This window comes from Lotus japonicus, chromosome 3, assembly GCF_012489685.1.
Source record: "Lotus japonicus ecotype B-129 chromosome 3, LjGifu_v1.2".
NCBI classification, from domain to species: Eukaryota; Viridiplantae; Streptophyta; class Magnoliopsida; order Fabales; family Fabaceae; genus Lotus; species Lotus japonicus.
In genome coordinates, this window is record NC_080043.1 from 81,201,383 (window position 1) to 81,273,019 (window position 71,637).

The 71,637-nt window shown below is 36.5% G+C and overlaps 6 protein-coding genes and 1 pseudogene across 6 annotated transcripts; 6 read left to right on the top strand and 1 right to left on the bottom strand.

Annotated features, from left to right (window-relative positions):
- The first annotated feature begins 17,907 nt into the window (after positions 1–17,907).
- LOC130746399 (uncharacterized) lies at positions 17,908–21,119 on the top strand. The gene is made up of 3 exons (XM_057599017.1): positions 17,908–18,737; positions 19,524–19,687; positions 19,811–21,119. The coding sequence occupies exons 1-3, from the start codon at positions 18,116–18,118 to the stop codon at positions 20,894–20,896; spliced, it is 1,872 nt and encodes a 623-aa protein (XP_057455000.1). The 5' UTR covers positions 17,908–18,115; the 3' UTR covers positions 20,897–21,119.
- A 983-nt stretch (positions 21,120–22,102) lies between these two features.
- LOC130746400 (uncharacterized) lies at positions 22,103–24,435 on the top strand. The gene is made up of 5 exons (XM_057599018.1): positions 22,103–22,533; positions 22,826–22,978; positions 23,080–23,221; positions 23,681–23,922; positions 24,037–24,435. The coding sequence occupies exons 1-5, from the start codon at positions 22,228–22,230 to the stop codon at positions 24,241–24,243; spliced, it is 1,050 nt and encodes a 349-aa protein (XP_057455001.1). The 5' UTR covers positions 22,103–22,227; the 3' UTR covers positions 24,244–24,435.
- Positions 24,436–25,970: 1,535 nt separating this feature from the next.
- Positions 25,971–34,589, bottom strand: LOC130746402 (AT-rich interactive domain-containing protein 4-like). Its single transcript, XM_057599020.1, has 16 exons — positions 34,286–34,589; positions 34,007–34,161; positions 33,742–33,930; positions 33,255–33,308; positions 32,994–33,082; positions 32,096–32,372; positions 31,773–31,829; positions 31,434–31,465; positions 31,121–31,256; positions 30,535–30,708; positions 29,139–29,777; positions 27,590–27,727; positions 27,400–27,498; positions 26,761–26,861; positions 26,598–26,688; positions 25,971–26,472 (listed from the first exon to the last, which is right to left on the bottom strand). Exons 2-16 carry the CDS (start codon positions 34,151–34,153, stop codon positions 26,350–26,352), a joined length of 2,346 nt encoding a protein of 781 aa, XP_057455003.1. The 5' UTR covers positions 34,154–34,161; positions 34,286–34,589; the 3' UTR covers positions 25,971–26,349.
- Positions 34,590–41,021: 6,432 nt separating this feature from the next.
- Positions 41,022–42,132, top strand: LOC130742789 (agamous-like MADS-box protein AGL28). Its single transcript, XM_057594887.1, has one exon. It carries the CDS (start codon positions 41,094–41,096, stop codon positions 41,997–41,999), a length of 906 nt encoding a protein of 301 aa, XP_057450870.1. The 5' UTR covers positions 41,022–41,093; the 3' UTR covers positions 42,000–42,132.
- A 4,419-nt stretch (positions 42,133–46,551) lies between these two features.
- On the top strand, positions 46,552–47,709 carry LOC130746403 (FCS-Like Zinc finger 17-like). Its single transcript, XM_057599021.1, has 2 exons — positions 46,552–46,919; positions 47,279–47,709. The coding sequence occupies exons 1-2, from the start codon at positions 46,627–46,629 to the stop codon at positions 47,463–47,465; spliced, it is 480 nt and encodes a 159-aa protein (XP_057455004.1). The 5' UTR covers positions 46,552–46,626; the 3' UTR covers positions 47,466–47,709.
- A 10,283-nt stretch (positions 47,710–57,992) lies between these two features.
- On the top strand, positions 57,993–59,091 carry LOC130744831 (uncharacterized). The gene is made up of 3 exons (XM_057596993.1): positions 57,993–58,321; positions 58,425–58,693; positions 58,973–59,091. Exons 1-3 carry the CDS (start codon positions 57,993–57,995, stop codon positions 59,089–59,091), a joined length of 717 nt encoding a protein of 238 aa, XP_057452976.1.
- A 3,636-nt stretch (positions 59,092–62,727) lies between these two features.
- Positions 62,728–63,795, top strand: LOC130744832 (E3 ubiquitin-protein ligase RSL1-like; annotated as a pseudogene).
- The last annotated feature ends 7,842 nt before the right edge of the window (positions 63,796–71,637 follow it).

Consider the following 71,637-nt stretch of genomic DNA (forward strand, 5'->3'; position numbering starts at 1 on the left):
ACTCTGATAAGGGAACGTGTGAGACTACCTTCAATGGACACAAAGGAGCTGTCACTGCTCTTCGTTACAACCACCCTGGCTCCTTACTCGCTTCTGGTAGTAAGGATAATGATGTTATTTTATGGGACGTGCTCGGCGAGACTGGCCTGTTTCGTCTTCGTGGTCATCGCCGTCAGGTTTCTTTCTTTCAAATTCCAGTCCAAGTTGAACTCCAATGCTGCTTTGAAAAGTTGTGATTGATGATCTTAGATTATTAGTTACCAATGTTCCAATTCCTAACTTCTAGTTTCTTTATCAACTCCTATAAACTTATCATGTTTTTTAGAAACCAAACATGGAGAACCTATCCTAAGCTAGAATCTAACTAATTCAAATTGGGACTTTGGTGCATCCAGAAGACCTTATTTTTAAGTTTATCTTATACCATATGTAAGCAGGCGTTTTTTTTTTTACATCGGAAAGATAAATTGCACCGACCAGGATTGATCACTAGACCTCCCACACCCAACCCATATGTCGCCCCTAGCTCTTACCACTTGAGCTATCATTCGGGACATATAAGTTGGCGTTTGGTTATACTTATGACAATAGACCTACCTGTAAGTTATTTTGAGTTTATTTTAATAAACTTATTTTTTTCCCGTAAATTAGTAACCAAATATGGAGAAGCTATCCTAAGCTAGAAGGAAGCTAATTCAAATCGGTACTTTGGACCTTTGGTGCATTTAGAAGAGCTTATTTAAGTTTATCTTACACCATACATCAGCAGATGTTTGGTTAACTTGTGAAAGTAAACCTACCTATAAGCTCTTTTGAGTTTATTTTAGTAAGGTTCTTAGATTAGCTTATGAACAAGAACTTATACCTAACTATGAACTCCGTTTATGCTATAAGCTTCTCAAATAAGATAATAAGTGCTGATTGATATGAACATTTAATTAAGCCGTTTACCCAAGTACAATTTTTATGTAATTTTGCACTTTTAGTCCTTGTGTGATTTAGCAGAAAGAGCCGCCAAAGCAGTCTTTAATCTTTTTTGATGCCCAATACTGCTGTAAATTAATTGATTTTGCATTTCAGGAGGCGCAAAATAATAGAAACACTGCTGTTTTCCAAGCAAATCCGCTCATGAACGGGCTTTCACCTTCTGATTATGTTCTAAGTGCATTTTCAGATGTTCACTCCAATGATTTAGAGCAAACATTATTGGTATGTTTACGACTTGACATTTTTATTCCATGTTCCAATGTAGATTAGCACTTTAGACTACTGTCTTTGGGTCCAGTTCATTTTTAGTTGTTCCATAAGTTAATCTCATTTCTTAATAATTGCACTGGATGAGTACTAACCAAATGTAGATTAGTACTTTAGACTACTGTCTTTGGGTCCAGTTCATTTTTAGTTGTTCCATAAGTTAATCTCATTTCTTAATAATTGCACCGGATGAGTACTAACCAAATGAATGGGCCTCACTTCTTAATGGACTGCTAGGTTTTCAGGATTCAATACTTAGTAGTTTTAGTTACTTTTATCTTTATGTACGCACCTTAAGATAAAAGTCAATTAAAATTTGACCTTTCTTTGTGGTCATTAGACTTAATTGAATTTCCGCATCAACTATATTTTTTATTTATATATTTTCTGAAGCACAATAATAATAATTTTCACTTATCTTCAAGTAGTTCAAAAATCATATTTTAGCTTCACATAATCAAAATTTTATGAATAAGACTCTTCAAGTAGTAACTGGTTATGCACTTCAGTTCATGTTGTCATGATTTACAAGGTGTTTGAGTTTATCTTTCTTCCTGTACTCTTGCAAAAATGTAAAATCCAAGAATATAAACATGTTTGCTATACTTGTTCCATACAGAAGTGGAACACCCACCAGAAAACGGCAGTTACACTTGTAACTTTTTTAATAGATTGTTTACATCAAGTCTAATATGTACTGTGTCCTTATGCAGGTTTTACCATTTGCAGATGCTTTGAAACTTCTCTCATACTTGAAAGAATGGACTTCATATTCTGATAAGGTTACTCTGTCAGTCTTTTAGAAACTTCACTTTCTTCGAATATTGTTGTGTATTTTTCTATTTTCTGCTGCTTGTGTGCAGAAATATTTTCCTCCTTGTCTTTGTGATCCTTCTTTCCTTTCAAGTTACAATAACATTTATTCTTTCGTAAAAAAAGTATGTATTTTCTTTTTCTACTAAAGTTGGTGTATTTATTAAATCTCTGGTAGGCTTCCTTTCCTTATAATCATTCCTCATATTCACCTGTATTTGCATGTTTTTCCTATCCTAAGTGAAATGTAATTATTACGGATCAGATACAAGATCTTTTCACATCAAACATAACAATAATAATAGTAGATTACTGTATTGGTAATAATAATAATAACAGATGTATTCAAATTTATTACTTATAGCCTTGAAGAATTTTTGCATAAGTTTCAGAATTTGGGTTAGGCCTAACTCTACCTAAAAAACTAGCTTAGGGGTGAGGATTGCTCTACCCTATATTACGCCTAAACACTTATTTAACCATATCTCTAATGAATGTGAGACATCTCAAATTTTTATTTTTTTGATGTTTTCCTCGTAATTGCAGGTTGAACTTGTTTGGAGGATAGGCATACTGCTGTTGCAGATACATTATAGTCAGCTGCGTGCCTCGCCGGCTGGTAGACCTATCTTGACTGATTTCAGTGACATTTTTGTTAAACGGGGCAAGGTAAATATGCTAGGCTTTTTTGTGTGTGGTTCCAAACAAGATTGAAACTTTTGCATATTTGTTATTGGCATTTAAAACTTTGAATAGTGGAAAGCTGGTTTTATATTTAAAAGAAGTGTTTAATATTATTATTTTAAATTCCAAGGCGCCTTGGATTAGTTCATAAATCAATATAATATGTCTGTGGGTGTTGCCGTGTTGGGTTACCATAGAGAAATTGTATCATATTATTGGAACATGTAAATTAGTGCTTGGTTGCTCCGATTTTTTTTTGGATATTTATGTATATTTTTGTGATACCTTCGGTTGGGCAAGTATTATTTGACTGTTGGACATTTGTGATACCATAAGTCCATAAGTGTGGTTTGTCATGTAGGAGATGGATGGGATATGTGCCTCATATTCCTAAAGACTTCTAAAAGTTGCTTTTAGTTTAGAATAAAACGAAATAGAATGTAGGATAATATTGGAATTGATAATTTTTTTTCAGAAGATCACGAGGCACAAATTGGATATGTTTATTTTATTTCAGAATCAATTCTGGTATGTTGAAGCTTTTCTTCATAATTGATTCTGCCTTCACAATTGTAGAGGGATTTCCAAGCATGCATTTTAGTGACAAAAAGTACTCTTTGATTATTTTTAATTAACTTATTCTCGTTAAGAACATAGACGGTTGGTGCCTTCTGTAGGATAGACTCCATCCGGCAATTAGTCCTACTAAATAGGATTTTTATGCTACATATTTCTGTGATTCCCCTATTTTCAGTACCTATCAACTTCAGTGTGTCATTGACATGTTGGTGTATGAACCTTGTTTCAGGGATGCAAAGATATATTTGGTTTTAACCTTGCAGCGATGGATCATTTCAAGGTCTGTATAAAAGAATCTGCAAATCTCTTATGTTCTAAGAAATCCAAACGCACAGAAGAAAGGTCTGATACCGGAGAAGTGAGGCGGAAGAAGAAGAACACAACATAGAGGAGTATACTACCATTTATGTGGTTGGCAGAGAAGGTCTCTATTTAAACACGTCGTACTGTATGTGTTGGCCCAAAATTTTGGCCCAAGAAAGAAAAACACATTCGGCCCAAAATGCACAAGTTAAAGGAGCAGTCGAATTCGACAATAGGAGCTATTGCTGCAAACAGGGGCACATTTAACACGTGCAGCATTGACTAAGTCGGATTCTCACCACGTTGGTTGAATACGTGGCCAAGAAGCGGTTGAAGCAGTTGAGGCACACGATCTCCACCACCGCACAAGGAACTTCCAGAAACAACCCCAGATTGTGGGAAGAGGGGATTAGACCCACTAACCCATTCAAGAAGAAGAAGAAAACCGCCAAGGATATGCTCTATAAATGGGAGAATTCAAGTCAGAAAAGGGGTTCCGAAACTCAACTCTGAAAAATTCACTAAAAGCTCTAATGTCCGCATCAATGAGACTCGAGGAGCAAGACGTGATGATGGAGGAGTATGTTGCAGAACCAAATGTTTATCTTTACTGCGTTTAAGCTTGTCGTGTTGTTCGTTAATTTCCTGGGATTCACTAGTCCTGTTGTTTAATTTCCTGTCGAAATTTACATTCCTTGCAGTTTCCTTTTCACTTTGTTACACTTCGACCTTCATGTAATTGATCCTTATTCAATGAAATTCAGTTTCTTTTGAATCGATCATTTGTTGTCGAAAAACATCAACTCACACACAACACTTTGGCAAGACGTTTTCCCAAAAAGACCCTGAATCTAAACTTCCTTTAGTCGAACTAAGAGGATAATTGTTTACCGAAAATCACCGTAAACAAATTGGCACGCCCAGTGGGATCGTTTTTGTGAAAACTAAGTTTTACAGAAGCGTTTTGTGTGTTTGGTTTATTATATGATATTTGGTATTTGTTACTTGCCTTGATTGTGATTCACGTTTTATATGCACTTGAGAAGTGGTAAGATTGTAAGTATGGCAAGCAATCGAGGAAGAACCTCCCCTCAAGGGTCTAACGTGGGCAATCAGAGCAGCCCCGGGGGAAGTAGCGGTAACAATAATGAAGAGGTATCTACCGGGATGGGGCCTGACACCACTATGCCAACCCAGAACGTGGCAATTTCTGCCGTTGCGGAAATGTCTGTATCTACATCAGTGCAGGCACAAATTGTTCCAAGGGTTACAAGGGGAGACATGCCTTAGGGTATGCCTACATCTATAATGCAGGGCATACAGGGTACGTATTCGACGTTCCCCGAGAACGTTCCCCCATTTAGCAAGGGGGCAAATGGGACAATGCTGAACTTAGGAAGTCGAGTTAGTCCTTTTGGCCTTATTCCTGGGTCCAGTTCACAAATTTATTTGTCTACAGGTATGAACACTGGTTCACTTCAAACCATTAGGCAGCAAGTAGATGACAGTAACCATCAAATGGTTAACATGCAATCTCGCCAGATAGGTGAAATAATTAACCCCGTGCTCCAAAATAATAATGCCAATAATCAGCATCTGGCACGTCAAATGGATCGTTTGGCTACAGCCTTGGGGGCACCAGTCGAAATCCAACCGGCACCAGGGGTTAATCACATCCCATTGCCTAACCATGTCCCTGCTCATGCGCACTATCAAGCACCACAACACCAAGACATGGGGGCAAACCCTTTGTTTAGGGGAAACGAGGCAGTGCAACCACCATTGCAAAATGTGTATATGGTGAACAGGGATGAGCATGCTGATGGTGTGATGGAAAGAATGCGACAACAGAACGCTGGGGGCAACAAAACGTTGTTGCGGTAGTGGAACAATTGTTGAACCAACATGGTTTCAACGTAAGTTTTGCTAATAGACCCCATTTTGTATCAGCCTTTACAGAAGAAGTTCTCGAATCTGAACTTCCTCGAGGCTGGAAAGTCCTCAAGTTCACCAAGTTCTCTGGGGACTCAGGAGAGTCTACTGTAGAGCATATAGCCAGGTATCAGATTGAAGCAGGGGACTTAGCCATCAATGAAAATTTGAAAATGAAATACTTCCCAAGTTCTTTAACTAAGAATGCGTTTACCTGGTTTATCACCCTCGCCCCGAGGTCAGTCCATACATGGGCCCAATTGGAAAGAATTTTCCATGAACAATTCTTCAGGGGAGAGTGCAAAGTGAGTTTGAAGGATTTGACTAATGTCAAAAGGAAGACAGCAGAGTCTATTGATGATTATCTAAACAGGTTTAGGATACTTAAATCTCGATGTTTCACTCATGTCCCTGAACATGAGCTAGTTGTCTTAGCCGCTGGTGGTCTAGAGTATTCTATTAGAAAGAAGATCGATACTCAATATATTCGAGATATGTCCTTACTCGCAGACAGAGTGAGACATATCGAATTACTAAAGGCTAAAAAGTCTGAAGAAAGGGCCAAGACTACTAAGTGGCCAAAGAAGGAAAAAGTAGCGTACATAGACGCTGATCCAGTGTGTCAAAGCCCATGTGTTTATCGAGAAGTCCCTGCGGACGTCGATTTAAATGATGTCAACCTGGCTGAGCTTCAGCCAGGCGAAACCACATGAAAACACACTTGGGGAAGAAAACCCCAAGAACACCATTCCTGTTGTGAAAACTTATACTTTTGATGTGACCAAATGTGATGCAATTTATGATATACTTGTGTCTGATGGTTTGCTTATGGTCCCTAAAGACCAAAAGCTTCCTTCTCCTGAACAAAGGAAAGGGAAGAAATATTGCAAATATCACAACTTTTTTTGTCATTGGACCTCACAATGTGTTCGTTTCAGGGATCTTGTGCAGGGGGCATTGGATTCAGGAAGACTCAAGTATGATGAAAAAGCCAAAAGCCAAATGAAGATTGACTCCAATTCGTTGCAGGTAGCTGAGGCCAACTATGTGGAACCTTTCTACATTGACATGGTCGACATTTCTGAAAAGCTAGATCTGGGCCTGATACTCGGGGAGGCAAAGGAGGAAAACATTGCTGTCGAGGAACCAAAGGTCGAGAAAGAGGTGAGCTTGGATGAAGTCTACCCCAAGGCTGGAGAAACTTTGGTCGAATTTCTATGCCGAAGCAAAGACGGTGAGAAAGAAGTCATGTTGTGCCCTCGATGCAGCGCAGTCTTCGACAAGTCTGCAGCCAAAGCCTACCAGGATTCTGAAATGAAAAAACATTATCAGAAGAAAGCGCCAGTATCTAGGAGACTGAAGTATCCCCACGAGGAGTGGGTTGAGAGAGATCAGGAACTCAATGGCCATAAAGGCCAGAAGTTAAGAGGCAAGGACAAGACTTATGTCCCTGATGCCAGATTACCAAAAAACCAATGGTTTAGGTCAGCACCTCTGAGGCCAAAACATCATCAAAAGTGGCAGAAAATCGACTTGGGCCAGGGGTCTTCTTACATCAACAATTCCCGCGTGTCGCGAAGCTACTCCTATGGCTCCGGGAACTATTATGCTCCTGAGCAAATGACCAGAACTCAGTTCAGACGTTTCTTGAGAAAGAGGAAAGCTGAAAGGGAAAGAGGTGACAAGTTTCGTTCACTATGGGACATAAAGCCAGAAGACAATCCTAGCAATGAACCTGGCGTAGCGTCGATTATTAACCAGCTGGACCACGCCATCAAACAGGGAACAACTGTGCCACCAAACCCGGCCAAGGAAAAGGGAAAATATGCTGTTGAAGATGAGGATGAAGACATGCTCGAAGATTTCGACGATAGTGATGGAGAAGACCTCAATATCATTTGCATAGTGTCCATCCTACCTGCAGAATTCGATAGAATCTCAGAGGTTACTGAAAGCGAGGAAAACTACTATGTTGAGGAAGAACCAGATGATAACCCCTTGTGTTATTATGTGATGCAGAGAGGATCTGTCGAGGATGAGAGAGCTATTTTCCAGAGGCCAACCGAGCAGATGAAGAGCCATTTGAAACCACTATTGTTTGGGCTAAAGTCGAGGAGAAAGGAGTTAATAAAGTCCTTGTCGACGGAGGAACTGCAATCAACCTGATGCCTGAGTTTATGCTCAAAAAGCTGGGTAAAACTGAAGCAGACCTAATCCCACATGATATGGTACTTTCTGATTATGAAGGAAAGACAGGTTCTTCCCTGGGGGCAATCATGCTGAATATAACCCTAGGAACGGTGGCCCGCTCCACATTGTTCATTGTGGTCCCTTCAAAGGCCAATTACAATTTGCTGTTGGGAAGAGAGTAGATTCACGACGTGGGGGTAGTGCCCTCGACTTTGCACCAACGTATATCCATTTGGAAATCTGATGGGGTCGTCGAAAATGTACAAGCAGATCAAAGCTACTATTTAGCAGAGACAGCCACAATTGCTCCTTTGGACACAGTGGTCAATCAATATTTCAATCCATACTCAGAGTAATCAGTGATATTGGATCCCATCCGGGGGCTAAACCTCAATGAAGCATGCAAACCTGATGCCATGAGTGGATGGCACAATGATGAAGAAAAAGATGTCACTACTGAGTGGCAAAACGATGGTAAAAATGATTAATTCGAGCATAGCTCGAATTTCGGCTTACGCAGCCGAAAATAAAGTAAGAATAGCTTTAGAGGCCGTGAGAATGGCCAAAGAAATGGCTATTGACGAAGCTAATGTCTCAATCCTGCTAGTCGAGATGACACTTCAGGACGAGGCAACAACAAATAAGGATAACACGTGCCAGAAAGAAGACGAGCAGAGCGTCGAAGAGTTCGAAGATCTCCGCAATTTAAGGCTAGATTGCATCTATGATGATAGCCCATTGGGTTTCGAGAAACCAGTAATCGATGTTTCCAAGAAGATGGAAGCACAGGATCCTTTGGAAGAAGTGGACTTGGGTGATGGCTCAGAGAAGAAACCAACATACATCAGCGTTCTCATTGACCCTGAGTTAAAGGATAGGATGGTGAAATTACTGAAGGAATTCAAAGACTGTTTTGCTTGGGATTACGATGAGATGTCAGGTCTTAGTCGAGAACTGGTGGAATTACAATTACCCATCAAGGAAGGCAAGAAACCAGTCAAGCAATTACCCAGGAGGTTCCATCCCGATGTGTTGGTAAAAATCAAGGAAGAAATCGAAAGGCTCCTTAGGTGCAAATTTATCAGAACAACTCGATATGTGGATTGGTTGGTCAACGTGGTACTAGTGACCAAGAAGAATGGAAAGATAAGAGTTTGCATTGACTTTCGAGATCTCAATGCTGCCACTCCAAAAGACGAGTATCACATGCCCATTGCCGAAATGATGGTGGATTCAGCTGCTGGTCACGAATACCTAAGTTTGTTGGATGGTTATTTAGGCTACAACCAAATCTTCATAGCGGAGGAGGATGTGTCGAAGACAGCTTTTCGATGTCCTGGTGCCTTGGGGACATATGAGTGGGTGGTCATGCCATTTGGGTTGAAAAACGCTGGCGCGACCTACCAAAGGGTAATGAATATCATTTTTCATGATTTTGTTGAAAATTTTATGCAGGTGTACATCGATGATATTGTGGTAAAATCCCCATCAAGGGATGACCATTTATTACATCTAAGGAAATCCTTTGAGAGGATGAGAAAATATGGCTTGAAAATGAACCCCCTTAAATGTGTCTTTGATGTTATTGCAGGTGATTTTTTGGGTTTGTGGTGCATAAAAAGGGTATTGAGATCAACAAAAATAAAGCTAAAGCCATTCTCGATACAAGTCCTCCAACCAGCAAGAAGCAAATACAATCGTTACTGGGGAAGATTAACTTCCTGAGGAGATTCATTACCAACCTTAGTGAGAAGACCAAGTCATTTTCCTCGCTTCTTCGACTAAAGAAGGAAGATGTGTTCCGCTGGGAAGCAGAGCACCAAAAGGCATCCGATGAACTCAAAGAGTACCTGTCCAATCCACCTATAATGGTACCACCCATCAGGGGGAGGCCAATGAAGCTGTATATCTCTGCCACAGATGAAACCATTGGAAGCATGTTGGCTCAAGAAGATGAAGATGACAACGAAAAGGGCCATATTTTACTTGAGCAGGGTGTTAAATGGCGCAGAAACTCGATACACCATGATCGAGAAATTGTGTTTATTTTTGTACTTCTCTTGTGTAAAGCTGAAATATTATATAAAGCCAATCGATGTAATGGTTTTTTCTCATTATGATATAATAAAGCACATGTTATCCAAACCTATCTTGCATAGTCGAATTGGTAAATGGGCTTTGGCGCTAACCGAATATTCACTAACTTATGCCCCATTAAAAGCAATTAAGGGGCAAGCAGTTGCTGATTTCTTAGCGGATCATACTCTGCCTAAAGAAATCATAGCTTACGTAGGCATCCAGCCTTGGAAGTTATTTTTCGACGGTTCTAGCCACAAAGATGGAACTGGAATTGGAGTGTTCATAGTGTCCCCGCAGGGCATCCCTACTAAATTCAAATTCAGAATCGAGAATAATTGCTCAAATAATGACGTTGAGTATGAGGCGTTAATATCAGGCCTCGAGATCTTGCTAGCTCTCGGGGCAAAGAACGTTGTCATAAAAGGAGATTCTGAGTTGGTAGTAAAGCAGCTCACCAAAGAATACTAGTGTGTTAGCGAAAATTTAGCCAGATACTATGTAAAAGCAAATAATTTATTGGCTGAATTCAACGAGGTTGGAATAGGTCACGTTCCTAGAATGGAGAACCAAGAAGCCAATGAATTGGCACAGATAGCTTCCGGGTACAGGATAGATAAATTAAAATTGGAAGAGTTAATTAAGATCAAAGAAAAGCTGAGCCCCTCGGACCTCGACATTATGGTTATTGATAACTTAACTCCCAATGATTGGAGAAAGCCAATTGTCGAGTACTTGCAGAACCCAGTGGGGTCGACTGATAGAAAAGTCAAGTACAGGGCTCTAAGTTATACTATCCTAGGCAACGAGTTGTTCAAAAAGAACGTCGACGGTACTTTGCTGAAATGTTTAAGCGAGGGCGACGCATTCATAGCTGTATCAGCTGCTCACGATGGCCTGTGTGGTGCTCACCAAGCAGGGGCAAAAATGAAATGGATTCTGTTTAGGCAAGGTTTGTATTGGCCAACCATCATGAAAGATTGCATCGAATATGCGAAAAGCTGTCAAGATTGTCAAAAATATTCAGGAATTCAACACGTGCCAGCTAGCGAATTGCATTCTATTATCAAGCCATGGCCTTTTAGTGGATGGGCAATAGACTTAACTGGCGAAATTCACCCGACCTCATCAAGGCAGCACAAGTATATCATAGTGGCAGTCGATTATTTCACTAAATGGGTCGAAGCCATTCCATTACAGAATGTGACACAAGAGACGGTAATCGAGTTTATACAAAACCATATCGTGTATCGATTTGGATTACCAGAGTCAATCACGACGGACCAAGGCACAGTGTTCGTGGGGCGCAAAGTGGCGGCCTTTGCAGAATCCTGGGGCATCAAACTCTTAACCTCAACCCCTTACTACGCTCAGGCAAATGGCCAAATAAAATCCTAATAAGCTTAATCAAAAAACATGTGGGTCAAAACCAAAAAGCTGACATGAGTCTTTGAGCCAAATCCTGTGGGCTTACAGGAATTCACCAAGGGCAACAGGAACAACGCCTTTTCGATTGGCCTATGGCCAAGAAGCTGTGCTGCCCGCGGAAGTATATTTGCAATCGTGTAGAATTCAAAGACAAGAGGAAATTCCAAGTGAAGTTTATTGGAATATAATGTTAGATGAACTGGTTAACCTCGACGAAGACAGAATCTCGGCACTAGACGTTCTAACAAGGCAAAGGGATCGCATAGCTAAAGCATACAATAAAAGGGTTAAAGATCGATCTTTTGTCGCAGGAGACTACGTGTGGAAAGTTATCCTCCCAATGGATAAGAAGGATAAAACTTATGGGAAATGGACACCCAATTGGGAAGGGCCATTCAAAGTCGAGAAAATGTTACCTAATAATGCCTACGTGATTAAGGAATTAAGCAGTCAGCGTCAGTGTGTTACGATAAATGGCAAGTATTTAAAAACATACAAGCCAATGTTGCACGAAATTAAAATCGACTAAAACATAAGCATTTAAATTGCCAAATCACATTCATTGATCGGAAAAATATTACAGGTATGGCAAAATACAAATAAACTAGAAACCTAAAAAGGAAAAATGGTTCTGTATCCGTCGTATCTAGCTTGCATGGGTGCTAATCGATCCACCAGCGCCACCATCTGGCCCTCAAGTCGAGCCTTCTTTTGACGAGCAACCAGGTCTTCAAGGGAGGCTGCAGATATCTCGACGGCTAATCGAACAAGACCTTCCGGGTCTTGCTGATCCAAAGAGGCCTGGAGAAAATCGAATTTCTCCCTCCACTCATCTATTTGGTGTTCCTGAAAGAACACCATTACTGAAAGCTCCCGGAACTCTTCGAACAAAGGCTTGGCTTCCAAGAGAAGCCCCTGGAATTCCTAAAGAGGAATTCTAACGCGCGCGATGATTGGCCTGTGAAGCAGTTGATCAATGAGCCCTAAAAGCTCATCAAGGCCAGCAGAGGAGTCATACAGGTTCTGGAAAAAGGTCATCCTGGAAAGCCAGGTCCCTGATACGACGAAGAATGAGTCTGCTATCCATAGTCAAGGATGAAAGGTTCTTAGATTGTAGGAAGAAGATAAGAATGGAAAGAAGAGAAGTTACTGGTGAAAGACGAGTAAAAAACGGCTCCCTTTATAATGGGGATGTAACAAACAGCCGCAATTAATGCAAAGCATGCAGTTGCCAAAGCGTCAACCAAACACAGCAAGCCACGTCAGCCACTTCCGCGAGTGGAGGAAGTTCTCAAGTCGTTGAACAAGAACGTGATAAAAGAGCGTTATAAATTACTGCAGTTTCCAAGGAGATTTAGAAGATGAAAAGTTAGAGTAAATGCCAAGCTAAATGGCGTAAAACTCAGCAATACAACACAGGAAATAATTTAACAAAGACTAAAACATCGACAATAAAATGCAAATCGAAAAGTAAAGCATGTCGAGTATCGCCAATACAAAATTCATTCATTAATTAGAAGTCGAACAGAGTTACAGGAATGATTATTACAAGATTGGCAACAAAGACCACAGTAGATCCATGGCCACTACAACAAACAACAATTATGAAACCTAAACCCTTGACTTGAAAGCTTCAAGTTGAACCCCGGCAACAGCAATCCTAGAATCCAAGCTTTGCTTCACACGCTGCTCCGCTGCAACCTCCTTAGAGAGTTGAGATGTCGATAACATCACATTTGTGCACTCGGCAGCTAGAGTATTCAGCTGGGAATTCACAGCTGGGCCTTCATCAATCAACATTGCCTTCTGCTTCTCGAGCCTGGCTACCTCCCTTTGAAGCTCATCTAGTCGAGCATCAACACTTGACAACTCCGCTGCTATAAGAGTTTTCCTAGCAGTCAGCTTGAGAATTTCGTCTTTCGCGGGCAATAGTCCATTGGTGTTGGAAGCCACTTGTGCTTTTTTGGTCTCAATAAGTTTTTCCACCGCAAGGGCATTGTCAAGTGTGGCCACGATATCGACCCGGGAGAGTCTGAAGCTCGATAAGGGCATCTGCCCGAATTGGGTCAAGTCGCTGGCTCAATAAGAAGGCAAGCAGCTCTTTCACTTCCTGGCCTAATTGAGGGTTGGCCCGGATCTCGTCGATGAAGCCTGCATCGAAAATCAGTCTTTTCAACTTACCAAAAGCCTCCTCAATCTGGCTATCATAAGCTATTCCATCTGACTGAGCAGTCTCAGTAGTTTCAGCTTGGCATGGCGGAGACTCGATATCCAAAGTGCCATCAAAGAAGCTCTGAAAGATGGAAAGAGGATCTTCAACCAAAAGGGCACTAAGCCTCTCACCGGAAGTGTGGGAAGAGGCAGCCGTCTTAGAAGAAGCTGAACCTCCCTTAGCGTGAGGAGAAGGTTGAAGCTATTGGGGAGAAGGCTGAAGCTGTTGAGGAGAAGTTTGAAGCTGTCGATGAGAAGGTTCAGAATGAGTTGAGACAGGAACACTAGCCTTTGGTGGGAGCATAACATCAATCACTTGGTCAGGCTGAATGATTGGAGGCATTTGATCCTCACCACCCTGCTTCTCGACATGTGGCGCACTCTCTGCACGAGCAGGGGAAGGCATGTTCTGAATATCCTGCGGAGGAAAATTAGAACGGTTATCTCGACATTCTTTGGTATAATAGGGCTCACAACCAGGATGTTGCCAAGCGATTGGCTTCGAATTAAAATAAAATGTCAACTTGTCCCACACAGGGTCTGACTCATTAGAGTCAAAACTCGAGCTTGAGGATTCTAAACTGCTCAAAGAGCTAGATGTGACAACTGGTGGGGGTTTAGAAGAAAACCATGTGGCTCGAGGCACAACCATTTTAGACATGTCAACCCTCTGAAGAATAAAAGTGAAAATGATTGAGAAAGAGGAAAAGAAAGCGAATTGTGACGAGATGTGAATCATAATGATTTACCTTAGGGCCAGACTCTTTGAGAGGACTGGAACTGGTTGAACTCTTGGAATGGTGGGAAGAGGAGCTGCCAGACTTACGACTAAACCTCTTCCTGGAGGTCTTCTTGGCCGGAGCCATCTCGACAGGAATCAGTGTAGTGCCTTGAAGAAGAGGGCTGGAAGCTTGTTGATCACCACCTTGCTGCATTTCCTCACGTTGGCTAGCTGACTTAGCCGGGGAAGGATTTCCCACAGTAAGTTCACCAGCACCTTTAGCCCTTTTCTGGCTTGCAGAAGTAGTAGGGGTGGCCCCTCGTTTCCGACTCTGAGACAAAAGGCAAATGATCACAAAGATATATATATATATATATCGAATAAAGATCAAAGCTTCACAGGTTTCATTATTACCTTAGGCATCTTGAGCTTATCAGCCAGAGTAACATCATCATAATCATCCTCAACTTCAATAGTAGCAGAAGTCACCCGAGGAGAAGCTTGAGGGGTCGGCCGCGGAATCAGCTCAGCTACAAAAGAAAGACAAAGGAAAATTAAGTTATAAGTATCGCAAAGATGCCAGGTCGAAATGATTACCTTGACCAATAAGCGTTCTTATCGATATGTGGTTGAAGATTTCGACTGACACATGGAGGGGGAAATTCCATAGGTAACGCTTGGTCCAGGTCACCCGCTTCCGAGGGGGTAGTGCGCTATGGTAAAAGTTTTTGATACTTACATGATCAACCCACTTAGGAAGCACCACTGGAAAGGCCAAAGCATACCTACAAGTAGGCAATGGTGGGAACCTAAAGCTTGATTTTCGAATAATGAAAGAAAGACCATCCTCATCAGACGGAATGCTCAATCGAGTTTTCTTGGCTTTAGCTTCCCACATTCGCCTTAGAACTTGGGCTGCTTTGGCAACAGTTTCCTGAAGACGAGGACCCGGAAAGTATACTACACCGAAGAATTGTTGAAAAGCGTTGATCTCAGATGTATGCATACCTTTGGTCTTCTTTGGGGCCTGCTTCTGCAAAAGAAAAATACTCGTTATGCGCTGGAAGCAATCTTCAATTGGCGTCGAAATATCATGCCAATAAGCAGACCACCACGCCTTAAACGCCTGGGTGACGTAAAAGATGGGGTAAAATTGAAAGGACTAAGGCCAAGCAGCTCCTCCTCGTTGTAGTAGCTAATGGTAGTGTCGAAGGCACTACGTTTGGTGATGGTACCAGGATAGAGGACGAGGGATTTGTCGAACAAAGTATTGGGCAAATCTTGGCTCAGCCCAAATTGTCGAGACACAAGCTGAGGATTGTAACCACACAGAGTGAAATCATTACTGGCAAAGTTGATAGTCAACACCCTGGGAGATAATATAGTCTGTCAAAGCTCGATTTGATGCTGAGAGAGGTTCTCTGAACCAGGAAGGTTGGGATAAGAATTCCTTAGCCACCGAGGGCCATATGAAGGTTTGTGATACAGCGCAAAGCCCGAGCGAAAACGTTTCAGCTCGAAAAACATGGTGAAATACTTCTTAAAGTCAACTTCATAAGTGGAAGCGTCATAAGGGGGAGTAAGGGCTTCAAGCCTGAAAGCATCAACCATTGTGTTAGACACCACAGGAGGAGGGTTCTTGGCTGGAAGAAATGATTCGAAAACCGCATTCATCCAAAGTTGAAGTAGCCAGAAAGGACCAGCTGCATTCAAAGACGCAACTTTAGGATCTCGAATGTCGGCTATCGCTTCATTAATCATTTGGTAAATATTGCCAAGCACAAGCCTGGCCATGGCGATAATTCGACCCTCATGTAACAAATTGGCCAAAGGAAGAAGTTTAGCCGGAATCCTCAAGGATTTGGTGCAGAACACATAAGCAGAAAGCCAATACAGCAGAAAGCCAGAAACGCGACATGCTCAGCGTCGGAGACTTCACCATTCTCGACGTAGTGATCTTTAATAAATTTACTGAAAGCGATGTTATCCGTCGGAATGGCGATGGGATTGGTGGGGGCAGTAGAGGAATGGTAATCATCACCCACCACCCAAAGGCCAATAATGGCAGCAACATCAAGAAGAGTGGGAGAAAGCATTCCAAAGGGGACATGGATTATTGGTAGACCGCTCCCAAAAGAAGAGAGAACTCAAAAGCATAGCAGGATTGTAAGAAATCGGCGACCTCGACAACTGAATAAGGTCGAAAATCCCAATGACTTTCCAATGCCCAGACTTACTGGCCTCCACCCTGTCAAGCCATTTCAAATAGGCTCCCTCACCAGCGGTTGGGTTCTGCGGTGCAGACCTAAAAGTCCTCTTAGGATCTTTCAGGAAGGGCAAGCAGTAAGAGGGTCGAAATGCAAGAACAAGCTCATCCCCACGAACACTGGGGTGAAACTGCTCGTAACCCTCAGGAAGACTGTTAGGTCTGCCCTTCTTCGCCTTCTTCAAAGGACCTAAAATGGCACGTAGATTACCATTTACAGAAATAGGGATAAATACCTGGGATTTCCAGATAGCTCGTTTCTCCACTTCATATGGCGGGTCTGGAAGGGGAGTGCGTTTGACCTCGTTCATCTCGCACGCAGCGGCCAGGGGAATGACGTTGTCAGAACTGGAAGCCATGAAAATATGCAGAAGATGCACCAGGAAAGCAGAAACCAGACAATTGAAGGTGATCACAAGTGAAATCAGGCAAAGCTTGAATGTTTGAAAAAGTGTAAAGCTTGCAAAGGGCCAACAATGGCGTATTTATAGGAAAATGAAGAGTCGGACGTGAAGCTGCATTACAGGATGTTACAGATATGGATATCCACGCGTATCCAAATTCGTTTAATATCCCTTAAATGGATACTTGTTTGGCACGTAGCATGTAACAGATACAGATACATGTATACTACCCGCGGTACATGTATACTACCCGCGGGTGGTGTCAGTGACGGATCTTGAAATTTTATATAGTGAGGGCAATATATACATATAAATTCGTAATAAAAAAATTAACATATCCTATTAGGAGTGAAAACATTTTTTACCAAAGAAGACATAAGTGAAGTCATTTTTTACCAAATGGGTCATCAAAAACCACATATTTTACTACTCAAGTGATGACATTTAGCAATGTGAAACACAAGTGAGGGTATTTAGCAATGTGGAATATAAGTGAGGGCAATTTTTAAAGAAGGAATCATAAAAAACCACATACTTTTACTACTCAAATTTTTTTCTAATGTATTTTTTCATATTTAAGTGAGGGCACTTGCCCACATACTCCACAACTTGGATCTGTCCCTGGGTAGTGTTGCGGGTACCCGCCCCCGTTGCCATCCCTAAAGCTGTCACCATGACCAAACAAACCATTGATTCTAATACAATTTTTGGGTCAAAAGAGATTATTTAAAATTAGAGAGGATCATCACATTGGGTAAAAGAGCAAATCACAAGTGTATTAGACACCACATCTATGAGTCCTCTCACTTATAAACTACTCAACACATTCTATTTCATCCCCTTAATTACTCACAATTGATATCACAACATATATATAGAACCGGTAAAGGGCTTAATTACTAACAATTTTGTACCTGTGAATAAAACCACATTTTCTTATTGTGTTTATAGTTATGAGTGTTTCTATTCCATCCCCTTCCATCAAAATTGGGTAAGAAAATCGATAGTAACTAACAAAGTGTTGGTTCAGTTAGTACAAAATGACTAATTACACTTTTAGTCCCTAGAGTTTCAGGAATACGCAACCTTGGTTCATATAGGCGTCGTTTCACTACTCCGTTGTCGTTGCTATCTTCTTCACTGTGACTCTGTGAGATCTCTCTCGTTTCAGTGAGATCCATGATCGTCTTCTTCTGCAAAACCCTAACCTGCAAATGTTCTGCATCAATCTTCTCCATCTGAAAACCCTTACCAATGGTGGGACCCAAAAGGCACATCCTCCCACTGATCCTCATCTCCCTCGCCGCATTCATCTTCTACACCTTCCACCAATCTTCACTCCCATCTTCAATCCCAGAATCAAACCCTAATTTTACCCTCCAGAACCCAATTCCAAACCCTACCCCCATTTCCCCCACCAACAATTTCACTTTCGTCATCAAACTCCTCGCATATAACCGCCTCGACTCCGTCACCCGCTGCCTCCGATCCCTCGCCGCCGCTGATTACCTCGGCGACCGCGTTCACCTCCACATCTACATTGACCATTTTGTCCTTTCCGACGATGCGTCCTCTGTGGATCAGAAGCTGCGCGATTCGCATCGCATTGTGGAGTATGTTGATGGGTTTGATTGGAGATTTGGTGAAAAGGTGGTGCATTACAGGACTGGCAATGTGGGCTTGCAGGCACAGTGGTTGGAGGCGTGGTGGCCCGGTTCCGATGACGAGTTTGCCTTTGTGGTGGAGGATGATTTGGAGGTTTCGTCGCTTTACTATGAGTTTGTTAAGAGCTTGATTGTGAATTTCTATTACAATGCTTCTAATTATAGCCCTTTCATCTTTGGAGCTACGTTGCAACGAGCAAGGTTTGTCCCAGGTACCATTTTCTTTGGTTATGTATTTATTTTCGCTTTATAGTATGTTACTTGATTGATGGTAGCTAGTGAAGTTTAGACTTAAGAAGAATCTGGTTCATGGTTACTTCATGGATGAACAATAACAGGTTTTGTAGTTTGTTGCCAGTACTACTTGTAAGCTTAGTTATCGATAGCGGCGCCGTCTCGTAGCGTGTTGCGGCTGTGAAATCCCGCTATTCGCGGCCAATAGGCCTTCCCTTGTATGGGATTTCATCTTTGGGGGTCATCCGCGACAGGCCGCGATCCGCCATTGACTACTATGCTTGTAAGAGAGATTAGAGATATAATATAAATAGATTTCAAGGATGGTTCTATTAGTGAGCATTCAATGAGATGTTTCATGTATGCTTTAGCTAGTTGTCTATTTGAGATGAATATAGCAGGAGCTGTCTTAGCATTTTTAGATTCTGCAAATGTTACATGGGGCTAGAATCTGCAAATATATACTGTTTCGTATGTTTTGGATCCTCAGATTGTCCTGGTTAATGGATCCCCACATTGATGACTGTTTTTTGTAGGATAAGAAGTTGGTTTGATGAAAATTTATGTTTTATTTTTTTTAGTGTGTTTTATAATGATTTGAAAACGGATATGACAAAGTAGAGAATGGTGGAATCTCTTTGTTAAAGAACTTTAAGTGATTTTCCTCTTTTATTGTGTGTTATTCGTTATCTTAGTGATTGTACTGTGCTGATTCATTACTTGTATACAATTTATTGATGATATTATTGGTTTCTGGCTTGCAGGTAAACATGGAAACAAATTACAACTGGATGACCAGACGCGGCTTTTCTTATACCAATTGGTTGGTACTTGGGGTCAGATTCTCTTTCCAAAGCCATGGAAAGAGTTCAGGTTGTGGTATGACAAAAACAAGGCGAAGGGCATTAAGCCATTTCTTGAGGGGATGGTGATCATTTTATTTTGACAAAAAATGTTTATTGATCTTCACTCTTATCCTATTTTCACTTTTGTTGAATTTTATACAACAACAATTCAGTTCATCCTAATTTTAGTTCTTATTTTTGTCCAGGTGACAACAGGATGGTACAAGAAAATGGGGGAGAGAATTTGGACACCTTGGTTCATTAAGTTTATTCAATCCCGTGGTTACTTTAATATCTATGCTAATTTTTTGCATGAGAGAGCATTAAGTGTCTCTCACAGAGATGCTGGAGTAAACTATGGGAAAACTGCTGGACCTGATTCTCAATTACTAGAGGAAAGATCTCTGGACTTCAATATTTTGGAAATGCAGCCTTTGAGTAGTTTAAAATGGTTTGATTTTTGTTTCAGAGAAGTTCTTCCCGGAAAGGTTGTCAAGAACCTGGAAGAACTTGGAGCTTTGCTGCACACTCTGCAGCAACAGAATAGTATCTTCTTGGTAAATCTTATTGGAGTTTCAGATGCTGTAGCAAGAAATCTACTATGCCACTTTGAGAGGCTAAATATCAGGAATTACATACTTATGGCCCCCCAATCTGACTCCTTATTTGATCTAGCAAGGAGGGGACATCCTGTAATTAATGTGGACCAATTTATAAGTAGTGTTGGATTGCACAAACTGACTTCGCAAGGTTCGAGATTTGAGACTATCAAGGGTATTTTGGCAAAGGCTTATGTAATTAAAAAGTGTATCGAGAATATGTATAACACATGGGTTATTGAAGGGAGCATGCTTCTCACATCTGACCTCATGCTTGAGAACGGAGATCTCAAAGATGATTTCTCTATTGCAAACAACTTGGAACTTTTTTATGCTAGAAGTTCATCTTCTAGTAAGAAAATCTGGACCACCGACTTTGTGTCAAAGGTAGTAGCCATGGCAGACTCTTTGTCAGGTAAAGATTCAGCATCTCATGATAGCCTGAGTTTTGTGCATGTTGTGACAACGTTATTGGAACAAAATGGTGCAAGGATTAGGAGAGTTGATGAGACTTCTTTTGGCTTGAAGATTGGGTCCGGTAATGTTAGTAAATCTTCTCTAGGGGATAAGAAGTTTGTATATTGGTCAACTGAAATGGAGATGGACTCAATTCAGAAACGGCTCGAAGAGTTGAATTTGTGGGGTATAGACAGTGATTTATCGTGTACTGCTGTTGTTTGTCACAGCTCATAGCATTTTGATGCAGCTAGAAGTAGTTATACATTTTCTTTTTCCTTTCCTTTCTATATTATTTCTGAGTTCTGTTTATGCCAATTAAGCTTACATATTCTTTTTACTCATTTTGTATTATCATTTGTAACAAAATTAAGTGGTAAATGTGTACCCTCTCCCCAACACAATGTGAGGCTTCAGTGGGCTGAAATTAAACATTCTAGAGTTGAATTTCCTCTCGTCATTGAACTGTTTGCTTTTGGTGTTACCTCCCACTACAATCTATATCCTGTGCCTTCGGCAATCGTTTTTCGGTTCCTTACTGACTGTCAATCTCATCAGAGTTGTTATTTGGTTTGTAGTATTAGTATGTTTGTAAGCCAATTTTAATATTATTGGTTAGTTATGAGGAGAAGAAGAAAATCTCCAACAACAGCCCATTCAATTTGCTCATCCTCTCCGTTCTTCTTTTCACCACAGTCCCACACCACCACCCCAACCACCATATGCAGACCATCCCCATCAGTCATCACTGCAAACAACAGTGGGGAAAGAAAATGAGATGCAGACAAATGTAAGGGAGAGGAAGAGATCGATGAGGGGAAGTTAAAAGTGAAAATTAGTAATTTAGGTTTAAAAGGATTAATAAAACATTTGAATTTGTAGTTGTCTAAATAACCTTAGATAAAATTTGGGTTTAAATCATCATAGTCCTGAGTGAACGGATGATATTTAAAATATAAGTGAGCTAAGAATTTCATATTATAACACTTATCTTAAGAAGTTGTCTAAATGACCATGAAAAAACTTGTGTTAAATCCCTCAGTCTTATGTTGACCAATAATATTTAAAATAAGAGTTAAAAATTTCACTTATCTTAAATATCATTAGTCCACCTAGAACTAAGGTGATTTAACCCAAGTTTTTTCATTGGTAATTTAAATAATCTCCTTATCTTAAATATTATCGATCCACCTAAAATTGATTTAAGTGAGTGAAATAACCTCATTTGTACATTTTCTGTTTTTTAACCTCATTTTCTTCTTCTTTTTTTTTTTTTAACTCACCTCATTTTCTTCTTCTACTAGTACATCATGATGTAATGGTACATGGGATGATTCTTAATAACATATGGAGCTTGTTTAAAAAATAAAGAAACTCAACTTTAAGTCTTTAACTCATTTCCATTTAATGATTGATATTAGGAAAGAGGCTTCAAGTAACCAATTATTTTTGTTTCCATCATAAAACAAAATTATATTCTTGCGTTACTCTTCTGATACACGAAATTGGGGAAGAGGGATCGTCGAACCAAAACGACGACGCATTGAAGCTCGCTCGGTGGTGCTTCAATGGAGAATCGCGACGTATCAGCGTACTACCAGAACAGAATGGCGCACTTCGGCGTCGTCAGCGACGAGTGGCTCGCTCAGGCCGAGTCCGCCATCGTCCCCTCCAACACCCCCGCCGCCCCCTCCCACACCGCCGCTGATTCCAATTTCTCCGTGATCGACGAGTTCAACAAGTGGCGGAGAAACCCCGATTTGGCTGAGGCCGTCGCCGCCATTCGCGCCCTCGCCGCTGTCATCAGCTCCAGCAAGGCCTCCACCATAGTGCACCTCGCAAACGAGCTCAAGAACGCCTCCGATTCCCTCAAAGTAACCTTACTCTCTATTTCTCTGATTAATCAACGCTTTTTTGTTTGTTAATTTGTAATTAACTGTGCTCACTTCTTAGAAATGATCTTAATCTCGCAAATTGCAATAAAATTGTTGAAACTAAGCTAGATTGAATGAATGATAATCATGATGATTGATAACAACTAGGGTCATGCATGTTAGAGTAATCATGTAATGTGAGAAAGAAGAAAATGGGTAGTGGCATTTTTTTTCTTTCTTGTTTTTGAATTGTGAATTGATTGGTTTGTTAACTTGAATGAGGGTTTTGCAGTCATCGGATACGACCTCGATCTCGTTGACAGCAGCATGTGATTTGTTTATGAGATATGTGACAAGGACTTCTGCTTTGGAATATGAAAACTTCAATTCGGCAAAATCGCGTTTGATTGAGCGCGCTGAAAAGTTTGGGGAAATCTCCCTCAAGGTAGTGGCATCCCGCATCCATCCATGCTATCTACTTGGTTTGGTTGTTCAGTTAGTTAGTTAGTTAGTTGGTTAGCTGTCTGAATTGATTTGTTTTTGCAGGCTCGCAAGATTATTGCAATGCTGGGCCAAGATTTTATATTTGATGGTTGTACGATCTTGGTTCATGGTTTCTCTAGAGTTGTCTTTGAACTTCTCAAACTGGCTGCGCAGAATAAGAAGCTGTTCCGGGTCCTCTGCACTGGTTTTCCTCTCTAACTCTGATTACTGATTAGTTTGTATTGTTGTTGGAAATTCAAGTGTGAGTGATAAGTTTTGTATTAGCTGTGAATAGCATCAATAAGGACACAATTAGTGGAAATACACTTATGCTTGTTGTTGCTGTTGTTCTTGTGGCTTGTATTGCTTAGTCCGTTGATAGAAATCTTCTTAGTGTTGTTTTAATTTCATGGTAATTGACCTTTTCCTCTTCAATATAGTGTTATAAAAATATTCTTTCCAGTGTTTAGACGTTTTGTGCTGGAGAGTTTGAATCATGTTTTGTAATTCTATTTGTGCATTGAAGGTGGGCTTTAAGCTTTGTGTCACTTTGATTTCTTGATCATCTCATTTTAAACTAAGGTGTGAGTCTGAATCTTTGTTGTTTTAATCGTTAGCAGTTTGTGGTTCCGACTTTGTAACTGTGTTCTACATGAATTTGCAGAGGGGAGACCAGACCGGACAGGTTTAAGGTTGTCCAGTGAGCTGGCCAAGCTTGATGTTCCTGTGAAACTGGTAATAGACTCTGCAGTGGCATATACAATGGATGAGGTGGACATGGTATTATTTGGGGCAGATGGAGTTGTTGAAAGTGGTGGTATAATCAACATGATGGGGACTTACCAGATTGCTTTGGTTGCAAAGTGTTTGGATAAGCCAGTTTATGTGGCTGCTGAGAGTTACAAGGTGTATTTGCAACTTATGATGTTAATCTAGTACTTCAGTAATTACCTTAGAATGCTTGCATTAATTAGAAATAGACCTTGTATAATTACATATTATGTATGTGTTCCTCTGCAGTTTGCTCGGCTTTACCCTCTCGATCAAAAGGATTTGGAACCTGCGTTACGCCCAGTTGATTTTGGCGTTCCTATTCCGTCCAAGGTTGAGGTTGAATGCTCTGCCCGGGATTATACTCCTCCTCAATATCTGACTCTGCTTTTCACAGATTTAGGTGTTCTTACTCCATCTGTTGTTAGTGATGAGCTCATCCAGCTATACTTGTAGTCACCTGTGTAACAATTTTGCTCTGATTCTTGTAAAAGGTTGGCCTGAGTTCAAGGTTGTGTATCTTAGGAAACAATTTTGTAATAAGTATGTGCATTAGCAACCTGTGATTGTGGATAGTTCTTGTTGTACTTGTTGAGCTTAAGTCTCTAAAGGCTTGTTTGCAAAAATGTTTCATATTTTCATTTGTCATTTTCAATCAAATAAAATATTATCTTGCTCTTTTTTCTAATAAAAGTTATTTTCATTACTTCTTAGAACCAAAATGAGATGATATTTTTATACCTAAGTGATAATAAAAATGAAATAAAATATTTTACTTACTATTGAATGCGTGAATCAGCGGGTAGGAATGGACATCCAATTCAACTCTCGATCATTATAATACATATTTATAAAATATTTAAATATTTCTGGTAAAAACATGATTTTATATGAAAGTGGTATTTATGTTACCTTGTACTTTTTTAAGTACATTTTTTAATCTTATTTCTCTTGGACCAATTAATGTTAAAATCTGGTTCAAAAAAATTAACTTTAAAATCTATTACTTTTCCCGCCACTTCCTTGCTTCTCAAAAGAAAGTGACATCAACGTATATAAAGAATAATTTTAATTTGGATCATTATTAATTTGACAAAAAAAAATATAGTGATGCTTCGTGGCAGACAAACCACATGTTAAAATTTTTGGTATATCGGAAAGATAAATTACACATTCTAAGAATCGATCCCCAAAAATTTTTCCTCCCCAACCCATATCCTCCAGCTCTTACCACTTGAGCTATCATTCGATAACCGCACGACTTGGTAGAATTGAAAACTACTCCCTTCGTTCCTTTTTAAGTGTCATTCTAGCAAAAAACTCTCCAATCAAGATAGTGAGTTATTGGAGTTTTTTTCCCATGCTACCCTCTCACATCTTAATCATGAAGTTATAAAGTTTTCCAACCAAAATAGTGGATAATTAATTTTTTGTTCCACTCTGTCTCATATCATTAAACTATTTATCATTCTTCCTTTCCTAGTAGCAATAAAAATTTATAGCCTTCCTCCAATTTTTAATGTTAACACTTTTATCTATGTAACTTTGAAAGCTCTTTTAATTTCCACTTACTAGACAAGACTTTGAATTGATGTAATGAGAATTAAATTTCCACTTACTAGTAAGGGTATATAATTGATAAAATGAACTTAAAAACATCAAAACGACAGTTAAATTGGAACACAAAATTTCTTCTAATACAACACTTAAAAAGGAACGGAGGGAGTAACATTTAGGACTTGCTAATTTTCTATTCTGTTTTTATTTTAGAAAAATTATGATTTAACATTAGTCGTGCACTCTAGTGCTTTAATTACTCTTGCATAGTAGCAGAAAATGTTACTTACACACCTCTAATAGAGGTGGAAAAAGTGGAATGAGGAGAGAGATAGGAAGAAAAGAAAAAGTAAGAGAGAGAAAATATGAGATGTGATAGATGATAAGAGAAGATATATAGAAATAAAAAATAGGTGAAAATGAAGTGTTTAAAAAATGAGGTGTGTATATATCATTGTTGAACGTTAATTTTCTATTCAAATATTTTGGGACTTATAATAGAAAAGTGATATAAAATAAATTTAAAAGTCTAAACATAATGAACCATGTAACTACTTGTGTCATACTTAAGCTCAAGTGGCATACTTAAACAATGAACTGGTGTCTGTGCATATAAATGTCTGTGCTGAAAGAAAAAGACATTAAAATTATCTATTAAATCATATAAACAAGTTTCGTGCACATATAAGACTATACATTTTTAGGACAGTGGGAATAAAGTAAACTACAAGTCACTCTCACAATTAAGGGTTGACGGGATTCTAAAGTGGTAGGAGTTCCATAATCTGAATTACGAAGTTCTGTTCCCCCTTGATCAAGTACAAATGTGGAAAGGGTTAAGGGGAGCCTACTCCTAATGACATTCTCGTCGATTAAACCTAATTCTCATTTTCTTAATCCTACATTTCACTAATCTATCTAAAACACAATGATTACAGATAAATCTCACAAAAGGAAGTAACTAGTTGAGCGCTGTTACATAAGGGCATCGGAAAAACTCTTCTATCAAAGGGGTCGTGATGACATTGACCCATGAGAATACCCATTAGTAACACTTTGTTTTTTCTTGAAATTTGTAATGCTACAATGAGGACATATATATTCTAGCCCATCTGTTTTTGCATAATCCTGCAGAAATTGTAAATGGAGAAAAGTAAATCCTTAATACAATTTAAAAGCAAAGAGATAAGTTGTTTTGCAATAGATGACATCAAGACTCTTTAATGTACAATTGCAGGTGATGATGTTTGTACCTTAAATGCACCTAGGCCCTGCCTTCTGTCACAGCCAAAGTGAGCCCACTCACCACATATGCCACAATTCACCCAATCCCCGGCTGCACTACTGTTGAACAGTGAAAGATTGTGAGGAAAACATACAAAACATGAGATGATGTAAGCAAAAAGTGGTACAAACCTGTGACACAACAAGCAGCATTCTCCATCAACATCATCATGTGCTAATTCGTATTCTAGAAGGTAGGTTTCATAATGTCTTTTGAGTGTATTTCCAACTCCCTGTGGAAGAAGACACATCATCGGGAGAAAAAGAATACATTAGCAGCCAGTTAATTTCACATGATTTAAAAAACATCTAGTGATCACATAAAATCTGAATTAGCTTTTGAACTTCTTTTTGGTGCAGTTTAAACTTTTCGAAATCTTCATAAAACAATTCCTCTATTGTGTACCCTAATAATGTTTTGAAGAATCAACATCAGAGGCAAAGCCAACCCATGAAATTATCAAATCACATGATTATCCGTAATCACACCAAATCCTCTCTCAAAGCCCTAACCAAGACAAGCAAACAAGGTGCATCAATTTTTGTTTTCGGGATGAGGAATAAAACAGATTACTGTAGAACAAGGAAAGTGTCCATCTAAGCTTCTGCTGAAGGTTTTCTATAGAAGGTGCAAGTAATGGTCAACCTTGGGGACCAAATAATAACACGAACATAGATATAGCTACATGGTACCCGTATTTTATTTAGCCCATACAAAATGAGTAAACAGATTCATCTATAATCCTCATAAATGAATCTGAGTAAACATACGGTCATTCTATTGGTTGTTGTGTAATTGCGCATCTTTGAAAAGATTTGTCCCTTCCAGTTGATGCCATTGCCAACATGAAATCCTCCCCTGGTAACCACCTATGAAGGCCAGCAAATTTAGACATAAAATATATGACAAAGAAAACCCCAGCCATAATAATTCTCAAAGAAAACAGTTTCACTGGTTCACCTCTTTATACAAGTTGTAGAGATCAAGGCGTTTTCCATTGAGTATGGCCTCAGGGAACTCAGTAAGCCCTCCTTGAGGAATAAGTCGACTGTGTCCCCGGAGAATCAGAAACTCCATGACATCTTTAAGAAATTCCTCCTGTACAGAAAATTGAAATTTTATTTGAATTTTTAAAAATATATTTTATCATTGAATATTTGCATCATAATGAGAATGATTTAGTAATATTTAGGATAACATCCTGAAATGTGAACTAAAACATTATTAATAGGGAAATATTAAGTTAAAAAAAAAAGATATTACCAATTTATGGAATATGGATTCCCATTGAATTTAAGTATCATTGAGATATTGATTAACCCAGTCAATTTAGTAATATTTAGGACAGCTTGTTATAAAAATGACTTTAAATAAACTATTAATAGAATAATGAGAATGTGAAGGAAAAAAACTATCATCATTCAAGAATAGAGATTAAAAATTATCATATCAATTTTGAGTTAAGTTAAATGTGGTGGAATATTTACATATAAAATTGATCGAGTTCATCTCTTCATAATAATCCATTGAATCAAAACAAATATATTACAGAGATGTTCTTCCAACAACATCCGAGCCTTTTCCCACCATAAAACTCAGTCATATATTAAATTTAAAGACAAGCTGTTTACCTCTAAATATCTCTTATATTATTTCTTGGTCTCTCTCTACCTCTAGCTATTGGACAATCCTCCATCTAGTCAACCCTCTCAACTGGTGCATTTGTAGGTCTTCTCATTACATGTCTAGACCACCTAACCTGAGAATCTACCATTTTTTCTATAACGAGGGCTATTCCAGTTTTCTCTCTAACAATTGTATTTTGTATCCTACATTTTCTTGTGTATCCAATCATCCATTGTAACATTCTCATTTCTGTGACACTGATTTAACTTTCTTGCTGCCTTTTAGTACCCAATATTCATTCTCATGCAACATTGCAAATCTTATGGTTGTAAACTTGTACGGTAAAATTTTCCTTTCAGCCTGAATGGTCATTGCTATCCCAAATCACACCTGAAGAAATCCTCCATTTCACCCACCTTGCTTGGATTCCACATAGATCTTCCATTTTCCAAAATAATATAATTGATTTAAGTTACACTTACATGTGCAATTGCATGACTACTATAATCGTTTTTTTTGTGCAGTTACATTGGAAAAAACTACTATAACCGTTTGGTCTTTAATTTGTTAATCAAGTCAAATTACTCTAATGAGAAATGACAGTTGCTATTTTCATCAACTCATGTAGCATTTAGAGGATTCTACTTTAAGAGTACAATGCAAAAATCAAGTTAAGAACACAATTATATCTATCAAAAAAAAGTAATCATAAGAGTTATACTTAATCCAAAAAATAATTTCACATGTAAGCTTAGATAATTACATTAGTGTACTACCACTCAAATTTTCAGCACAAGCAGAACTTTTGAGATTACAGTATCAACCTAAGCATAGAAATGACACTGAAAACCATATTTAAAACAATGGATAAAGGAAAACTCACCTCAGGGCAGGTCTGTACTGGGCCTCTGTCACAGCCATGTTTCTTCAAAGGTAATGGGTTCAATGAAATAACTTGCTTAGACTGAGCTGAGCTAGAAAATGATTTTTTATGTGTTGCAGATGTTGATCCAACACTACGCTTTGTATGGGCAACAAGTGGCAAAATAGGCTCAACTTGGGCACCATCAAAACCATTTGTCTCAATAGGTCGACAGAAAGGTGTCATTCTTTGGCGACCAACATGAGGAATTGGCCGCATTGCAGATACTTTTAATCTCTGCCTAGCTGGATTTAAGGGTGTGCTCATCCCATTAACCATTTTTTTACCTTTTTCCTCTTCATCTACTTTTTGAAAAGCACCCTGCCCAGCAAAGGCGCCATCATGAAGGCCAGGACTAGCCCCCTGGCTTGGTGCACACCTCTTTCTCGTAGGAGGGGGTGGTTTCAACCAAACTGGTGGACTGCTGAAAACAACATCGTTTTTGTTTACACAGCTATCTTTCTCACAGCTTTCATAGAAGAAAAGTAAGCGCTCAGCATCTTCTTTCTCAAAAGAAGCGATTGGCAACCCTTGAATACTGGCGATGCCAAGTGCAACGAAACTTCGATATGAAACATCAGGTGCTAGCTGTCTCAAAATCTGAAAGGAGTAAAAACACATCTAATTACTAATTTGAATATCAAGCAAACATGCTTGAACATATAGAACACCACTTCTTAAAAATTTAGGTACTAGTACTACACTCAACATCCAGGTATTGATATTTGATAGGCTAAACGCCTGTGTAACATCATGCTTGCTACCATCCATTATTTGCCATGCAAATGTAGGTCATCCAATTTGAAAACAAAAACAAGAAATTATTGGGAGCCCGTGTTATCAGCAGGAAAGATGGTTGTAGAACTACCAGTTACTACCTAAGCCTGTCCTTATGAGTAACCAGTAGTTTCTATTGAAAAGATAGGAACTGAGACTATCTACCAGATAACAGAAGGGAGTTATCTCAAGCCAAGAAATCATTTCTCCAACATTTGACATCCTCGTCATTTTAGCTCACAGGACTGGCCATACTAATAATTCAAATACAGGTCTACAAAATATCTTTTTAAAAATATGGAGGTTTATTTCATGGAAATTCAAGAAAAGATCACTTTTAAAGCTTTTCTCTTGTATAAAACACGACTTGATTGTTTTTTCCGGTAAAGGAATTGTTTTAAAATATTCATTTTTTAAAGTCAAAGCATATAGGACAAGAACATTGATAAATCCGCCGTAAGAAAGTAGAAAGAAGGGAAGACACATTCAGAAATCATAATTTTAACTGCTAAAACAACACTACACTAACATAGATAATATTGTGATGAAGAATGTGAAGAAGACCGATAGTTATTAAAACCTGCAAAGCCCATTGGGGAAGCTTCATGCTAACTTCAAATACAGTTGCTCCACAAGCAATCGATGCAGATTTGCGAGGTTCAGAGATATTCTGTTTGTTTCCCTCGTCGTTGAGTTGTGCACGTACTAGTTGACTCTTCTCAATTATCTCGTTTTTTATATGACTCTCCAAAAGCTAAAAAAAGTAAAGCAAAAAAGTTAGGCCAAAGAATAAGAATCCAAAAAAAAAAAAAAATTTAACAGGTAAAAGTTACTTTCACAATGCATGTTACACTTCAAATTTGAATGTTGATTCAAAACTAATTAAATTGTTGTGGGACAAATTAATGGAAATGAAAATGGTCAAATGACTGTTTCTTTCCAAAATAAAAAATTCAATTCTGAAGACAAAATTGAAATAAAACATATTTTGAGCGAAATGTGTTCACAAATAGAATATATAGTTATATACATCTAAGCAAAAGTCACAATGCAAGAGAAATGTAAGATTTGGAATTAAAAAATTAAATAGCTTGTGGAATTAGCATTTTCTGCTTGTTTCAGTTATGATACTTAAATCATAGTAAAACAGACAATAGAAAGGATACCTGATCATTAAAACAAGTATGGGCACTGCCAGATATCAGAAGTGAGATGTGTGCAGAACTGCAGGTTGATAAATCGCAACGCATGGTCACAACTCCGCGAGAAAAAGCAGCTGCCTGAAGAGGTGGTGGTGGGGCACTGTACCAGAGGATAATAATATGTTACATAGTGGCATTTCATATTGATATTTCCAAAGAAGTCCTAATGTAAAACAAATAAGCATAGAGAAATTAGATGGGCAAAAAAGGAGACATTTTAAGTCATCAAATGTATAAGAACTAGTCATATGCATGTCATACCAACAATTCAACATACCTAAATTTGCCATGGAGCTTGCAACCACGCATCTGAAAAAAATAAAAATACGAAAATTGAGAAAAAAAAAACTTCTGAGATACCAGCTAAAAGAGATGAAAACATTGTAGCAAAAAGCCATCAAACAAGAGAGTAGTAAAAAGCTGCTACGCGACAGGGAGTTGTGGTTTGTGTTATATTGCTTCCATGTAAAGACCACCCAATTCAACAATGATGAAACAAAAGTTTAGCTTGGGCTAACAGACAACTTTTTACATTCAAAAATGGGTTATATTTTGCTAAAGTGACAAATTTTCAAAAGTAAAAAAAACAATAATAATAAATATATATTTGACATACTTCAATGGTCAAAAGAGCTTTGAGTCCATCCTCCAAAGATTTCAGCAATGACTCATCCTGAAAAGAAACAAGCCCATATGAAATTGGCGGTTGTAAGTGTTCAATCGAAGTGCAATTACACACACTCGCATCATTGTGTGGGTGTGTGTGTGTTTTGATCCTTTCCTTTGTTCTACACTGGAAAAACTTGTTTTCAACATACTTTTGCAGGTGCGGGTGTCAGTGTGTGACAGCTTTATAAACACTTTCCTTGAGTAAAAATGCATGCTAAAGTGTGGTTTCAGCACATACAAGCCAGGAAGTAGAATTTCAAAGAAGCTTACAACAGTGGAAGGTGCACCGCAGACAAGAAATCTCAAGTTCACTTCACCATCATGTATCTTTATAGCAGGAAGACTGCCTGAGGAACTTTCTTCATCATCTTCTTCAACCATCTCCGGAGGGTCAACATTGATTTTGAGACAGTTGCCAAGAAGGTGTGGTCCCACCTCTCTACTATCATCATTGCTGTCAGTAGGAAGTACTTGATTATTTTGAACACAGTGAAGTTCAAAAGAGGCTCGTGCAAGGTGGAAAGCATCCCATGTATGTGTAGATGAACTGCAACATTTATTAAGTAATATCAGAAAATTCATAAATCATAACAAAACCCACTATCTTGATTTCTTCTGTTATTTTTTCTGGAAAGAAAACGTTTCAAATATTGCATGGATGAAAAGAAACAAGTCATAGTGGAATTCCAAACACTTGCGATTAATAGTTCAAAGCAAAAGACTGTTAATCCATACATTAAGGGTGCATTTGGTTAAACAGCTTATTAAAGCATTTATGTGAATAAGTACTTATCACGTAAGAGCTTATTCATAAGCTTAAAAAAGCTTGAACCTGTATATGCTTATTCATGAACTATAAGCTTATCTTTATTCATAAGCTATAAGCTTATCAAAGATACGCTCTTATGAATAGCATTTGTAAGTTTAAAAGTGTGTTTAGGTAAGTCATAAACTATTCATGACATATAAGCTACACAACATGACTTCACAGGAAATTATTCATTCCATTGATGACCCAATACAAGGATGTGTGATCAAATAATTGTACAAGTAATCATACACCAACATGACTTACATCAGGAGGGCAACTAGATTTAAACATAAAAAGCCACTTCATAGTGAGTGCACCATGTGTTTGAAAGTTGGAATTAGATAAACAATATCATACCTCTGCACCACTGAAAGAAATGCTTGACGAAAATGGCAGGCGGCGTAACAAGAAAAAACACTTTTCCAAAATATAACATATGGGATTCCCTGCAAAGTCAAACAACTTTGAATCAGCCAATGCCCCCAATAAAATTATCAAAATGCAAGGCAGCAAGAGATTCTTGTGATTGTAGCACACGCTATACTATTGTCACTCAACAATGATAGTCTGTTGACCTTGATACCTGAAAGTTTTCTCAAGCAACTTAGACAAAAGTACCTTAAGATGAAGAGCCTCTGCAAAACTTTCTCCATCTGGAATTTCTAAATAAACCTGAAGAAATAGTTCAAACTACGTCAGACTAAACATCATTACTTACCCACAGTGCCAATTGAGGGGAGGAATGCAAATTTAATTGTCTGGTGAATCATTCAATTCAACCAAGAACACTTTATTTTGTTAATTAGGCATAAATATTGCATTGATTATTCAATATTAACGTGACTACAAATTTCTACGTGATACAACTGGTCCAGGGAACAACATATGCCATGATTTCTAACATTATTCATAGTATCCAATTTTACTTCCTACAATTTCCCTTCTTTTTCCCATAGTCATTACTAGTTAGAATAATGTAGAAATTAACAAAGAAAGTAGCAACTTTCCAGACTCATACTTTCTTCACCTAGATAGCCCTATAAACCAAAAAAAAAAAAAGCAAATACTGCGAACTAAAATGTAGCTACAAATTCAGAATACATACAGCCGTGGGCAATGTGGGACCGAAAAGCTCTTCTATATCTTCGGGGGTGGATAATTCCACCCCTTGCCAAACCAGTGAACCTACTGTCCCATTTCCTAGCTGCTTCCCTTGTAAGTAAACAATATTAGGTTGATACGTCTCGAGAACTTTACAAAACTGCTCCTTCTCCGGATCGCATAGAGTTTGAACCTGCATTAACAAAAACAAAACTATAATTAAAACTACATTCCAATTAAAATACTATACATGTGTTGATTTCACATACCTCAAGACGCCCTGCAGAAACCAACTCAGGGAAAGGGAATTTGAGCTGTTCATGAGAAGGTTTATGCTCAACAGAACTTGCAGCACAAGTAACAGCAAGCAGAGTACATGTTTGTTTAGAAGCTCCTTGAGGATGAAACTGAAACATTGTTGAAGCTAAAAAAACCAGCACCACACACAGAGACAGAAACAGTGAGAAAATAGAAGTGTAACAGCAACATGAACAACAGCTTAAGCAAAGAAAGAAAGAGAGAAAAAAGGACGATGCAATTTCACGCACTGGTAGTTCGACGCCAATGGGAGTTAGTTCAGTACCATCCTCCTCCGCCGAGGAATTGCGAGCATCGTTGGATGCAGCAGCGAGTCAGCAATTAGGAGAAAGAGGTGCACCGGTGGCGGTGGCGGTGGCGGTGGCGGTGGGTGGAGCGAAGAGGGACTGGTGCAAGTTTGGAAACCCTAACGCGATTGGTGGATTTGGGATTGGATTGGAGGATGAAGATTGAACAAGAAGAACGAGATGATTTGGAATGCGGGTTCGCATCTTTTCTCTGCTGTTCGTCTAAAACCTAGAAACGACGTCGTTGTGTTTTTATTTTATGATCTTTTCAAAAATGCCATGAATTTGTTCTTCTTGGATATTGAGTTTTGTTTAGTTTGTGTTTGTTGACTTCTTTTAGAAATAACCTTTACAAAAAAAAAATGTCGTTACAAAATGGAAAAATAAACAAAACTACGCTAGAACATCCTGACTCAGCAGAGGCACCACACTTGCAGACAACAACTTCCCGACACGTTAAAGACAGTTAGTTCTCGTTGTATACTTAGTAAAAACATCAGCCACCATATTATGCTTCTGTAAGAGTTGATGCAAAGAGATTTGCCAATCGCGATGAAGCATATCCTGTAGAATCACATTATATTAATATTTATGAATTTCTATTTAAATTATTTTTTTAATTCCACATTTATTTTTGGGTGGAAAGGTGAAACGAAAAAATTATAAGGCTAAGTTATTCTTGAATAAAAAGGGTTCAACCCTCTCGGAAGGTAATTAAGTTAAGAGAAGTAAAATCATATTGGAGACTATATGATGCAGCTGTACCTCCCAATTTCACTCTAATAAGACCATTCACGATGGTTAAACAACAAAAGTTTTGTTTACCCCTTTTCTACCCCACATTTTCTCTTCCCAACACTCCACATCATCTTCTCTCTCCAATTCAACAAACTCTCAACAATTACTCACTCCAATGGTTTTCTCTCTCAACACCCTACCCCACCACTCACCCTACCCCACCACTTTTTTATTTCATATTTTTATTTAATTTAATTTTTTTGTTTTTATTATTTACATAAAATTACAATTATTGTTTTAAATTAAATTAAATAATAAACACTTAACAATTTTTTTTAATATAGACAATAATTTATTTTATTTCCTTAACTAAAAAATGGAAGACGACAAACGAAGCACACAATAATTTATTTTATTTTCTTAACTTAAAATGCAAGACAACAAACTAAGCACACAACACACAAATAACGTAATTAGTACGATACAAATCATCTTCCATCACGAAGCATTTGCAAACTTTGTCCATATGTGCTTCACTAGATCTGCTTGCAGTTCGTGATGAACGTTCGAATCACGCAACTCGGATCTAGCACGCACATGATTTGCAAAAGCGGGTAACACCTCGGTCGAGTATGGTTGCGGTGTACTAGATCCACCTTCCCCAGATTGCTCAAAATCGGTCCAACGTTGAGCATATGTATCTCGTTCATCCTCAACAATCATATTATGTAATATGATGCATGACCTCATAATGATACCCAAATCAGCTATGTCCCACAAACGAGCTGGTTCACGGATGATTTTAAAACGAGCTTGAAGAACTCCAAATGCACGTTCGATGTCCTTCCGACATCCCTCCTGAACTTGTGCAAACAACTTATCGGGTTCACTTTGAGGAAGTCTAATCGATTTGACGAAAGTTGGATAAGAAGGGTAGATACCATCAGCTAGATAGTATGTCATATTATAGGGACGTTGATTCACAAAGAAATTCACATTTGGAGCCTTTCCCTGTTCCACGTCATCAAACACTGGTGACCGATCTAGAACGTTTATGTCGTTCAACGTTCCCGGACATCCAAAAAAGGCATGCCAGATCCATAGATCATGAGATGCAACTGCCTCAAGAATAACCGTTGTGGTTCCCTTATCCCCTCTAGTAAATTGACCTTCCCATGCTTTAGGACAATTTTTCCACTCCCAGTGCATGCAGTCAATACTCCCGATCATGCCTGGGAACCCCCGCATTTCACTAACATGTAGTATTTTTTGCAGGTCAGCTTCGGTTGGTGCTCTAAGGTACTCGTGCTCATACAATCGTATGATTCCTTTACAAAATCTACGTAAAAACTCCAGTGCTGTAGTACCTCCGATTTTGATGTACTCATCGACTGCATCTGCTGCCACACCATATGCTAACATTCGCATTGTTGTTGTACATTTTGCCAAGGGTGATATTCCTTCTTTATAGGCTGCATCAACTCGCTGGGTGAAGTAGTTATCACTACTTGAAAGGTCCGCAACGATTCGAAGGAAAACATGTTTTTGCATCCGATACCGATGACGAAACATTGTATCGTCGTATGTAGGCTCATTGGCAAAGTAGTCCTCAATTAGCCTTCGGTTTGCCGCTGCATGATCTCTACGGACATATTTTCTGCTACGAGGTGCCCTATCTTCCAATAATTTGTTTTGATGCTCCCTAACTTGGTTGCGTATAAAAGCTTCTTCAAATTCAGAATTTTGAAGGTATGCTGCAAAATCAAAAGGATTTGGAACTGGATTTTCAAAAGGATCAGGATCCATTTGTTTTGAAATTGGAAGAGATTTGGGATATTGGTTCTTGTTACAATCACAAGAATTCGAAGCAGACTGGAAGAGATTTGGGATATTGGTACATCAATGAAACACAATAATCCATATATATAAGTACATTGAATGGTGGACACTGGTGGATTCGAAATAAGTTATCAACTAGAGTTAATAATCGGAAAAGGACAAGATTCGAATTGAGTGGAACATATTCAAAGACATTAAAGCCAAGCACTACAGACTTGACACCACTGGTGGATTCGAAATAAGTTATCAACTAGAGTTAATAATCGGAAAAGGACAAGATTCGAATTGAGTGGAACATATTCAAAGACATTAAAGCCATACATTAAAGCCAAGCACTACAGACTTGACACCACTGACAAATTATTAAAGCAAACACGACAGACTCGACACCACTGACAAATTATTAAAGCAAACACTACAGACTTGACACCACTGACAAATTTGACCGAATACAAACAAATATTCGATTGAAATTAATTCCCAAATAGCTCTTGGGACAACTTCTTCAACAGCTCTTTCTTATGGTCATCGAGGTTCTCTTCGGAAGCTAGCTTTAGATACAAATTGGTTTTCATCAATTGGTTAGTCTCTGCTTGCACCGATGCTATCTTCTCCAATCGTACAAGCTCTTTCTCCTTCATACGATCGAATTTATCCCAACCCCAACCTTTGTCCTCCTCCAAGGGAGCTTCTTTACTTTTCTTTTTATTCTTTCTTTTAGCTGCCTCCCTACCGATTGGACGAGGAATTGATCCTATAGAGGTTGAGTCACATGCATCACTATCGTGAGCTCTCTTAGTTCCACTACTTGCTGAGCCACTATTTCCTCCTACTTGACTACAAAAACGTGGCAGATCACGGAGTTGCTTCCATTCTTCCATCAAAGTAAATTGAACATTCTTACAACGGGCGAATAATTCCTGCGCTTTTGCCAAAACATCATTATCCGACCAACCGCTTGCTTGCTGACGCTTAGCAGCATCATAAGCGCCAATCCACTTACCCAGTATTTTGTTCATATAATTCCAGCGGTTTCGACATGCATTTCCATCACGCGGAGGATCGAATGAGCAATGCTCATTACAATACTCAGCAATATCTCTCCAAAATGTTTCTCCTCTCTGGTTTTTCCCCACAACACTACTTGTTCCACAGTTAATCCACCCACTAATTAACACCAAATTTTGTGTAGTGTTCCATGCTGGTGACTGGGTTTTCTTGCTCTTAGGAGTTGTATCCTCTTGATTTGGAGTGGTATGATCAGCAGCTGTCATGCCACCAAAACTCATTTGTGTTGAAAATTCGGGAAATTCGGGTGCATCAACACCTGGAAAATTTTCATTCACCATTGGCATATGACCACTAGACGGGGGTGTTTGAGATGGATATCTCATAGAGGGATGAAAGGATGACTGGTTGGAATTTGTTGCAAAATTGTTGAGATTTTGAGGACATGGGTAGGAAAATTGATTCGAATGTTGATAATTGTTGAGATTTTGAGGACGTGGGTAGGAAAATTGATTTGGATCTTCATAATTGTTGCGATTTTGAGGACGTGGGTAGGAAAATTGATTTGGATCTTCATAATTGTTGGGATGCTGAGAACGTTGGTTAGACCAATATTGATTTGGATCTTGATAAATGTTGGGATTTTGATGACGTTGGTTGGGAAAATGATTTGGATCTGGATAATTGTTGAGATTTTGGTTGTTAGATGGGTAGTTAGATGAATTCTGGGTGTTGAAATGGTGATTGTTGTGATCCATTTCAAAAGAAAAGCTAATAGAAAGATAGTAAGATGGTGAGAGAGATAATAAGAGAGTGAAAAAACTTGGTTTTTTTCTGTGTCCAAATCAAACGAACCAAGTCTCTATTTATAGAGAAAAAAAAAATCATGAATTTTGGTATATTTTTTTTTTTCAGAAAATATTTTTTTTGATGAAATAATTGAGTTCAAAAGATAAGGATAAAAGAAATCCGGACGGCCAACAGAATCGTGACACGTGGCGGCTGCAGGAAAAAAAATTATGCCTCTCTCCTCCCAGGCGCGTCACGCGCCTTGTCTGGCCGTGTGGCACACGCGCCTGGGAGAGGCCAACCCGCGTGTGACGCGTGGCACACCCGGCAGCTCTCAACAATGTTGAGGATGCTCAACATTTTGGACGTCCCTCTCTCCTCAACAACCCTTTCAACATTTCTCAACAGCCATTGCACCAATTCAACAAAGCTCAACAATAATCCTCAACAGCCATTGCACTTGGTCTAATTAGCAAATATCGAAAGTTTGATTCACATTTAACATTTTGGTGTTTTTTTCTTATTCTTTACCAAGAAAGGGTAAATACTCTTAAAATTTACCTAATTTTCTTAATTAGAAACTTAGGGGCTTTTTCCATACCACGGGAATTTATGTGGCATTGGTGCCATTTTTACCTAATTTGTATGTGACCAGTTATTTTGATTTTTTTATTTTAATGTTGATTATTTACTGTTTTTTTTCTGTACCTGTATTATAATTTGCGGGTTGAATAAAAATTAAGGATGATCATATATTTTTTTTATCTTTTTAGTGTTTTGAAAATGGTATGAAAGAAGCTCTTTAATTTATATCTACTGAATAAAAGTGAATCTTTACCTATAAGATTATATTAATACAAGTAGTAAGAGACAAAAAGTAGTTATTACAGGTTATGCTGGTTACTATATGAATTTTCTTTGATATGCTAGTTATATGATTACAAGTGAAAGAGGTAATTTATTCCTACTATCTCTAGTTATGAGTAGTTGAACAAATAATCAATTCACCCTCTACATATTAATATAAGTATTCAATCTTAAGTTTCATTAAGTCATGTCAATAACTTTTTTCAGATAAGGTGAGGCATATTAACTTCCATCTTTAAATATAAATCAAATCATATATAATTACTATTTCAATGGATATGATCATCGAAGAAGAGGGGATCGGAGGGGAAGAGTAATAAATTTAATGAAAGAAGTTTTAAAGGAATTAAAGTAATGTGTAAAGTTCATATAAACAGTTTCCATTTTGGATTGTCATGTGAATTAATGACTCAGCAAAACATATGTCACGTATGCATTCTGGTGTCTTAGGCCCTTATTTCAAATAAACAAATTGTCGGACCAATGGAAAAAAAAATTAGGGACCAAATTTAGATCTACCCCACAAGTCAGGAAGTAAAAACATGTTATTGGTGTCACCTAACATCTATTCATATTATTCTTAAATTTGTAAAATCCGAGAAGAACCATTAATATTTTTTCACCCAAACTTTTAAAGTGGGTATGTAACTCCTTGAGGTGAGTATTTTTTCATTAAGAGTATTTTAATATTTTCACCATTTTAGGGTGACATAATTAGATATGAGGTGACACCAATAGCAACTCCGACGAATGCAGTATATGTTAAGAAATTACATTCAAATTAGTATTTTTAGCTAACTACCAAAAGAGCCCTTGAAGTTATTTGTAGAGTGGTTATTGCTAATCAATCAATTTTTTATTTTTATTTTTCGAAAAGAAAATGAATATATAGATATAAGAATCCTTGAGACCAACCTTCCCAAGTAGGTTAAACAAGGGTGCTCAGCAAAAACAAGCTGGAAGCTACATAGCATTAAAGCTAAAAGAAAAGAAATAAAGTAGAGCCCAAGCCAAAGAAAGTCGAAAGAGGGGAAGGCAATCTTGACAATATTTTTTTTTTTACATCGGAAAATATCTTGACAAGATTATAATCTCGCGATATATTATTTTATTGAACACCAAATTTTACACATTATATAATTTTATAATTAGAATCTACATAAACAAAAAAAAGATTTTTTTTTGTGCATAGAAAAAAAATGAAAAAAAGATTTAATTTCAATTGATATCTTACAAAATATCTTATGTAATAATTTAAAAAGATTGTAATTTTTTTTATTACACTTGCAAAACAAAATTGTGTAATTAATGCACACGATTGTCTTTTTTTTTTCAACACAATCACAATAATCTTGCAATCCTTGTAATTAATTACAAAGATTTATTCTAGTTTTACAACAACTATAACTACATATACAAAAGGAAACAAACCCTCAAATCTTGCTTCAGTATCAATACTTTCTCGTTTTCTCTCTGTTTCTTGTTCTTGTTCTGTTCTCTGTTTCCGGCAATGGCTCCTCCCAAGAAACCAAACGAGAAAAAATCGAAGCGAAACACGGCGGTGAAGAAACTGGAAGAAGCAAACCGCCGCAACGTGACATTCTCGAAGCGGAAGGCGGGGCTGTTCAACAAGCTGACAGAGCTCTCCATTCTCTGCCAGGCGGAAACCGCATTGATCATCGCCTCCCCGAACGACAAGCTATTCGCCTGTGGCTACCCCTCCGCGGACGCCGTCATACGCCGCTTCCTCACCCGAGGTCCCCCTGCCGCCGCCGCGGGAGAAAACATGAACGATGAGGAGAGGTTGGAAACCCTTAGGGCAAGTTATGACGAAGTTCAGGAGCATTTGAAGGAGGAGAAGAAGAACCTGCAGGAGATCATGGAGGAGCAGAAGAGAAACCTTGGGGTTTTTCCTTCTTGGTGGGAGACTTCTATTGATGAGATGGATTTGGATGGGCTTGAAATGTTCAAGAAATCTTTGGAGAATTTCAGGTTGAATTTGGTTATGCGGTATAACACTTACACTGCAACGCAACCGTTGCCTTTGGCGGTTGTTCCTCCGCCACCGCCGCTGGTGACTAACTCTTCCGTCAACTGGCAACAAGTTGTGCAGAATGGGAATTATTACATTGAAAGTGGGAGTACTAGTACTGATGATAGTGCTGGCGGCGGTGTCAGTGTCACTCTTCCTCCGTTTCCGCGGCAATCGGTGATTCCTCCTCTGCCGTTAGCGGTGGTTTCAGATAACTGTCATGGGTGGCAAGAAGTAGAGAATGGGAATTGCATTGAATTTGAAAGTGGAAGTACTAGCTCTGATAATACTGGTGTCACACTTGCTCCGTTTCCTCCAAGTTTTGATAGCAGTACCAATGGCAGTGTCATGTTCGCTCCTTCTGGTTTTGGCCAATTTTACTAACATGTCTGTTTGGTTAGTGTCTTTTTTGAAGGACCTTTATAGTTTATAGTTAGTTTAACACCAATTAACATGTAGGTGTTTATTTTGTTCTTGTTTGGAAGTGGACATAGTTTTGAAATTTGGGGTTTTGCCATTGGTTTAATTAGTTCTTCAATTTTTTCTAATTTGACTCTTAGCAATTGTTTTCAATTGCGGTTAATTAAATGCCATTTACAAAAATGGGCAAAAATCTATCAATGTTAGAGCTTGTCTATGCTTATCTTCTTGTTGCAGCTAGATTTTTATTACATGTGGGTGCTTGCTGTGATACCTTAATTTAAATGGGGGTACGGTACCTTAAATGATGTAAAACCTCTTTATATCCAATTTTTTTAACTTTTAAAAGCCTCTAGCACCATCATTCATGAGCGTTTTAGTAGATTATCTCATTATCTTGTCATTCACCGGACATCAATTTCCATATCTTACCTTTATTGTGGTCAATAACTCTCTTGTTTTTACATCGCATACATTTCCATTTCCACCACTAGATTATGTCTTAAAAAGAACTGCAACAACCGACATGACGTCTAAGATTCCAAGAAAAGTTAAAAGGTCTAAACTTCTCTCTTTTTCTGCCCTTTAATTTCACAATTTTATCTAATCGGGGTACCGTACCCAAAAGAATTTCAGGGTACCACAGAATTTGTCAATATTAAATAGGACCGAATTCAACTCCATAATTACTTTTTAAGAGAAATTATAAAGTGGGTAATTGCTAGAATTACCGGGGGTTTTTTGGTCAATGAATTACCGGTTTATTGTTAGAAATAGTAGTTCACTAGGTTTGGGCCTTAGTTCTCTAGGCTTGTTTTGTGGTGGTTAAGGCCCAAGCTGTTAGCTTGTAGTCAGTCCAAGTTAGCTTAGTTAGTGTTTACTGTTAATAGTTAGCAGTGATGTTGAGTTGTACATAAATTATAAATACTGATAAATGCGTTGAATAAGATCCAGTGATTGATTACACAAGATTGATCACTCAACATACAATTGATTACACAAGATTGATCACTCAACATACAATTGTTTACTAGCACTTTCACATCTATAAATAGTGTGACAACCACTAGTTCAAACACACCACTAGCAAGAAATTATAGGCTAATAGCAAAAAGGGGAAGATTCATTCAGAAATCACAAATTTAGCCATTTTGGAACTACAGCTACAAAGTACGCAGGTAACATTGCAATAAAGAAAGTATAATAAAAGCTAATACGAATTAATAAAACATGCATAGCCCGTTGAAAATGTTTAATGCAGAATTTTCAAATACGGCTGCTCCAAAAGCAACCTAAGTAAGAAGATCTCAGAGGTTCAGAAGCATTATTCCTCGTTGTACATGAACTACTAATTAACTGACTCTTCTCCATTATATTAAAACTTATTTTTTATGACTCCCCAAGCACTATATTTTTTTTTTAAATGAACCAGATAAGATAGAGAATAAGAATTCGAAATCTCCAAAGGCATATCCTATTCCTACCTTACACAATGCCCATCTAATTACACTTGAAATTGGAACTACTGACTCTCAATTCGTCATAAAATGGTAAATATAAGACAATTTAATGCAAAGAACAAAATGATTCCCATGTCTGGAATATCTATTTATTCAATTAAATAACTACTTCAATCACAAATTAATGGATGCTATTTTCTGTATTGGAGCATATATTCACACTGCGTGGCTTACTTTCCCCTTGGAGTGTTGTGTTTTTTTTTTTATCCAATTGCTCCCCAGTTTTAATTTGAGTGTAATTTTTTTTTATATCGATAAAGTAAGACAAAAGACAAAACTATAAGGCTAATTAAACAAACTCTAGTCAAGATGGGATGAAGCTGATGAGGAGGAGGATCCTCCAAACAAGTAAGCACACATTGACTTTCCGAACCCAAGCTCGCCAACAAAAATCAGCAGCCACATTAGTGTCCCGGGAAATATGCATAAGTTGGACTCTTCAATCCCTCATCAGAAGTTGCTTAACCTTCCTGAATTCTGAGGCAAGCTCGTGAAACTGCTCTCAGAACATGAATAGTCTCCAAGAGTCTACTTAACAAATAACATCACGCATAGCCGCCTCCCATATGAACCCGAGCCAAGCTTTCAAAGCAAAAATGTCAACCAGGAGGGGATCTCCACCACCACAACCTGCAATAAAGCCAAAACTTCATTCACCATATATAGGATCCTCTAACAAAACCACCCATGTCCATCCTCTGGTCCACACTGCTATATGCACCATTAGTGTTTAGTTTATTGCAGGGCCGACCCAAGGGTAAAGCCACCCAAGCAAGGGCTTTAGGCCTCAAAAAAATAAAAAAATTTACTAAGTAAAAATGGCCTCCAATATTTTTTTCTAAGGAAAAAAGGCCCCCAAAATTAAAATTAATAAGTAAAAAAGGCCCCCAATTTTAAAAAAGAAATATTTTTCTAAGATAAAAAAATTTCAATTTAAAGTTCGCTTTAGGCCTCATTCGGTATTGGGCCGGTCCTGATTTACTGACACCCGAAGGAGTGCTCGATCTCCACAGCGCAGGAGAAACTCTGTCCTGCAAGGAGTGCAAACCCGATGACAATTAAAATATACGGGTTATGAATCAAATTTTCAACCGAATAATTTTACCACCGCGACTGATACCCAAAATCCATTGGGCGAGTGTTGTGGTTAAGAATAAAAATTCTATGTGACTTTGTTCGGATTCCAGTTTGCAAAGGTAAATTGTGCGGTAAACACAATGCCAAAAAAGGAATATCTTTTCTCATATTTGATGTCATGTCATAGTCTGTAGCACAAGTTCCATGTGTGTAACATATCAAACTAAAAAATAAAATAATCATTATCTATCCTCGTCACTCCACCCACCGTGTGGGCCAAATAAACATTAATATAAAAAACTTCACAAACAGGCATTATTTCTTCTTCTCTCGTTTCCACCTTTGTTGTTGGAGTAATGATATATACACACCTCATTTTTAAAACACTTCATTTCCACCTTTTTTTTGTTTCTATCTCTCTCCTCTTATCATCTATCACATCTCATACTTTCTCTCTCTTACTTTTTTCTTTCTTCCTATCTCTCTCCTCATTCCACCTCTTACACCTCAAAAAGAGGTGTGTATGTATAATTATTCATTCTTGTTGTTGACCATGGGAAAAACACGGAAGGTAAAGTAAATTGAAATATATTAGTGTTAAGGGTCATATTAGTGCCTGTGTTTGTAAAAGTGTTTGATTTTGGTCCCTTAGCCAAAAAAATGACGATTAGTGGCGGGTTTTTTTACAGTTACTGGCGGTTTTTTGACTGACGGACCAAAATCAAACGTTTTTACAAACACAAAGACTAATATGACCCTTAACCCAATATATTATAATACATTTCATTAATTAAAAATAATTCAAAAGATATTTTTTAAAAGCAATAATTCAAAAGAATATTTTTATGAAGGTAATAATTCAAAAGAATATTAAATCTAATAAAATATATACATTTTTTTTCATTTAATTCTACTTTTATATATTTAAATAATTTAATTTAATTAGTTTATTTAGCTTTTCCAATTTTAATTCTATTTTACCTTGTTTTATTTCATTGCACACTCCGATTATATCTTTCATAACAAAACATGTCCTGAAGCAAAATGATTCACGAATTAACACCTCTAAATTCACCCAAATCCAAAGAAAAATAGTAATGAGATAAGAGAAAAAATATCAAAAATTAAAATGAGTAGAAATAAAATAAAAGAGAATGAAAGGGTGAACATATTAAAATTCTATCTTAAAAGATCAATTATATGAATATTTAGATATACGGTGAAAAATTACGATAAAATTAAAATTACGGCGAACAGAAATAACTTCTCTTAACTTTTGCGACCATCCACCATGATTTTGTCATCAAAATGGCCATTAACAGAAATGACTTTCCTTAACTTTTACGACTGTTCATCGTAATTTTGAACTTTTATCAACATCAAATTCTTGATTTACTATCAAATTCCTAATTTGCAACTATTTCTAATTTATTACTTTTTTTAGATATTTTATCATTAATCGGATATCATGTAATTCATATAACTTGATTAAGATTTATCATTTTGGTTTTTTTCCCTCCTTTTTAGTGTGCTTTATTATAGTCTCCCTTATAATCATATTTAGTTGCAACTCCTGTACATTATTACACATAGGTTAGGTATGTTTGTACACAAGTTAGAGTTAAAAATGAATGTGTTTTTTCTAAAAAAGAATGTGATGGAAGGATTTCAATTAATTTAGTTGTACTATAAATGAATTTAATAAAAAATGAATGTGCTTTCATTGAGAAAGCTCCATTTATTTTTTGCCTTAGAAAGTGGAAAATGTGCTAGTACATCTAACGTCTATCTAAACATGTTAGATAAAAATATTTGTAATGTAGCACGTGTGATGGAGTAATAGTGCAAACAGAGTAAACCAGTAGTGTTGTCATGTTCGTAGGGACCTCCTTTCTGGCTTTAAATATCCACCTCTGCTTTCTTTCTCAGAACTCATCAAACTCACCCTTTTCAGTGTATTCAATTGCTCTCTGTATGTCCCTCAATAATAGCTTATGATGCTACCAAAGTTCATGAGCCCCTTCAAGTTCAAGGTGGAATCCCAAGAAGGAAAGATGCTCAACAGAAGAAAAAAGCATGTAATGAGCTCCATTGAGGGTACCACCATGGATGTTGGCCTAAGGCTCCTCCCTCAAATTACCAGCTCAAAGAGCAAATCCAGCAATGTCCTTGTCAAATCTGCAGTGAAAAAGGCAAACCAAACAAGCCCTTCAGAATTTTGCTTCCTTAAAAATTGCAATCTATGCAATAAACAGCTCAGCCCAGACAAAGATATCTACATGTACAGGTATGTTGCAAATTTTTTGTAACTTTAGATAATTTAATTTCTGCTAGAAATCAACATGTATTGAATCACTCACTTAGACATTAATTGCATCTTTGCAAATCAATGAAACATTGAATCTGAATTCGGTCAATTTTGGAGAAAAGCTTCTATAAGTATGTTTCAAAGTGAAATTGATCCAAACATGCTATGAGATACCAAAAATTCTCTCAAGGTGCTACTGAAAATAAGATGATGTGGTAGAATCTTGGATCATTTTTCCCTCTTTATTTCAATTCTTAAATCTTTTTGGTTTTACACACAAAAATAATGGGTCAGTCTAATTTGCTGATAAAACCTGGATATGGTGGTTTGTTATGCAGGGGAGATCAAGGTTTTTGCAGTATAGAGTGCAGGGACAGACAAATAGTTTTGGATGAGATGAGAGAATTACAGATCTCTACGAAGCAAATGGTAGCATCTTATGGGCAATGTTGTAATGAGGCACGACGAGAGACTCGCCTTATTCTTGAGGACCTTCGAATGCATAGACATAAATCTAAAGTCTAAACTCTAAATCCTTGTAATAAAAATTAAGACTAGCTATAATTTTGTGAAGAGGGACCTCTATGAATCAATCCCTTCACTTTGATTTTGATCAGAAAATAGCTTCATAAGTTCGGAGCCTATTAAGATTTGAAATACTAAGTAGTAAACGGTAGAAAAATGACCTTAACCCTAATTTTAAAACCATGATTGAAATTCATATGTAATCGACTTACTTATATATATGGATGTTACCGAGACACTCTTATTTTGGTGGGTTTTCCATGAATTTTAATGCTTTTTCTTAAAGGATATGATAATATTAAATAAAAGGAACACGGGCAACGCCCAATACATTAGCTTTATGGAAAGTAAATAAGCTTAGAGGAGCATCCTCAAGATCGAACCAGGAAAATCAAATGCTATCTTAGACAGATAATCAACCGCCTTATATAATATCGGTTCTTTTAATAAACGAAAGAAAATGAATCAAAATAAGAAGCTAACAAGAGACAATCCCATAAATATAACCAAAGTAAGATATATCATAGCCGGACTTTAACCAAGCATTAAACAAAACTTAACAATCCATCTCAATAACCATCGAACATAAAGAGGGATCCTTGGACATGGCCCAACAAAAGCATAAAGCCTCTGCAAATGCTGGGGAAGTAGCACGCCCCAAGGGAGCACAACCAGCTGCTAGGGGAAGACCTTCTTTGTCTGGGGCAATCAAAGCCATACCCGTATCCCCTAACTCGCGAAAAGTTACATCAAAATTAACTTTGACTTAGCTATCTAATGGAGGAATTCATCGAACAACCCGAGTCATATTTCACAAATGGAATCCGATATCAATCAAATTAGACACAAGAAATATTAGGAATCCATTTATCATGTTAAACAAGCACCCGAAAACCATTTCTAATCTACCACCCACCCCATTTGGAAAATGCTAGACCACACAAAGCTTGATCTATTCCTCTTTGGCGCTTCCCAAAGAGAATATTGCTTCCGTGATTTTTAATCAATAAATTAAAAAGTGTTAAAAATATAAAAAAAAATGTTACTAGCAAATCTTCAAATTGTAATATTCATAAGGGGAAAACTTAGATACAGTACCATTAGTGCTGTTATTACTGTTCTCCAATGAAAATGTGACATGTGGATTAATTTATTATTTCTCACTAACTCTGTTATCTCAACGTTATTTTCTCATTTTCTCCGTTACTTCATTCTAGAAACTGCTCCATCTCTCTCCACGGGTTTTCCTCTTTAAACCTGCCCCAATCTCTGAACACCGCCGTCGTTGAGACAATCAGGATGTCGACCACCATCGTCACCACCGCTGTGAATGAAAGCCACCACTAACGGCTATTGCTTCCTTCTCCTCCGTCGCGCCAGAGGACCCTGCGAAACCCTCAAACCTGTCACAGTAGAAACCCCACGCCGCTGCTGTACGCACCTGAAACTGCTGCTTCCCACCATCTTGTCGTTGCCCACCGTGGAGGCCGCCTATGACGTCAAGGTTGCATGCCTCCTAGGGTTTGGTCGATCTCAATCGTTAAATCGATGTCATAAGCATCCTCTCCTCCCCCTTCCCTTTCTTTTTCCCTCTTCTCCTTTTCCATCTCTTTCTTGGTCGCTGCCTCCCCTTTCAAAAGCCATAGCCCCTTGAGATTGAATCACTAAGTTTTATGAGGTTAGAACCAACTCAAAATTTATGCTCCTTGTTTGATTAGTATCAAATCCATTGGATTCTTGAATCAAGAAAAACAGGAGGAACGAAATTTTGGAGGAAAAAATAATTACCATTGGAATCAATAATAACAGGACCAATGAAATTTAGAATAGCAGGTTCAGTAATCCTGCGATTGAAGAAAAACACAAACACAGGGAGTGAGTTAGTGGTGCGGTTGAAGAAAAACAAAGGGTGCGGGATAGTGGAGAATAACCCAGGAATACGAAGGGTGTGGTGGTGGATCCGTGAAAAAGAAGAGGGTAACGGATGTGTGACCCCGTGAACTTATTTAGAATTGAACACTTGTGATGTGTAAAAAAATAATCCAGGTGTTCTATTATTATTGGCTAACAGTACAAACAGTATGTAAGGCACTGCACCTAAGTTTTCCCCTATTCATAAAATTGTTATTAAGTGAGAACTTTTTTGACGGAATTTTTCTCTCTCTTAAAATTGAAGTTAGACCTAACTTTACCAAAAAAAAAAAAAGTTAAATTAAAGATGAAAATGAATTAATCTATATAAATTCTTATTTGAGATATATCTAGCTAATACTCGTACAAAAGGAGTTCTTAACTTTTTCTCAATAGTCTCCCTCAAATGTGAGGATTACAGCTGTACCATTGTCTTGTATGCATCACATATCATTATGAGTTTTTTTTATTTTTTGTGTTTGTAGAGATTAAGTTAATATTTCAGAAAATCCTACCACCTTTGCCCATTTTGTCAGATAATAAAGGCCCTGGATTCTGGGAACATTACATTAACTTTGATAAGGATGGGCTAGCTGATCGACCAAAAACTACTACTAAAAGATAAGGATATGCTTCAGGATATTTTCATTTTGACATCAATTGCAAGATCCTTGCAACTGAATTCAACTAATTAAACTCTTTTATGTTTTTTAAAAATGCTGAATTGCTAAATATATATCACAGAGAATGTAACTTATCAATTTGAATAAAATTATATGTGTAAAATAAATTGTGTACAATTGGAGCCATGGTCATCATGTTTTCAGCTCATTACTTTTTCTCTCCCTTTATTTCATTTAATTGGGAAGAATAAAAAATTTATCTTTTTATTAAAGAAGGGGAAAAAAGCCCAATATTTGGAGTAGAATTAAACTAAAGGAATGAAGAGTATCACACGCATGTGTATTAGCATACTCAACTCATTTTTTCACAAGCATCAACAACAAAATTAACTTCTACGTGCTTCCGTGTGATAAGTAAATTCACTTATCTAATGTTATTGGTCCCCCATATGATAAAATTATATTACCCTATTGGGTATATTAGACAACCTTGTATCGAATTGGTCATTTTCTTTCTTTCTTTTATTTTAAATTAATAAAATTATTTTTATTCAAAACAAAGGTTCGACAGTAAGTTTGAAACTTTTCCAAACAGACAACCGTGAAAGAAAAAAAAGTAGGTTAGAAAAATCTATCTCTCAGTATAGTTTTTTTTTAAATCTTTTTTTATAAAATATATAATATATAATATATAATATATAATATATAATATATAATATATAATATATAATATAACTATTTAATTTTAATTTTAGTTTTTATTTCACTTCATTTCTTACTATTTTATGCTAATATGTTATATAAAATTAAAAAATATGAGCTTATCTAAAACATTAATGATGATTTATCCCAATAAATCAATAATATTATTTATTAAAAAGTAAAGAAAGTAGTTATGAAATTTCTAAACCACTATTTCAAAGAGTTTTTATACGAGTTTCGCGAGATTGATATTCTTTTGATATACATATTTAGAGACAGTTTTCGACTGCAATAAAGTGTGAAGTGTACAAAAACAATAATGTTTTGTTTACATATGTTTTCCACCTCCACTTTATATGAACAAGAGCATCTCCAATGCAAGATTCTTAGTTCTTAATTTTTTAGTTAAGAACTAAGAATTAAGTTCTTAACCACTGAGAGAATGACGTTGAGTTCATAGTTCTTACAAATAAGAACTAAGTTCTTATATAAGAAGTTTTACTTTGTGAGTTCTTAGCATAAAAAATTAATTTTTTCTCTCTCATTCATTTAATTTAAGTATTGAATTAGTATTTAAATTAAAATTAAAATTATATGGAAGTAAAAAATATTAATATAATGGTATTGTGTGACCGGATGAATAGTGCTAAGAACTAAGAACTAATAACTCTTGGTTGGAGCAAAATTCGCAAGGAGTTGCTTAAGCACTTGTGGCAGTACGTGACCACATGAATAGTGCTAAGAACTAAGAGCATCTCTAATGCAAGGTTCTTAGTTCTTATTTTTGAGTTAAGAACTAAGAACTGGGTTCTTAGTTTTTAAAACTAAGAACTCGGTTCTTATATAAGGAGTTTTACTTTTGAGTTTTTAGCATAAAAAAATATTTTGTCTCTCTCATCCGAATTTCTTTATTACTTTATGAGTTTTATTTTATTACTTTATGAAAATAAAAAGTATAAATAATGTGGTTTGTGGGACCAAATGAATAGTAGTAAGAACTAAGAACTAAGAATTATGATTGGAGCAAAATTGCTTGAGAGTTGCTTAAGCACATGTGACAGTACGGACCCACATAAATAGTGCTAAGAACTAAGAACTAAGAACTAAGAGCATCTTCAATGGTAGTATCTAATGTTAAATACATACTCATATGAGTATCTATTACCATTGGAGTATATATTCAATTCCAACATGACAAAGATGAGTATGTGAGAATAGATACCTTACACTAGACTTGAAAAGTGAGCTTGTATTTATTACAAGCACTTACAATTAATTAAAATGGAGATAAATAATAAAATATACAAATGTGTTGTTGATGGTGGGATCCACTATTGAAATTTTTAAGAGTTGTTGGGTTAGAGTAGGGGTGTATAAGACCCGGTCCTACCCGCCAACCCGTCCCGGCCCAAGCCTTTAGGGCCGGGTTGAACCCGGCCCGATCATTAAAAGAGACTGGGTTCGGGTTGATCTTCGAGTTATCCAACTTCGGGTAGGGTCGGGTTCGGGTTGACACTCCGGTCACCCGGCCCGTCCCACATATATATTTTATAAAATTTTAATTTGTTATGATGATTAAAATGTGATACATGGTGCTCAAATTTATCTTACATGTAGATGAGATTAAAATGTTTAACATCTACCTTATGAATTAAATAAACGTTGGTCAAACTATGGACACTTTCATGCTCTAACAAGAGAAAATCATGTGTGTGTATTATGCATATGTGAGACAAGTGAAGAAATGATCAAACAAAATGTAAACATCTCAAGTACAATAGATTATGAAAGAATTGGATCCTTTCAAGTTATTTCTTCTAAAAATTAGTTCAAACTTATAACTCTTTTAGTATGTTATTGCCTTTAAATTTTACAATTAATATCAAATAGTCTTAAACTTATTGTCCCTCTGGCCAACCCGGTCCCGTCCTACATAGACCCGTCCTAAATTGGACCCGCATAATGTCGGGTTGCTTCGGGTCTATGGACGGGTTAGGGTATATGAATTGACCCGATCAACATTTAGGGCCGGATTAGGGTTAACCAAAACCCGTCCCAACCTGTCCCTTGTACACCCCTAGGTTAGAGTAAAAAGTTAGTAAAGTGGTGTAGATGATGTGGCATTATAAGGAATTGTAAAAAATGAAGTGTAGATGTTTTAGTGGGCATGATGGATGTAGAAGCTCTAAGAACCTAGCATTGGAGATGCTCTAAAAATCTTGCATTGGAGATGCTCTAAAAAGAGAAATAAGAGAAATTAGTGATATAATTGATGTAACATAAAATGTAAAGAGAGATAGATATGAACATGTGTGAAAATGAGATGTGAGGAAAAAAAATGTATGTATGAATCATTACTCGTAAAAAAAAATGTTTAACGAGGATTTTCAACTTTCGCTAATAAAATACGCAGATTTGTGGCGGTTGCTGTAGCATAAAAACAACGGGGTAATACTTTACAAATATGACAGTCAGAAAGCACCCCAAGGGTTACGAGAAACTATTTATCTAAAAATCATTCTTATATTTTAAATTTTATAAGGAATGGGCAGGGGGGTTAGTAAAAATATTTATTAGACCCCTAAGACTTTGAGGTCGGATGTTCAATTCTAACTCACGAGAATAAAACACATATTTTGACTGGTTGTTTACAACTTAGTACAAATATGTGAAAAAAAAGTTTAAAATCCAACAGAAGTATTAGGGTATGTTTGGATTGATGGAACATAATGGAACGGAGCGGAATGGAACACGAAGGAACGAAATGGAGTGGAATGGAACGGAGTAAATTTCTTATTCCATTGTTTGGGTATTTTATGATGGAGCGGAGGAAAATTACCACTCTATTGTTTGGGTTATGGACGGAGTGGTACAAGTTATTATTATTATTTTTCCTATATTACCCTTACTATAAAACTATTAACTATTAATTGCTCTATTTCAAAAAAAAATATCTTCACTCATCTTTTCTTTTTTCCGAGTAGAAATAGTGACACCCTTATTTTCTTACTTAGAACCATCCCAATTTTACGATTAGGTGTTCATTTCTTATGGTTGTTTATACTCCAATATTAATAAACAAGATTTAGATGAATTAATGTAAAAAAAATAAAATAGAAGAGCAAGACAGATAATGAGAGCGAACAACTAAATAACAAAAAAAAAGGCCAAAAAAAACTTAGCAGGTAACTAGCAGATAGCAGAACGTGGGAAAGGGGTTATTTTTAACGTGGGAGATTGGGTTAATGAGGGGTATATTAGTATTTTTATAATTTTACAAGACATCAGTTCTTTTGCTCAATACCTGTAAGACCCAAGATTTTAGAAATTAATAAATAATTAATTTCCAACTCACGCATATGATTATGTGTAAGCGTAAGAGGAACTTGACTCGTGTTTAATGTTTGGATTAGCGCTATGAAGAAGAAAGTTCAGGAAATGGTTAAGAATAGTTATATAATCGCTATAGGTTATAGCACGAGTTTCATTCGCTTATACCTAGGACGAGAGCGTCAGTAAACGACTAATTTGCACTTAAAGACGCGATGGAAACTAATTCCAAAAATCTTCAGAGAAATGTTAGAACTTCTCTTAATCCTTCCATGACAAGCATTTCGATACGAAACCCTGGAATGTACGAAAGTCCGATTCTAGTTCTCGGAGGTTTGCCGAAACTAAAACCCTGATAGCTCAAGAAACCTAGAATAAACGGTTGATGAAAACTTTTTCTATTCGGATCTTCAAACGAAGATTCCACACGCGTACACCCATTTCTTTCGATGTTTCTAATCTTTCTTCAGAAAGAAGTTTTCTCATCCGACATCAACTGCAAAAAGTAGTTTTTTCGGGAAAAAAAAAATTTACACCGACTTTGGATCGTTTGCTTTAATTCTGAGAAACCTGTTTTGTGTTCTGGAATTCTGACGCCAGAACCTATCTTAGAATTCATAGAGGAATGTGCAGGAAAAATCGGAATCGCGAAATATTCTTTTTCCCGCGTTTTCCATTTTCTATAAATAGCTTGAAAAATGAAAAAAAAAAAACAAAAACATCACCACCAACACACACACAACCCGCGAGCTTCAAGGGAGGAGGGGGAGAGAAATATTTTCGCCGATTCTTGCCTGATCGTCACACAGTTCGTTGCTACGCGCAGGCCTCAAGGTACTGATGCTATTCCTTACTTTTGATCGTCAATTCTGTCGTTTTTCTCTATGTCTTTCTGTGCTCAAAATTTTGAGCTTTTTGTAAAACTGTCCAAATAACTTGATTTCTCTATCTAAACGTATTCCCTGCGTGCCCAAGAGCATGTTTAGCGGATTACATTTTGCCGTATGTCGCCGAAATGCCGCAGAGTTTCAATTCTGCTTGAAAAACCCATTTTTAGCCAAAGTTTCATCCTTTGGACTGAAAACTCTCGACTTAGCTTAGCGTTAGTAGGATTAGTCGTCATAATCGTCGTTGGTATCGACCCCATCTAATTTGTTTTTCAAAATTCTGATTTTGAGTTTCCGAGCTAAAAATCTTGACCAAAATACCCCTGTTCTAGTTTTCGATCCGATAATTTTTCTGAAAGTTTCCCTGGCCTAGATATCGCCTAAGAATACCTAGGAATTGATTTAGATCGAAGAAAAAGTTCGAAAACCCTATTTTTGAGAGTGGCCGAAACCTGTTTGTTAGGGTACCGTGTCCAAAAATAATTTTTGGGTCTCTATGACCTGAGCTATGGCGTAGCTCTTTCGATTGTCGAAAATTTGGCTCCGGTTTCGTGTCATTCCGAGTTCTGTAGCTCGAGTTATACTCGTTTTAGCGAACGAAGTCTCCGTTATCCATTCGTGCCCAAATGTGAACTCTGAAGCTTTAAAAGCTTCTTTACGATTTCGATTAGTATTATTAGATCGTGTTGCTCCTAGTGAGGCTGGTATTGATGATTGTGTTTCCTTGTTCTAGGTTCGCAACTTCCATGCCCAACTTCTACTCACGAAGGTAAGGGTAACTCAGTTTTAGCGTGTCTTTGAGTCTTGCCTGCTTTTATCGCACTGCCTGCGTTTGAGATGAAGATGTTTATATTGATTGGCATTGGATTATGATTATTATGCTTGCAATGTTGTATGCTTGCTTATATTGACTGTTTCTGAGGCTTGTGCCAAATGTTTTCTGAAGGCTTCGGCCGAGTAAACTTATTGAGACGTGTGTCTCCGTTTTCTGAGAGGCTTCGGCCGTTTACTGGTTTCTGTCATTGAACTGAGTTGGTATGTAATTGAATTGATTTATGTTGGTTGATAATATGAATAACATATGGTTATCCTGTTTTGATTATTGAATTTGAGATTGTTGTTTGAGTGACTACTAAGTTGGATGAGATGTTTTGATTTGCTTGAAGTGGCAGTGGAGTGTATATTTTCACATGACTGTCCCGTCTTTCGGGGCGTTATCAAGTGGTAGTGGAGTGGATATTTTCACATGACTATCCCGTCCTTCGAGGCGTTACTTAGTGACAGTGCGGTGGATATTTTCACAGGACTGTCCCGTCTTGCGAGACGTTATCAAGTGACAGTGGAGTGGATGTTTTCACATGACAGTCCCGTCTTGCGAGACGTTATCAAGTGGTAGTGGAGTGGATATTTTCACATGACTATCCCGTCCTTCGAGGCGTTACTTGGTGACAGTGGAGTGAATATTTTCACAGGACTGTCCCGTCTTGCGAGACGTTATTGTTTGATTGATATTGTTGAGGATTGTCGATACCTGATTTGAGGTTATATTGTTGAGGATTATTGATATCTGATTTGTTGTTATATTTTTGAGGATTATTGATATCTGATTTGAGGTTATATTGTTGAGGATTATTGATATCTGATTTGTTGTTATATTTTTGAGGATTATTGATATCTGATTTGTTGTTATATTGTTGAGGATTATTGATATCTGATTTGACGTTATATTGTCAAGGTTGTTGACATCTGATTAGATGTTATAGATTGATGTTGCTGTTATGTGATTTGATGTTATATTGTTGAGATTATTGTCATATGATTTGATTCTATACTGTGGAGGTGGTGGATATCTGAGTTGTTATATGCTGTTAAGTTGATGTCTGAATAAATGTTACATTGTTAAGTTGTTGATATCTGAATTAACATATATGTTGTTAAGTTGTTGATATCTGAGTAGAAATATTATTGAGGTTGTTGATAGTTGATTTAAATCTATATTGTTGAATATACGTCGTCATCTATCTTGAATTAAGTTGCTAGTTTATGTGTCATGCTAAGTAATCAAATTTGAATAGCATGTTTTTCTCTTTTATACGTGGTAATGGCATGGAGTTAACTCTTTCTATTTGCTATTTGTTGTCTGGGCGCTTAACGCTATTAGGCGATGGAGAGCCTTCCGCTGAAGCTTAGCTGTTCGAGTTGGAGATCGTGACTGTGGGCGGTCGAGTAAAGGTGGATGAAGCAGTTGCTTCTCCCTTTTTGGTTGACTATGTCTGAGTTTCTTCCTCCATCTGAAAACTCTGTTGTTTAAACCTTATTTTCGCCACTTGTCTAAGTGAGTCGGGAAACATGTTATTTAAATAAAGTTATGTAACGTTTCCAACCCTATGGTATTTAGTCTTTTCATTTTCAAAAAAAAAATACCCTTGAATTTTAGGGATTGCAGAATAGTCCTTAGACTTTGTTATGTTACTTAATGTGATTCCTCAGTTGAGAAATTGGAGCGTTACAATTCCATTCCTCCCAAATTGGGAGGAAGCAAAAGTGGGGAAAAGTAATGGAACATAATGAAATTGATACCATTGGTTTCCATGTGATTCCATCCTTTTTTTAATTACACAAACAATGGATCTTTCAAACCCCTCTCTCCCTTCCGCTCCACTCCATCCCCTTTCCCCAATCCAAACGAAGCCTAAGGAAAAACACAAAGGAAATTGTTTCTCAAGAAATACGAGCAGCGCGTAGCAATGGATTAGTCATTGTGGTGGTAGACGATGGTAAGAAAGAGCTCCTAAATTTTGAAAGATTGGTCTCGAGTATCCTCCCAAACAGGACAAGCGAATATGGAATGGACACAGTCGTTTACAATTCCTAGAGTGGTATTCTTCAGCATTTACTAGCATTCAAACAAATATGTAAATTCCAACTCTAGCAAGCACCAAAACCAAAAGGCCAAATTCAATACTCGTGATTATTGATGCCTATTTGGATAGCCAATAGTTGCAATTCATGTGTTTCTCTTATTGTCCTATATAAATTCAATGCTTCAAGTAATTAAATCCAAGTGTGGAGAAATGGAGGGAACTTCATCAGTCTCCAACCCCTCTACTCTTGATGATCCTCATCTCTTAGTTGATGATTTCTTCTTTTCAGCCTTTTATGATGCTGAAGAAGAAATGTTTCCAATTTCTGATGAGAAATATGCACAAGAGTTACAGCTACAAGAAGCTCTGTTTTCCTCTGCTTTATCAAGTGCTAGTAGAGTTATAAATCAAGTGGATGATGATGAAATTGTCACCATGTCACGAACCCTTAAGGGGAAACAGAAAGAGACTGGTGAATCATCCCAAATATCCCAAATGTACTGTACTATTTGCATGGATGCTAAACCTACTGAAGAAATGTTCAGGAACCTAAATTGTTCACACTATTTCTGTGATGAATGTATTGGAGGCCATGTAGCAGGAGAATATATCACTGGTGAAATGCCCTGACCCTGAATGCAGGGGTGTTTTGGAGCCTCATCAGTGTCGTTCAATCATTCCAGAGGAAGTGTTTGATAGATGGGAAAATGTCCTTTGCGATAATTTGGTGCTTGTATCACAGAAATTTTACTGCCCCTTTAAGGATTGTTCAGCTATGCTGGTAAATGATGATGAAGGGGAAGTTGTGACTAGTTCTGAATGTCCACATTGTAATAGATTGTTCTGTGCACAGTGTAAGGTTCCATGGCACGGAGGAATCGATTGCAACGGGTTTGGGAACTTGAAAGAAGGTGAGAGGGAAGATCTAATTGTAGTGGAACTTGCCAAGACTAAAAATTGGAAAAGATGCTTAAAATGCAAATATTATGTGGAAAAAATTCAGGGATGTTCACGCATTTCATGCAGGTAATGTTTTACACTTCTGCTAAGAAAAGTACCTTTCTTTCTATAGAGTGTTATAGTTCTTACTGCAAATTCAAATACATATAAGCTTTTTTTTTTTGTTCAAAAAAAACATATAAGCTTTTGAGTTATTATTTTGTGCTGTAATCAACTTGTTTAATTTGCAGGTGTGGTTATGAATTTTGATATGGCTGTGGATCCCCATGGGCTCAGTCTCACTATGCATGTGGATCTCAATAAGAATTGCAGAATGCAAGTGATATGGCAAAGCGCATCAGAATTGTAACTAACTAGTAATCTTCAAGTGTGACATATGTAGATGTAGTTTGAGAACAATAATCGAGTTTTGATTTATATATCCTAATTAACATTTTGATCTTTTTAACTTTCATTTTTTCCTATTGCATTATGCATTGTATAATCTTTGATTTAATTTCTCTCTTTAAACTCATTTTTTTCCAACAAATTATTATCTCATAAAAAATATGTCTCATCATATTATATGTAAAGTTTGAAAATGTGATCACATGAAATTCTTCTAACCTTGGTGAAAAATCTAATATATTATATTGAAGAAAGTTTATGCATAGCCCCTAAAAGTATGTTTCAATAAGTTTTCACTAATTAATGACAACCAACAATAATAATAATAATAATTATAATAATAATGATGGGTTATCTAAATCACGCAAAATATGCCTAATGTAAAATTATTTTATCTTAGGTGCCACAATAATATTTTAATATGTGTGTTATTTTAGTTCATGAAACATATTAAAATATAATTGTGTCATTTAAAGTTAAGGGATAATTTTATTGAATATTTTCCTTGTTTTATTTAGACAACCTGGCCTAATAATAATAATAATAATAATAATAATAATAATAATAATAATAATAATAATAATAATAATAATAATCTATATATATTAGTAAAGCTCACTTGAGCTAAGTATTAAGTACAATTACACATATGTATTAAACCATAAAAGCTCACATACCTTTATATTAAATACATTAAAAATAAAAAATTTAATAAACTAAAAACTGAAAAAAAAAATTGTATTATAAAAACCTATTCAACTACTTATATTAAATAACAACATTCATAGACTTAAAATTGACTTGAGCTTTGCATTTGACAAATTTAAAAAATCAAAATAAAAAACAAAATCATATTTATTAATAAATAATTTAGATAAAATACTTTTAAAATAAAAAAATTTCTATCAATATATATCTATCTATATTGTACTTGGGGCTCTTATTTCCCAAAGTATAATTATTTACACACACACATATATATATATATATATTTGGTTTTTCCAAAAAAAAAATATCGATCTATCTATATATATTTGTAAAGCTCACTTGAGCTAAGTATTAAGTACAAATACACATGAGAACCTACATACATTAGTAAAAAATCTGGTGTTTTAATGAGATAGCTTAGTGAGTGAATGAACGGGTAGTGGAAACCTGTGCACTAATAATTTCAGTTTTAAACTTAATAAATATCAAATGTATAAGCAAAAGAGTAATATCCATGCCAAAAGTGTAACAGACCACAAAGTTATATCTGCAAATGGTTTTAGCACCGTACCTTAAATTAAAATCAAATTTAATGTTAATTTTAAACTAATATCAATTTAGTCCAAGAAAAAAAAACTATTAACAATAAAACATACTTCCGCCAAAATTAATCTTGATATGCAATGGTCTTAGTTTGCTGTCCAATTTTCTGCAGGAATATATGTCTATTTTTCTTAAACTCACAAACTCTTAGAATTCCTTAACATTGTAACTCCGAAGAAAAACTAACATTAAATTAAAAATAGTGGCATGATGGCAATACCAGTGTCAAAAACTGAATAAAATTGTTAATGTCAGGGGGCTATTCAACTATCTACATTAAATAAATAAAAAATGAAATGTATTATATTGAACCATGCATCTATTATATCTCTATATAAACAAACCAGTGAAATCAATCACAAACTCAAATTATTCATATTTCTTAGACTTCAGCTGCTGGTGAGAAAAAATGACAATTGTCTCTAACTACTTCAACAAGTATGTCATTTTTAATTATTTTAGTTAATTTCAAAATTGTTTTTTTAAATTTCTCATTCTTATTTCTTTATTGCAGGAGAAAGATCATCAACAACAACAAGAAACACACATTACTTAGTGATATATCCCCGTTGCAGATGATTGGAAAATAAAACTGTGAGTTTCACATATATGATAATTTACTAAACAATTCTTCTCATTCAATTGAAACCATACAAATATATCATCATTTCTATATTTATATGACACAAATCAGTAACAAAGTGTGAGGCACATAAATTTATATACTGCACTAGAAAGATAAGTGTAAAATGTAGTACTCACTATATTCTTATAAGAAATAGGAATATTTCACTCCTCAATATTGTCACATTATGGAAAAAAAATAGCAACTTAATCATTCAAAGGGAACAAATGAACTCCATCCTGCAGTTAGATGCAGTTAGATAGAATCTATTTTTATGTTCGTGAAAGTGACTTTAAAAGAACTTCTATGCCACCAACAATGGTAAACAACCACATCAATCTTGATAAAAAAAATTAGCACAACTGATAACATCAGTGCAATGACTAAATCAATATTAGAAGAAAAAAAATAGTAGACTACCACGTTCATTTCAATACTAATCTAATTTAGTAATTAAATTTCTTTTATATAAAAAAAACTACTCTCATTTCAATCTCAATAGAAATCTACCTATTTTTTCTTCCGATGAAGAAAAAAAAATCTACTTGTTTGATCCTTTTTTCCCTTATTAGAGAAAGAAAGTGTGAGAATATCATAACTCAATTATATTTAATTATACATTTATTCTAAATCTTCTTCTAAATAATAGCTTTCTTACCTTTCTGCAAATTTAAATATTACAATTAAAAAATACAAATTAAAAACGAACCCGTACAACGCACGGGTTTAATTTCTAATAATAATAATAATAATAATAATAATAATAATAATAATAATAATAATAATAATAATAATAATAATAATAAATCAGTCGAAAATCGCCGATTAATTGGGGAAAATAATAATAGTTATATACGAATTGAATTAAAACAAGTTAGACTTTTTTTTTTACATTGGAAAATAAGTTATACCATCCAAGATTTGATTTCTAGACTTTCCTCTCCTCGATCTATATATCTTCAAACTCTTATTACCACTTGACTATCATTCTACATGAATAGTGCTACTTATTGAGGTGGATGCAAGTGGTACGCTATTGTTAGGCTACTTATACCTTTATAATAAAGGGATATTTCAATAGTAAAAGGTCTGTGCATGGCAACCAAAGCACAAACTTGAATAACCAAAATGAAAAGGATTTATAGTCCATTAAACATTAGCGACTACTTCCATACACCTCCACTTAACAACAGTTTTGATCGCTATAAAATTTTGTAGAGGTTAAAAACTGTCACCTAAATGACTAAATGAGGTGGATGCAAGTGGTACGCTATTGTTAGGCTACTTATAATTGCTGTAAGTAAATTTCATGGATGGATGCAGTAAATGGATTTTGAGTTATAGCAGTATATAAGCGTGCTGGCACACATCATGAAGTGCTTTTCGTGCTATGAATCGTTGTCTTTGGAAACAGACATGACTAGGTCCTTTAAGATTTCTTGATACTCCTATATTATGAGCATTCCTTAGAATTTAATAGCAGTCAAACTCATGTGAATTCCCACGCCAGCAAACAACGAAACCATAATGTCAAATTTAATACTCGTCATTTTTGCTTTGCCTCTTTGTATCTCCAATAGTTTCGATTCAATTCCCTTGTTTCTCTTCCTATAAATTAGAGATGAATAACTCAGTGTTCTTTAATTTCAACAGTGTGGGGATATGGAGGGAACTTCATCGTCCTCTAGGCCTTCTATTGATGATGATGATCATCAATTAGTTGATGATTTCTATTTCTCAGCCCTTTATGATGCTGATGAACTATTTCCAATCTCTGATGAGAAATATGCACTAGGAGCTACAGCTACAAGAAGCTCTGTTTTCCTCTGCTTTATCAAGTAACAATAGAGTTATAAACCAAGTTATCGGTGAATATTCCCAATCCCAAACCTACTGTGCAATTTGTGTTGATGCAAAACCTGCTGAATCAATGTTCAGGAACCAAAATTGTTCCCACTTATTCTGTGACAATTGTGTAAGAACCTATGTTGCTGTGAAGATTCAGGAGAATATTTCACTTGTGAAATGCCCTGAACCCAAATGCAGGGGTGTTCTGGAGCCTCATCAGTGTCGTTCGATCATTCCTGAGGACGTGTTTGATCGGTGGGAGAATGCTCTTTGTGAGAATTTGGTGCTTGGATCGCAGAAGTTTTACTGTCCCTTTAAGGATTGTTCAGCTATGATGGTGAATGATGATGAAGAGAAAGTTGTGACTATTTCTGAATGTCCACATTGCAACAGATTGTTCTGTGCACAGTGCAAAGTTTCATGGCATGCTGGGATTGATTGTAAGGAGTTTAGAAGCTTGAAAGAGGGTGAACGAGAGAGGGAAGATCTCATGTTAATGGAACTTGCCAAGAATAAACAATGGAAAAGATGTCCAAAATGTCAATTCTATGTGGAAAAAACTGAGGGATGTCAACACATTTCATGCAGGTACCTTATTATGCTTTTCATGTTTTCAACATTACTCTTTTGCCCATATATAAGACAGTAAGATATTAAAAATATATTTAACTGAAAATAAAACTATTAATTATTTATGTTTGTGTGTCAATTTCATACACCACACCTTATGGCAGTAGTCAATTGAACATTTAGCAATTTGTTTTAGGGTGCGGCTCATTTCTATTCTGTGCTGTAATTAAATTTTTTTACAGGTGTGGTTTTGAATTTTGCTATGGATGTGGATCCACTTGGACTTCGTTGCATTCTTGTAGATCTCAGTGAGAATTGCAGTTTGTGTGCGATATTCCAAAGCACATCAGAATTTTGATTATTAGTACATCTTCAAATGTACATGTGACTGTTGAGTGTTTTGTTAATGAGGATATATTTTAATTTTCTAGTTATATCCTTTTGGCTTAGGTGAATTGATCTGAATTTCTGGACCTCTTAAATTAATTTAAGTATTGTCGTTTGAGTTTCTATTTAGTTTGTCCAGAATTTGTGGACACTAATTGCTTCAAGATAATTTGCCATTGAAATCTTCTTACATCCGAATTCAACTTAACCTTTTTAAGTTTTTCAGAAAATTTTGCTATTTCATGCTTTACATTGACAAAGGAAAAAGAGAACCTTGTCGACATTGACATTGTGACCCCATCTTCTATTGTCATCATGCTTCTTTTCGTCTTTCTTTTTGTATTATTTGCTTAATCTTAAATTCCCCTGCCTACTTTGCTGTTGCTGGCACTTGTTGTTATCTATGATGTTGTTCCCAGTTCCAACTATCGCTACTACATTATTTACTCCCGAGGAAACCTGATTTTTTCAAAATATATGGAGTATTGCTTGTCAGTGCCATGTTGCCTTTTTCCTTGGCTATTGATTTTAGTCTTTATTGTCGCGAGTCTTTGAGTAACTTTTGTTGTTTTAGAATACAATATAAAACTATTCATTTAACTTTTACCTAACAACTTTATTTTTTAGGATAAAGTGTCGTTGTTTCAAATCCTAGCTAAAATTGAGAAGATTGTTAGTTTTATTAATCCACCATGACCCTTAGAATTTGATAGACTTGACCCATGGCGCTTAATATTGCAAACTATTGAGTACTTTGTGCTATAAGAAAATAAAACTGCGCCCTCTCGCTAACATAAAAGATGTGCTTCTTGAAGTAGATACACACTCACATTTTTAGTGGTGGAGCTGTTGGGTCCATTGATCCTTCAATTTCTGAAGGATTGAAAGTTCTGATTTGTTTCTAATTCAAAGGAGAACGATGATCATCATATTCTAGAGACTTCATTATGACGACTTGAACAAGTTTGTGTAAGACCCAAACGGTTGCACTTTCTAAGGCTTGGGGGCAAATGCCCCACAATTTTTTTTTTTTTATATTCAACGAATGATGTATTATATTAGCTAGCTATTTGCTATTATGTTGCTCCTACAGATTAAAAATGCCCCACAACTCCATACAGTCAAACTCTAAAGACGACTCACATATACTATTGTGGGGGCAAAACTAATTTTTTGTTTGGAATGATATGAACAATAATGTTATTACACTAATGTGGGGGCAAAAGCTTATTTTATTACTAAAATATTATAGTTCCTATAATTTTATGTTACTATTATTTAAGATTTGTAAGTTTGGGGTGAATTGAATTTTATCACTCAATTTTTTTTTAGCTTTTAATACCAATTTCTTTTTACCAAGTTCAGGAACATGTATGGCAAATATTGGGACTATCCCTACTTTCTAGCTTTCGTTATGGTATGGATTCAAACAAACTTATTTTCTTCATCCTATTTAGATTATTAACTTATTGTTACTATATGTGAACGAGAAATTAACTATGTTTATAATTATATAACTTTAGTTATGAAAACGTATGTTAATGGCCTGAAACAATGAAGTGCGTGTTTAATTACATGGTGGAAAAATATGTTGATACCAAAATTATGGTGTACAACTGTAACATTTAAGAAAATTTGTTTCTTCCTACATGATTTTCTATCAATCTAAAGTGATAGTAATATATTATGTTTTCTAGCTACTACCAATACATATATCGAACATTTCAAGTATCTGGCTGAAATGATGATAGTAATGGGCCAAGTGGCTCTTAACAAGCCCAAACGATGCATTAAGAAGCCTAGCTGGTTCAAACGCTTTATTTAGTATTGACAAAAAAAACGCTTTATTTATAGCCTTGAGCTAACTTAGTTACGTTAGTGCTATTATTGTTAAGTCTTCTATTTGGCCTTGGGTTAGCTAGTGCCATAGATCACCTGTTTAAAGGTAAACGCGCATGCTTGTGCTAATATGGGGTATTGTTTTTAGGAAATATTTTTTTTCATTTGTTTCTCAATTATCTCACATTCAGAAAATATGAGATGAGATTAATCATATCGAGACACAGATATCACATTATGTTAATGTGGTTCCGAACAAATCTTTCTTTATATACACTACTAAATTATTAAATTTTGGATGGACTATATATAGAGATGGTAGGAAAACTCAAACCCACGGGGCCCAACCCGAACCCGACCCGAAATTTCGGGCGAAACCCGATTTCTTTGGGTTTGGGTTTCACCCAAATTTTAAAACATGTTTAGTTTTGGGTGTGGGATTGATTAAACTCGCACCCAAACCCAAATCCGAAGCCTTATGCATGTAATTATCAGCCCTTATATATTATTAAAGTTACTAAGTAGGGTTTTCTTTAAAGTTACTAAGGAGACTTATGTTCATGAACTATATTTTTTCCTTTGTATTGGAATGATGATGATGTTTAATCAGCTTATATTCATGTTGTTCTCTTATTTACATGTTGTCTCCGGATCGGTTTTTTGCCGGTTCAGTGCTCACATTGGGTTTTGGGTTGGGGTTTGGGTAACCCGAAATCCAGGGGTTTGAATTTGGGTTTAACTTTTGCACCCATATTGAATTTGGGTTTGGGTTTGGTTTGGGTGTTAAGTTTGAGTTTGGGTGTGGGAATAGTCAAACCCGCACCCACGGAACCCATTGTCAACCCTAACTATATATTTAAAGAGTTCAGTTATATTCTATCAGTTGTATTAGAGTTAGTTGGTGAAAGATACTTTGTAGTGAGAGGAATCAACTTAGAGGGAACGTGTGGGTATGGCGCGCACCTAACCCATGCATTATGGTACGAGCACTTTGAATGGTGCAAATTGTTGGTTTAAACATAAATATTTGTCTAACTCATTAATGAAGATTCAACTCACCTTTTTCACATATAACTTTGCCATGATGACTTTTTTAATGTAGGGTTGATCGACAGCCAGGAATTATAGTCAAAAGATTATAAGGCAATAATTGAAGGAAGGCAGTAAAAAACAAGATTGAATTGGAGATTGAGAAACTTTTTGATTTTAAACAGGGTTTAGCTTTTTGTTTTAAAAAAATAACCACAATTTCTTTCTTATGAACTTGTATAAAACTTTTATGGCCAACTTTTATTAATTAACACTTAAAAAAATATTATAATTCGAGTTAGAACTAACCTGGTTTCAAAAAAAAATAGAGTTAGACCTAACCTAATTATACCCCAAAAGCTAGCCTAACGACTATTATACCATTTATAAATACTATTTAATTATATCTCTTATCAACTGACACTTCTAGACAAAGAATTATAAATATAATTTTATACATTTAAAATAGGTTTAAATATGTTAGAGGTCCCTCTAAAATATGAATACTTTGATTAGGCCCCTACAATTTTTTTCTTGGGAATACACCCTTATTTTGAAAATAATATGGAGGGATATGCCCTCCGCCGTCAGCTTCCGTCCAATTGTTGTTGAATCTGCTAACGGAGGTTGACGTGGCTATTTGACATGTCAACTAGATATCATACAAGACAATCATGATGGAAGTTGAATTTTAAAATTAAATAAAAAACCTTAAATTCCCAATTCCTAAATCAAAATCTTGCAGGATTATTTTTCATTCCCAGAAAGCGTTCTCCATCATCTTCTTCATCAGTCCAAAATCATGCAGTAACTAATTTCCCAACATCTTCATCTCTCCAAAATCAAATACCCATCTTCATCTCCAACAACCCCAACCCTATTCGTCCACTTTCGACGACGATGTATGGAGTTGCGATGGCAAGGAGTGGTGGATGTACTAGGAAGCTAGGGAGAGAGGTCGCGAGAGAGGGAGAAAATGTGAGAGGGGAGATCGAAGAGGATTTTCTGAATTTGTTCTTTGGGGATTTTATTTTTTGGGTTTTCTTTGGTTGTTTTGGGTTTTCTGGGTTGATGGATGCGAAGGAAAGAATGATGAGAACGGATCTGGAAACTGATGTTGTTGCAGGGGAAGAACAGAGGGAGAATGAAGGGGAAAGGTAAATTTTTGTCAATGTTTGTGATAAATATAAGATGTTGGACTTATATGAATAAGAAATTGTGTAGCCTAGTGGTAAGGTATTTGAGATCAACGTTACAGCTCCTGTCGCTGCCACGTCATCTCCGTTAGAAGACTAACGAATTTTTTAACGGCATGGGCTTATCCCTCCATATTATTTTCAAAGTAAGGGTGTATTCCCAAAAAAAAATTGTAGGTGCCTTAACCAAAGTACTCTTATTTTAGAGGGACCTCCAACATATTTAAACCTTTAAAATATCTTTCATTTAATTATTGTACATAATTACACAAGGATTAATAAAATTACTGATAAAAAATATAATAACTAAATTTGTTTTTTGGTCCTCTAATTTGGACTTTATGTGATTTTAATCCCTATATTTTTTAGGTGTTTTAAGAAACAAGTAAATTTTCTTTATTTTTCAATTTTTGTATTGATTTTTTCGTTTTCTATTAAAATATTTTAGGATTCACAATAGATTTGAGGCATAATATAAACTTTGAAAGTTCAAAAGTAGAAATATAGTGAATAAATCATAAAATTTGAAGGATTTTATAAAATATGAGATTTTGGTTTAAATATGAGAAAGTTTGAGATTCTTTTTTAAAAGTGAACAGGGACCTAACTGTAACACTTTTAAAACTTAAGGGATTGAATTTTCTGAATTAAAATTTTATTCGGGACCACAATCTCACACATGAACTAAAGTTGAATGATTAAAAGTGCTATTAAATCAAATATAATTATTATATATGACTAACTAATCTTTTATTAAAAGTGAATTCTGTTGTACCTAAAAATTATTTTGGATGTGATACCGACATTAGGTGGTTCCAGTAAATCATTATCATGTACGGGCGACATCTGGATATCGTGGCCAGCTAGCGAACAATGAAAACGATGATGCAGGTTTCGATGCCTCTGCTTTGGAACAAAAAATTTATGATGCAGATGAGAAGAATGATAGGGAATTGTTTCAAGCATTACTTTACAAATAATGATAATAATATTAACATGTAAAATTTATAATATTAATACAAATATATAAATGTTGACTCAATCAGAATATGTATGTATATGGTCACAAATCATTTAGGTATCATACCTTAATTTAGTTTAAGTTACCACATCATACTAATTAATATACATATTTAATTGATCATCTATATCTTAAAAGGAAATAAGACTTGAGTATACAATTAAAAAGATAACATGTTCTTAATTAATTGGTTAGATATGTTTTTGTCCCTTTACAATTAGGGTCTTTTGTTTTAGGCCCCCTAAATTTATTTTTTTATATATTATTTTGAAAATAATATGGAGGCTGACGTGATATATTTTAGAATTTAGAGACTTAAATCAAGGAACAATGATTTTAGAGGGACCTAAACCAAAGAACAATGATATAGAGACCTAAAACTCAATTTTTATCAGGTCTTAGGTCCCTCTAAAATCATGGTTCTTTTGTTTAGGTCCCTTTAAAAGGTGATGGCAGGGCTGAAACGTCAATATTATTTTGCTCTTAGGTATACCAAAAAAAAATTATTTAGAGGGGCCTAAGCCAAAAGACCCTAATTTTAGAGGGACCTCTAAAAAGGTTTCTCTCTAACCCTAATTAATTTTAAAAAGTAAGATCATTTCCGAATGAAATGGTTTCTCCAAAGGTTTTTATTTCATTTGAAACTCAAACTTAATTAGCAAAAGGGTCTAAACAAACCCCTCAGAACTATCCTCATCATACCAAGATTCCTGATAATTAATTGCATCTCCACTACCACAGCAAACCCCACATGTTTTCTCTAATTTAAGTAACCATCGCTGCATCTTTTTACCAATTTTTCTTTGGTGATTTCTTTTACCTCTTTTGGTTACTATTTCCTTCCATGGACACTGTCCAATGGGGCCTGAGAAGTCCAGCACCAACCCAACACGCATTAAATTTTAAAACTTTCTCTTCTTAGGCAAGTGGAGAGTGCTGAACTTGGATCTTCCTCTGTCCAACTGTTTCAATTTCATGGGGGGCGGGGGGATAGAAAAAAGAAAAAAAAAATGCTTTGTTTTACATTAGGTCCCCACAGTGACAACATGCCTAAGTAATAAAGATCATCAAGATGTGAGTTATAAGAAAAAACAAGAGCTTGCCAAGAGGGGTCACCATCAACCCGCTTCAAGGAAGATGATCATTGTGTTGTGGTGTTTTCCCAGACAAAAGTTCTACCCGTATTTTTGAAACATATATAAACTCTTCATAATAGTTCATATTAACGGTGTGTGATAGAATTAAAATATCAATGAGGGAAATTTAAATGCGATACTTTAATCAAACAATGAAAATTATATATAGATGACATCATGATGCATGCGTGTGTTAAAGACTATGATCGTCTTTATTCAATGTAAACCCAAAAAAGTCTATTAATTTTTTCTTTTAAATTTTTTTTTTGCAGTTTGTGACGGTATTAAATCGTCACAATTTGGAATGTTTGTAAGATGTCAATGAAATCAGGGTTTTAATTAGCAATCTTTATCCTTAGTTAATCCATAGGCTAATTAAAGGGCCACTACTTCTAAGTATCACTTCTAAAATCATGAATGATGATGGCACTTGCCGAGTAACAACTGTCGTTTGGCCCCAACATTAACATATGCAAGCGAAACCGTTGCCTTTTCTTTGGTTTCCTTCTAATTGGACTTGCCTTGTTATACTTCTATTTTACATCTTGTCTTCTTTAAGATTTGGAATACATGTTGATTGGCACCAATCACTGCATGGACTTCATCCATGTGAAGTTGGTAGTTGTTTTCAACTCATGAATGCTTTTGTTTCTGCGGGGACAAAGTTAAACTTTAATTAATTTGCTGGCTCCCCACACTAAAATTAAATAAACTATTTCAAGAAGGAATTTCAATTACTATCTTCTTACCTTTAGCCTTAGCTTCGTTCCAGCCTTCCAGAGTTGCTATATGACAAAACTTTTTTTACAACAAGATCACCACGACCCATTGTATATAGTTATTGGCGGAAATCATTTTGGATGTGTGGATGAGAAAAAATTTATTTAATATGTAAATCAACAGTGTACACTTAGTCGTGTGCGGTCGTGGACAAACCAGTCGTGTCAATAATCATTTCCCGCTTCGTTCTGCCCACATGATCTTAGACATCAACTGCACCTTACCCACAACGGAAACTAAACACATAATTGAAGGCATAATTATTTTTTTCTCACTAATTAACCAAGTATCATAAAACAAAGGAACTATGAGATGAAGACAAATAAATATATTTATCTGGGTAGCTCAGTTGGCAACGCAGACTAAACGTATGGAAATAGCTCTCCAGTTCGATCCTCACATAATATACCTGAGAGAGGGGTGAAAAGTCTTATCTGTGATTAAAATTATGAATTCGAAATAGTCGACATCCGAATAGTCGCCACGTACGAATGGTTTATACCAAAAAAAAACTAAATAGCTTTATATATTTATATTTGTATCATACTCTCTCTCTCTCTCTCGTAATAGGTCATTTTTTTTATCACATGCCAAATTGGCTCTTGCGTGAATAATGCACACCCCATATGTGCTTAAATTTAACTTTTTATTAGAATAATAGAGGCAACAATGATTGAACAACAAAACCCTTATCCCTCTATAGCTAATGCTTGTTCGCACCACTGTGAGCTCGTCATTAATTACCTCGATCTACTTCAGTGTCGGA

Coding starts and splice junctions, on each gene's coding strand:
- LOC130746399 (XM_057599017.1), top strand. CDS start 18,116: ATGGTGGGACCCAAAAGGCACATCCTCCCACTGATCCTCATCTCCCTC. Junction 18,738..19,523: donor ACGAGCAAGGTTTGTCCCAG/GTACCATTTTCT, acceptor TCTGGCTTGCAG/GTAAACATGGAAACAAATTA. Junction 19,688..19,810: donor AGCCATTTCTTGAGGGGATG/GTGATCATTTTA, acceptor ATTTTTGTCCAG/GTGACAACAGGATGGTACAA.
- LOC130746400 (XM_057599018.1), top strand. CDS start 22,228: ATGGAGAATCGCGACGTATCAGCGTACTACCAGAACAGAATGGCGCAC. Junction 22,979..23,079: donor TTGGGGAAATCTCCCTCAAG/GTAGTGGCATCC, acceptor TTGTTTTTGCAG/GCTCGCAAGATTATTGCAAT. Junction 23,923..24,036: donor TGGCTGCTGAGAGTTACAAG/GTGTATTTGCAA, acceptor GTTCCTCTGCAG/TTTGCTCGGCTTTACCCTCT.
- LOC130746402 (XM_057599020.1), bottom strand. CDS start 34,153: ATGTTTCAGTTTCATCCTCAAGGAGCTTCTAAACAAACATGTACTCTG. Junction 31,830..32,095: donor GCGGTGCACCTTCCACTGTT/GTAAGCTTCTTT, acceptor GTTTCTTTTCAG/GATGAGTCATTGCTGAAATC. Junction 30,709..31,120: donor ATACTTGTTTTAATGATCAG/GTATCCTTTCTA, acceptor TACTTTTTTTAG/CTTTTGGAGAGTCATATAAA.
- LOC130742789 (XM_057594887.1), top strand. CDS start 41,094: ATGGCTCCTCCCAAGAAACCAAACGAGAAAAAATCGAAGCGAAACACG.
- LOC130746403 (XM_057599021.1), top strand. CDS start 46,627: ATGATGCTACCAAAGTTCATGAGCCCCTTCAAGTTCAAGGTGGAATCC. Junction 46,920..47,278: donor AAAGATATCTACATGTACAG/GTATGTTGCAAA, acceptor TTTGTTATGCAG/GGGAGATCAAGGTTTTTGCA.
- LOC130744831 (XM_057596993.1), top strand. CDS start 57,993: ATGGAGGGAACTTCATCAGTCTCCAACCCCTCTACTCTTGATGATCCT. Junction 58,322..58,424: donor GCTAAACCTACTGAAGAAAT/GTTCAGGAACCT, acceptor CCCTGAATGCAG/GGGTGTTTTGGAGCCTCATC. Junction 58,694..58,972: donor GTTTGGGAACTTGAAAGAAG/GTGAGAGGGAAG, acceptor TTTAATTTGCAG/GTGTGGTTATGAATTTTGAT.